Genomic DNA, 72,089 nt, shown 5'->3' with positions numbered 1-72,089 from the left:
GACTGGCAGAGACGGGCCTTAAGGTGAAGATGCAGAAGTGTGCTTTTCTACAACAGTCAGTAAAGTTTTTGGGTCATCAGGTGTCAGCAGAAGGTATAGGAACTGACCCCTCCAAGGTCTCTGCTGTTAAGAACTGGAAGGTCCCAACCACTGCCAAAGAGCTGCAGTCGTTCTTGGGTTTCTGTAGTTACTACAGGAGATTCATTCGAGGCTTCTCACAGATTGCCGGGCCACTGCATGACCTAGTCAACAAATGTTCAGGTGTGAAAAAAACAGGGAAAGTAGGTCACCAGTTTTGTAATATGTGGACACCAGAGTGTGACTCTTCCTTTGAGCAGTTAAAGGAAAAACTTACCTCTGCTCCCATTTTGGGTTTTGCCGATTTCACACAACCATTTGTAGTTGAGACAGATGCTAGTCAGCATGGATTAGGCGCTGTATTGTGTCAGCAGCAAGGTGACACCAGACGTGTCCTAGCATATGCTAGCCGCAGACTACGCCAGGCTGAGAAGAATGACCGAAATTATAGTAGCATGAAGTTGGAGTTGCTTGCCTTAAAATGGGCAGTTGCTGAAAAATTCAGGGGTTACTTGCTTGGTTCAAAGTTTGTTGTCCTGACTGATAACAATCCCCTCTGCCACCTCAAGACAGCCAAGTTAGGTGCTATAGAGCAGAGCTGGGTAGCGCAACTGTCTGTTTTTGATTTCGAGGTTAAGTACCGTCCTGGTTGCAGTAAAGCCGCCGCAGATGCTCTCTCTAGGCAGGAGTTTGCAGGGGAGCCTGAAACAGACCCTGACTCGGATTTTGACGACTGTATCACTGTGTGTAACCTGATTGAGCGAGGAACAGTTCTGGATCCTGGTCTTGTCTCTAGAGGTCTGGAGTGTTACAAAGTGAGACAGATCCGTGCTGGGGAGTCGAGGTCTGGTGAGACAGGTACTAAACAGGGCAACACCCCCACACTGCCAGGTTATACCAGACAGGAGCTGGTAGGTTTTCAGGCCGGTGACCCCACCCTAAAAGAGTTTAGGGCATTTTGGGATCGGGGGAGGAGGCCATGTCCCAGAGAGAGAGCAGCCCTGTCTAGTCAAGTGAAAAGATTGTTGAAACAATGGAGATGCATACAACAACGAGAAGGGTTGTTGTACAGGGTTATCACAGACCCACGTCATGGAGAAGTGTGGCAGTTACTCGTGCCTAGTTGTTTGAGGGACCAAGTTCTAGAAAATGTACATAACAACATGGGACATCAGGGCATAGAGCGCACTGTAAACTTGCTAAGAGGGAGGTGTTTTTGGGTAGGGCTATGCGAGGATGTGGAAAGCTGGGTTAAAAACTGCGAGCGGTGCATTTTGACCAAGATGCCTCAGCCAAAAATCCATGCTCCAGTTCAGGCATTCCTGGCCTCCCGACCTCTAGAAGTGGTGGCTGTTGATTTTACAGTGTTGGAGGCAGCTTCAGATGGCCGTGAAAATGTCCTTGTTGTGACCGATGTGTTTACAAAGTTCACACAAGCGTATGCTACCAAAGACCAGAAGGCTGACACTACAGCTAAAGTTTTGCTCAGGGAGTGGTTCATGAAATATGGGGTCCCAGAGAGACTGCACTCAGACCAAGGTCGAAATTTCGAGAGTGAAATTATAGCAGAGCTGTGCAAACTCTATGGGGTTAAAAAGACACGGACAACTCCCTACAGGCCACAGGGAAACGGTCAGTGTGAAAGATACAATCGCACACTCCATGACTTGTTAAGGACACTCCCACCAGAGAAAAAAAAGCGTTGGCCAGAGCATCTGTCTGAAGTAGTATATGCCTATAATGTCACTCCTCATTCCACCACAGGGTACTCGCCTTATTATTTGCTTTTCGGGGTACAGCCACATCTCCCAGTAGATGCTTTATTAGGGCGTGAGTGTGTGTCAGACAGGAAACAGGATTGGTTGTCTGTTCATCAGGAGAGACTCCGACAGGCACATGAGAGAGCCAGAGAGTACTCAGAGCAGAAGGCAGCTGAGAGGATCTCACTGCAAAATGAGAAGGTGTATTGTCCTCCTGTGGACATTGGTCAGTTGGTTTTCCTACGTCACAGACCCCCAGGTAGACATAAGATTCAGGACACATGGACCTCAACAGTCTACAAGGTAGTTGACATCCAGGGTACCACACACACTGTTGAACCTTTTGAGGGAGGTCCCATTAAAAGAGTTCATAGGTCAGAGTTGCGACCTTGTGCGAAACCAGTTCCCAAACCAAGAACTAGAACTAGGTTACAGACCACTACACAGCCTGTAGCTGAGGATGAGCCTGAGTCACCTGAGGCTGATTTTGTTATTGTTGAGGAAGTCATCCCTCGCCGGCTTGTGCAAGTACCTAACCTGCCTCTTGCAGCAGAAAGTGTTAGTTTACCTGTGACAGCACCCACAGATGAGAGTGACGGTGAAGGACCTGAGGAAGGTTATTCAGATATGAGAAATTGTGGCACAGAAACAGAATGTGTTAATGATGTGCATCCAAACGTTAGCGACAGTGACTTGCCCATTATTGAAAACAGGGACAGGCCCGCACTAACAGAGGATGCTGGTGGAGCAGGACGTAGAACCTATGCACCTAAACCTGCCATTAGGAAAAGCAAGCGGGAAATGGCTGGATCTCATTCAAACCCATTTCATCTGCCAAAGTCAGCCTGTAATGCAGTCTCAGTCAGCACAGACATGGTCTCTAAGGTTTTGACAAGCCTGGGTGCTGCTCTCTTTGAAAAGGCCTTGCAGGGAGTATTTGAGTCAGTTCATGTTTCGTAGTCACCGAGGACGTTGACTATATTTGCAGGGGAGTATGTAGCCGGGTGGTAAATCTGTTAAATATGTTAAATGATTTTCCACTTAAATTTAGTATAGTTTAACTGTCAATATATGTAATTGTTACACTGTCAAGCCATGTAAAATGTCATTTGATGTATTTAAATTGTGAGGCAGATTGTGAGTGTATTTTTATAGTTTTGGTTGTCATTGCATGTTTTGACCAGTAAGTGGCAGTGGCGGACTTTTATTGTAACTCCGTGCAAGTTATCCAAGTGCATCTTGGGTATTCTTTCTTTTTTTTCTTGTGTGGAGCGCCTGAAGATTGCGGTGTGACAGTGCTCTGACTCCGTAGTAAGTAAGGGTAAATATCTTGTTAAATATACCTGTAACATTATTCCAAACAATATTGTATGTCGGTAATTTGACAAGATGGTTTGATTTAGACGCTACTGGAGTTGATGTTCGGTGATTTTGGGCGCGAGCCGTCGACCGCTGTTCGCCATTGCAGGCATGACAAGGTAATGTTGGCGTGAATAAAGCCACACCATGCCATTGTATTTGGGATGTAAAGGTTTTATATGCATTTTAATTCTGTTTAAAGGTAACTGACAGAGTGAGAAGTTGCGCGATCTTCAGGAAGTTCCACATGTCTTTGTTAAACCCTGTTTAACGTACATAGTCCACTGCCGTATTTTGCACCGTATTTTGTATTTATTATTTCCCTTTTTAAAATCTTTTCTGTTAAACTTGCCACATCTGTGAACATTTATGAGCTGTTTGCTCGAAAGACACAGGAATGTATGCACTCAGTAAAACGATCTGCATTCGAAGGTTCAAACAATAAAATTAAAGCTACAAGAACCCCGGAAGTAATTGTGTCCTGTGTGGTATCTAATTCCACGGGCTACATAAACAAAGAGAAGGATATGGAATCTTCTTAACAGCCGCCCCGTCCTCATCTGGAATGGCAGGGAGCTTGATGAGGCGGGCAACTGGTCTCATGTAGGTCTTGCCTTCAATGTTGACTTCAGCAGCACGGATTTGTCCGTCTGCTCCTGGGAGAACCCTACTCACTTTCCCTATTGGCCAAGATGCCCTTGGCAGCTTTGGGTCGACGATCATGACAACCGTATCGGACTGGAGGTTCTCTGAGTCATCCCACCACTTGGAGCGGGTCTGGAGAGCAGGCAGGTAATACCTCATGAAGTGTCTCCAAAACTGGTCAGCCAACACTTGGCAGTGTCTCCACCTGCGGCGACTCAGAAGCTCTGACTCCTGGTAAACAGCTTGGGGCATGGTTGGGTCCAGCCGCCCCATGAGAAGCAAGTTTGGGGTCACGGGTTCCGGGTCTGCCACATCAGTCGACACGTACCCCAAGGGTTTGGAGTTCAAGATGCCCTCCACTTCAATGAGAACGGTGTTGAGCACTTCCTCAGTGACGGTCTGTGCTTTCACAGTGGCGGTGAGGGCGGTCTTGATAGATTTTATCTCACGTTCCCAGACACCCCCGAGATGAAGGGCACTTGGTGGGTTGAACTGGAACTTGATCTGAGTCTTCGCCAGCTGCGCTTGAAGGGTGTGATGCAGAGCTCCAAAGGCCTCCTGTAGCACTCGCTCTCCACCCTTGAAGTTGGTGCCCTGGTCAGACAGAAGCTCCATAGGTTTCCCTCTCCGAGCGATGAACCTCCTCAATGCCATAAGAAAGGAATCTGAGTCAAGGCTAGTCAGGAGTTCTATGTGGACTGCCCTAGTCGTCATGCACTTAAACAGCACTCCCCACCTCTTCTCGTTCCGTCTGCCCACTTTCACCTGAAGAGGCCCGAAGCAGTCAACCCCGGTGGAGGTGAACACCGGCTTGTACAGACGCAGATGAGCTTCAGGAAGGTCCGACATCTTCGGAACAGTAGGTTTGGCCCTCCATCGTTGGCAGTCCACGCAGGTCCGCTGCTGTTTCTTAATGGCTTCTCTCCCCTTGAGAATCCAATATCTCCGGCGGAGTTAAGCGTACAGCCGCTCCGATCCAGGATGTCATAGCTCATTGTCAGTGTCCTGGATGACCAACTTGGTCACTGGGTGCGCAGGGTCTAAGACGATAGGATGCACGGTGTAAGGCTCGTGACTACGTCGTAGTCTCCCACCCACCCGGATAAGCTTCGTGCTCTCGTCATATTCCGGATCCAAGGTCAGCAGGCGACTCGTGGACGACACAGGTTTCGCTTGGTGGCCACGTCCACACCTCCAACATTTCTTTCTGGACTTCACCCAATTTCCCTTCTGCTCATTAGTCAGTTGACTGAAATTGGAGCATTGGGGCAGGTAATGCTTTGTGTTCTTGAATTGTTGAGTCTTATCTTTTGCAAAAGTCTCACCCGGTTCTTTGATTCAGGTCGACATAGGCAAATAAGAAGTCAGACGGCTTCTTGCTGGTTCGTGATGTTTTATTTGGCACACAACAAATAATTCACAGGTAATGCTGCAGCGCTGGAGACGTACCCTCGGTGCAACCGGGAGTCGTCTGCCAAATAGTGGAAGAACATAATATTAAATACTAAAACAACAAGGCATGGTGTTTTTCGGGGGAAACAGGCTACTTCACCATTAACCAATAGAAACAGACTAGGCGGGACTTTAGGAATGAACATGAAATATAGGCCTATTCTAAACTAAAATACTACTCGTAATATCTAAGAGATATTAATAAACTAAACAAAGAGAAGGATATGGAATCTTCTTAACAGTGGTTGCTGTATGTACAAGCTGTCAGCTGATAGACGGATGTGAGAAATTTTGATTTATTTTTCTTTGTGCAGGCACAGTCACACACACACACGGACACCCACACAAATTAATTCGCACACACATTCACACGTGCACAAATGCACACATGCACGTGGACATACACACAAGCAGGTTTACATGCACACACACAAATAAGCGCTGACACACACATACATGCACATGCACGCACATACACACCTATGCAGGCATGCAAACACACGCATATGCACACGCATACAGGAACAGAATATTCCTACTTCCTCCAAGCCTCTCTACTCAAATCTCCACCAGCCTAACTCGCTGCTCGCTCTTGGCTATCTCTCACTAGCAGACACACAAATTAGGGCGTTGATCATAAAAATAACCCAGATGATGCTAAGTGGTCCAGCGGGGACTAAGCGGCTAGGAGGCAGCCGTGCGGCCTTTGCTGACACATCTTTTACAAATTCACGGCCCAGAAAACAGGCCATCTCTGCTGGGTAATGGTGAGGGGAGGGGGGGTTCACTGTTTCCACCACTCGGGAGGAAAAACATTCATACTGGTAAAAGCAAGAGAATTGGACGGCTAATGGAGCCAGCCAGCACATGCAAAGCCAGGAAAATAAGAAAACATGAAGTATCAAGATAAGAGAAGGAGCTTTGTAAAATGACCATCTCACTTAGCAGGTTTAGTTTTGTGCAGCTAAAATCAGGATTTGAAAATATCGATTCACCCGCAGATTGTAGGAACGAGCAGGACCGTCGCCTGTCGTACAGACGTCGCCTTCACAGCTGTTCACACTTACTGTGCGTCAACACCTGGAAAAACTTGCTCGCATTTACATGCATCTCTTTGTACAAGCTTTGCCTCAATGTTGAATTTCCTGTCCTTCCTGTCCTCTCCAACACCCATAAGATCAATAAGGAAGTATACATAGCTTTCACCGGTATTCACCTAGTTTATTTCCTAAATAAGGGAGGTGTCTTTTTGTTGCATAATAGTGTATTTCTGGAATGTAGTATACTATAAAAAACCTACATGGACCGGTGCATGGCTAAAAGTGGAGGAAGACCTAATTACAATAACCATATAGATGGATGTCTTTATGCATGCTCGGGTAAGGAAATCACAGAGAGGTGAATCAGTTCATGTGGACAGGATGTTTGTTGAGAGAGAGGTCACTCATCTAAGAGACCTCTTCAGTATCAACTGACTGCAGGTATCCCCAGCCTTATTAATGTAAACTACTAATAATGGGCCTGACTCTTTAGCCGAGCGGTTAGTGATGTCGCCTTGTGGTGCAGTGCACCTCGTATCGAATCCCGCACCGGGCGAAAAAATAACCGGTTATATTGGTGGCCGCGGTGGGATCCGGAAGTGTGCAGATCCTCAGAAGTCTCTTCGGAGCGCGGGAAGAACAAAGCGCGAGGGCGCGCTTCCGGGGAGGGTGACGACTGTAAACTACTAATAAGACACGTTAGTCCCTAGCTAACGGGTCTGAGCGGTTAGTGATGTCGCCTTGTGGTGCAGTACATCTCGTATCGAATCCCGCACCGGGCGAAAAAATAACCGGTTACATAAACAATACAGTTGCATAACCATCAAAACCAACGACTGGTTTCATATCCCATCTACAGACCAGTGGTCACTCTTTCAAGTATGAGGACGTGCACATCCTTGATAGGGAGGAACGCTGGTTTGAACGGGGAGTCAAAGAGGCCATCTATATGAAGAGCGAACGACCAGCCCTGAACTGGGGGGGGGGGGGGTTAGTACATCTGTCGCCATCTTACAATGCTGTGATTGCAACCATTCCCCAAACCTCTGTGAATCGTACACACGGCAAGTGTAACTCTAGTTAATGGTCCCGGTAATTTGCATATGAAACTGATCGTTGGCCACTGTGTATGGTTTATGAGGGTGGAGATACCTGCAGTCAGTTTAGACTGAAGAGGTCACTGAGATGAGTGATGAAACGTTTCTCTCTCTCAACATTGTGTCCAGACGAACTGATTCAACTTTGTGACATCTGTATGACGCTATCTAAAAACAACCACAACAACAACACACCGCTGGGTAGGGTTCGTTAACTTCGTTCTTTTATTGAATACCAGTGTTTGCCTCATACATGGATGCAGTTGTCTTTACTTTTTTTTTAAATGATCATTTCACGTTCACGATTTAGCCAGGTGGCAGCAATTAACATTGCGTTATCTCCCTCGTTGTGTACTTTTTTTGGGACCTCCGACCTCCCGTACATCCCCCCCCCCCACATGCTCAGCCAGGGTTGCTCAAGTCGTACAGTTTGAGCTCGAGTAAAATGTGACGGACACAAAGGGGGGTGCTGCGGCACACAATAATACTGAAACGTGCATGGATAAGAAGACACGCTGGCCGCCGGCTCGCGGGTCTGACCCTTAGTCTAGCGGTTGGCGATGTCTCTTGCGGCGCGGGCGATACAGGTTCGCTTCCCGGCCGCGGCAGTTCCTGTGGTTGCGTTTTCCCTCGAATTCGCTACAATACTCTGAAAACAAGTATTTCTTCACTTTTTTCTTTTTCTTCTTTTTCTTCTTCTAGAAAGCGAGTCAAGGCAAACAAAACACATTCATATTTCATGTTCAGAACAACCAGCCATGGCGTAACGCCAAACACGGCCCAGTTCACGGTTAAATACAAGAAAGGAAACCCTCCTGGACACCCCGATCGCAGTCGGACTGAAGTCAGACGGTGTTCGCTGCTCGCGGACGGTCCTTTGTTTCGGACCATCGAGGGGGTTCCCTGCACCAGAGTAGTCGAGACAGTTTCAGGTAAGTCGTTCATCTCACACATCTCACTAAATTAACCCCACACAATACTTCCCTGCGACCGTGTAAACTTTTCTTTTTTTTTTAAACCACCGTTTTGTTCTGCCTCGCACCATTTTGGCTCTTTCGCGGAGGCCAAAGTAAATAATAACAAAAGAACTATTTACAGATACCACTCGACCGAGGTTTGATATTACGTCAGCGCTTCATTCATTACGCAACGTGCAGGACTCGTCAGCACCGCGGACATAGAAAAGAACACTGGCTGCGTCAAAACGGCACGAGGACGTGACGCCATATGAACAACTTCCTGTTTGCCACACGAAGGGGAAAAAACAACCGTCAACTTTAGATCTCGTCCTTCGGATGAGACGTTAAAACCAAAGTCTTGACTCGCTGTGGTCAGATCCAGATCCCATGGCAGGTATCGTAAAGAGTGTGGGGGGGGGGCGGTGTCCTGGCAGAACTCCCAACCTGACTCCCTCCATCTGGCCACCTAATCATCTCTGTGTGATTCGTTCAGTGATTCCTCCCTGTCCACCTCAAGCTGGTGTGTGGCGAGCGCTCTGATACAAAATGGCTGCCGTTGGTAGTGGTGAGTTCCCGCCTTCACTATGACCCGCTTTGGGCGTCTAGATAAAGCGCTATATACATGTAATCCATTATCAGTGACTCCGTTCTTGAAACATACACACCGTCAGGTTATACCGACCGAGGTGAAAAGTCACGACTAGCTGGTTGTAAAATCCTTGTTGCCCGATACCAACGTGTACATTTTCCTGTCTAAATTCGTAACCGAGTGGAAAAGCAAGGAGAGGACACTCTCCCCGCGCGACTCGCCCAACCTTTCTGCCCTGTTTCACCTCTCTGTCTATAGTACTGCTCACAGCAACATCCAAATCACTTGGTGATTTGAAGCGTTTATTGGCAACTTGTATCGAAAATGTGATGATGGCGATGTCGAGAGACAGAAAGACACACGCGTGGCCATGAAACAACAAAGGGCAGAGAATTTAGGGTGACGCGAAGACCTGCTGGCATATGTATTATCCGCTCGGGCTTGATATAATTGATGTAATCACGTGGGAAGTCTCACTGAGCATATGCTATATGGGCCCATTGCCGACTGCTGTTTTGGCATTTCTCTCCCCTTGGCTTTAACAAGAATCTGTACAAATTTGGTGACGTCCATTGGTAGAGTCCTTGACTGAGACTATGGGTTACACTCTTGCTTTCTATACATAATAATGGGTCCTGTTGGGAACTGTACAGCGCAGAACTGGTCTGGTCTTTTGTAACAATACAACTGGGGAACACATAGGGTATGGCCTTATTACTGAAGGCTTCTTCTGTTAACAATATGTTGAGGATAGTTTTTAATCCGTTGGTTTATATAGTATGTGACATAGTGAAACGCTGCGGTCGGAGATCTGATGGAGATCTGTAACAAACTGGTGAGCCGGGCAATGGACCTAATTTTTACCAGTTTTTTTTCCAAAAGATAAGCCTATCACAACAAAATGTCTTGTTTACACCACTTTAGAAATGGTCCAACATGAATTTGATGAGGGCATCAATAAGAAAATAAATAAAAAGAAAAGTCTAAAAAAATCTACTTGGTTTGAAACCAAAATCACACACACACACACATCCATCATGGCCACTTCAATACACACTGTGTCACAGTTCGGTCATCTACAATACTGGGTAGGAAGAAAAGAAGGTGCAGTCACAGTTAAATAAACTTTGTTGGTTTCGACAGTAACTCAATCTCCGTGCAGGTTTGGAGCGGAAATTGAGAGAGGACTCAGATAGCTTCTGTTTGCCTTAATTAACTCGGTGCAATAATATCCAGCTCATGCTACGACCCGGGTTTAGGATTAGACCTGCAACTGCTGACTCACCTAAGAATTTTCCATAATCTGTAAATCACTTTCACAGCTTATCCAAGCGGCAACTTGATACCGTGGGTTGATGATACGCATCGAAGCCGAGGGGGAAGGTCAAAATCAGAGTTCAGATAAAGACACGGCATATGACAAACTCATTGAAAATATCTACTGAATGCAATACTTCCTTTTGCCTTGGTACACCTATAAGGCACTGAACCATTTCTTTTAAGGAGAGAAAAGGAGTGGAAAGAGCATAAAATAAACCACCCCTATTATGTTCTGCACCATGTGAGAACTGTTTCAACGGATTGTTTTGTGGTACACTCCATGCACGTTGCATGCAGAACCAGCCTTTGCTGCAGTTTTAGAAATATGGTACAGTCATATGTAACACCCTTTAATGCAAGTTCAACAAAACAGTTAGCAGTCAAGTGATCCGCGTTGATCTGCAAACAGCCACCAAAAAAATAAATAAATAAAAAATTTTATTTACACCTATCAGCTTCTAAGTACACACAAGAACTCCCCCTGCTACTCCGGGGTGTGTGTATATTCCCTTGGGTGCCACTGATGAACACAACAAAAACAGTAAAACACACAGTATTTAAAAAGAAGGGGGGAAAAAAAACCACAGGCCGTCGGCCCGGTTGTCCCTGTACGCAAAACGCTGACGACAGCGGCTTACAAGTGACGGCGCTGGACGTGAGCAGGTGTCCAGCACCTGAAGGACAAAAGGAGTCGGCGTCCTCGTCATTCATAAAAATGCCCCGTTGTCACATTTTCGAAATCCCTTCTCGTCTTTGTTCTTGTTCGCAGCTTGAGAGTCTGAGGGCCACAACAGGATTGTATGAAAGAGGCCACTGTCTACTAGGCTTGGCACTTGGTAAGGATAGTCTAATGAACAAAGGAGGACTCAAGGACCCCGAAAGAAGTGGGATATGCTAGGTGTGTTTTTCTAAGGAAATCATACTAAGAGCAAAGGTGATAGCAAGACTATGGATGCGATGGATAATCTAAAATGAGGTACTTATGGTACTTGAAGATGGTGTTCCCATCCTTCACCTTTTTTTGTTTTTGTTTTTTGTTGCTTTTTTGTTGCTGCCATTGTTTTGTTTTGTGATTACAATTGTCCAAGTTTTCTCTTTTCTCTTCATATGGTCATCACAGTCGTCAAAAATGACAATATCAACGAATAATAAAACCGACTTCCAAAACTCACAGTTGGCTGACAAAAACGACAAGGGCGTACGTGAACACAGAGGAGTTTTCATCTTCCCTTTTTCCATGAAGGGTTACGGTTCAGTCTGGCTGTGCACCTAGAGCATCATATGAGGAAAGGTACATTGTGGTTAAGAGTCCGTTTCTAACGGCTCCATCGCTAAACCAAGCCCCACTTTGGCACCGGGAGATACCGATCAACGGCTTGGTTGAGGAAAGATGGAGAAAATCTTTTGACACACATCCGAGCTGCCGTTCTTATTTTTCTTTCTTCCTTCCGACTGCTTTCTTTTGTTCGTCTAAGTTCAGTCTTACTCAAGTGGCTACGTACCAAGCCTCCATTTCTTCTCTCCACATCTTTTTCTCTTTGTGTTCAGCCTGTTTTTCAGTGTGTCTTGTGTCTTGCTTCTCCGCTCCTTCTGTCTCTGTTTAACAAAGACGTCATGGGGCATTTTGGTCCAGCTGCCCCATATGTCAGTCAGATACAGTAGTCAGTGCACAAAACCATCCCCCACCAACAACCAACAACCCCCAAACCCTTTCACCCTTATTAGCCCCAGCTGAGACTGCACGCATGCACACACACACACACACACACATGCACACACACACACGCACACATGCACACTCTCAATCTCTCAGCAGTTGGTTGGGGGGCATAGATTTAAACATACAGCAGGTTAAGTACATGTATAAATGTTTTGTGTGTGTGTATGCATGTTTGTGCGTGTGTGTGTGTGTGTGTGTTGGGGGAGGGTGCAGGGGTGTGTTTAAACACAGCTGTGGCGCCACTTTTTCTGCCCCTTGTCAGTAAACTGTGCACGTGCACACGCATGCGTTGCGACACCACCTCCCGGCAGCACTCAAACCCAAATCCTCTCTTTATCCTCCTCTCTGCAACCCACCACGCTTCTTAGTTAGCGTGACCCTCGCTTTGCCTCGCCTGTTCTAACTCCCCCCAGCCTGCGGGGGGCAGCCTGTCAACCTCATGCGTAGCGTGCCACTCTTGTGAAGGTGCCAGAGCTGGACGAACTCCTCAGGCATGGCGTGGAACCATTTATACGGCAGGATGTTGTCGTAGTAATGGTGGCTGACCGGCTGCTCATCCAGGCCGACGGAAAACGGCCAGAAGCCATAGGCCGTCACCTCCTCGCATAGCCCCAGCGCCAGACTGACCAGGAACAGCCCTGTGGAGAGACGCCTGGCGTGTACGCCGCGGGCCTTCCAGAATTTTCCAACTGTGCGCAGGAACTCAGGGTTGGCAAAGAGCATCGTGAGGTTGGAGGAGGTGTCTGCCAGGGCGTAGTATGCCCGCAGCGATGGGTCAGTGCCTGGTTTCATGGAGAAGGCCGGCATATAGATGTAGCCTGAGCCGTAAGCCTTCATACTGTTGACGAAGGCTTTCCTCGACCACAGAAGGTTCTGGAACCTGAGACAGAGGGGGAAGAGCGAGAGCGAGAGGGGGGAGAGGGAGAGATGGATTATGCTGATGTGTGGGTTGATCAGTGTGGCATAACTGGATTACTTGTTTTACATGTTTTGTGTTACAAATATAAATAATCAAGATACACACACACACACTGCGTGAGAGTCCAGGATGTTGGGGGGGGGGGGGGCTATGGATTTTTGTTACAAAAATACAAACAAACAAAAAAAGAGAGAGAGAGTGGGATGTATCGAGGAAACGGCTTGTGTTCTATTATAACAGGTGTCTGAAATTCTGATTTGACCAGAAATGTAAAGCGCTTCGAGTGGCTGTTGCAGCTAGAAAAGCGCCATATAAAATGGAACTTGATAGATTGATTGAGCCTGAATGAACGGCGGCTTTTATTTTTTGACACGGAAGGAAGTTGAGTTTTGCGGTTGTCGCGTAGCGGCCACGAAGAAGAAGAAAAAAGTCATTCACGGAGAAGAAGAAAAACGACAAAAGGAGCTCACGACGGGAGCGTGCGGCGTGAGCCGCGCATGCGTGCTAATTGAGAGCCAGCTAGTCGCAATTAAACCAAAATTGGAGTGGGGAGAGCTTCATCTTGCTGGCCGTCTACAGGGAGGCCGCTGGCGGGCTAATTAATCCTAGTTTTGCTGTTAGAATTCATTGCTAGTTAGCATTCTGGTATTAGGCTAATGTTAAAACGGTTGGCTAATCACCCAGATTGCCTTGTGTAGTTTATCTGACGTGTAATTCTCTGTTAGCTTGAGGTTAGCCATGTTCTGTGCAACTAAGTACACGTGTATGGTTATATATCGATTTAATTTGGTAAAAGATGTAGAAAGTGAGTGACATTCATTTGGTTCATACCCGTAAAAGAATAATTAAGTAAAAGGATAAAACGAGCCTCATTTTCTGTACTTGTGGAATGGAATTAGCAGTAATGGCAGCGTTATTTATTTTTTCCCCTGTTTGCATTGTTAAGGTTTTCAACCTAACAACGCAATTATCAAAAAAGCTTGACAGTTGAAATAAGTCAATAAAAGAAGACTTAAAGAATGTTGCAGTTGGACTTGTGCCATACATTCCCTGTGGTTGACTAAGGCCTTTTTCAAGTTTGGGCAGGAGCTGAAGCAAATTCCCCTAAATTAGTTGACGCACACACGCCCACCAGCAGGGAAAATAAATCTACGAGCAAAATATTGGGCAATATTTGGCATGTGTTTGCATGCCAAACCAGATGAGACACATTGCGACAGTCCAATCATAACATTGTCCATACTTCCATAAAAATGTCAATTTTGAGACAACTTTTGAAACGTGACTCAGGTGTCCAAAGGAGTTGAATCAAGTGCAACTGGACTTGGTATATACTATATATATATATTTATATATTCATGGATATACACTACCGTTCAAAAGTTTGGGATCACATTGAAATGTCCATATTTTTGAAGGAAAAGCACTGTACTTTTCAATGAAGATAACTTTAAACTAGTCTTAACTTTAAAGAAATACACTCTATACATTGCTAATGTGGTAAATGACTATTCTAGCTGCAAATGTCTGGTTTTTGGTGCAATATCTACATAGGTGTATAGAGGCCCATTTCAAGCAACTATCACTCCAGTGTTCTAATGGTACAATGTGTTTGCTCATTGGCTCAGAAGGCTAATTGATGATTAGAAAACCCTTGTGCAATCATGTTCACACATCTGAAAACAGTTTAGTTCGATACAGAAGCTACAAAACTGACCTTCCTTTGAGCAGATTGAGTTTCTGGAGCATCACATTTGTGGGGTCAATTAAACGCTCAAAATGGCCAGAAAAAGAGAACTTTCATCTGAAACTCGACAGTCTATTCTTGTTCTTAGAAATGAAGGCTATTCCATGCGAGAAATTGCTAAGAAATTGAAGATTTCCTACACCGGTGTGTACTACTCCCTTCAGAGGACAGCACAAACAGGCTCTAACCAGAGTAGAAAAAGAAGTGGGAGGCCGCGTTGCACAACTGAGCAAGAAGATAAGTACATTAGAGTCTCTAGTTTGAGAAACAGACGCCTCACAGGTCCCCAACTGGCATCTTCATTAAATAGTACCCGCAAAACACCAGTGTCAACATCTACAGTGAAGAGGCGGCTGCGGGATTCTGGGCTTCAGGGCAGAGTGGCAAAGAAAAAGCCATATCTGAGACTGACCAATAAAAGAAAAAGATTAAGATGGGCAAAAGAACACAGACATTGGACAGAGGAAGACTGGAAAAAAGTGTTGTGGACGGATGAATCCAAGTTTGAGGTGTTTGGATCACAAAGAAGAACGTTTGTGAGACGCAGAACAAATGAAAAGATGCTGGAAGAATGCCTGACGCCATCTGTTAAGCATGGTGGAGGTAATGTGATGGTCTGGGGTTGCTTTGGTGCTGGTAAGGTGGGAGATTTGTACAGGGTAAAAGGGATTCTGAATAAGGAAGGCTATCACTCCATTTTGCAACGCCATGCCATACCCAGTGGACAGCGCTTGATTGGAGCCAATTTCATCCTACAACAGGACAATGACCCTAAACACACCTCCAAATTGTGCAAGAACTATTTAGAGCAGAAGCAGGCAGCTGGTATTCTATCGGTAATGGAGTGGCCAGCGCAGTCACCAGATCTGAACCCCATTGACCTGTTGTGGGAGCAGCTTGACCGTATGGTACGCAAGAAGTGCCCATCCAACCAATCCAACTTGTGGGAGCTGCTTCTGGAAGCGTGGGGTGCAATTTCTCCAGATTACCTCAACAAATTAACAGCTAGAATGCCAAAGGTCTGCAATGCTGTAATTGCTGCAAATGGAGGATTCTTTGACGAAAGCAAAGTTTGATGTAAAAAAAATCTTATTTCAAATACAAATCATTATTTCTAACCTTGTCAATGTCTTGACTCTATTTTCTATTCATTTCACAACATATGGTGGTGAATAAGTGTGACTTTTCATGGAAAACACAAAATTGTTTGGGTGATCCCAAACTTTTGAACGGTAGTGTATACCAAGTCCAGTTGCACTTGATTCAACTCCTTTGGATAACCATGACCTGGACGAATGAGAACATCCACAGACACGTGACTCTGGTGTGTTTCCATGAACTGGTTTTAACCAGTTGGATAACTCTTCAATCTCTGCAGAGGATTCTGTCAAAAACATTCACGAGAAAAATGGAGATGTTGTAAACAAGGATTATTCGCCACTGGGCAAACTCCCAAATAATGATTTGTGTGTTTTACTTTACTGCAAAATGTCAGGGTTTTCCCCATAATGTGGCATTTCCTTTCAGCTTTTCTTGTTCACAGTTTTTGAACATTTGCACTGAAATAGCTCGAGAGAAAGACAGAAACAGAAAGACAGACAGACATAAAGAGATGGAGAAACTCAGAGAGAGAGAGATAGGCGCAACAGGGATGTCAAATCAGTCTCTAAATATCAGTCTCATAAATTTATTGAGCATTAAATTTGGTGTTTAATGTTTTATAATTAAACTACTAAACCTGATGGAATAGTCCAGTTGTAACACTGTGCTACAGACTTCGCTGGTAGTGCACTAATAATGTATTACCATTACACTACCAAGTCTGTGACACTTGTGAAACAATCAAGTTGATGAAGGCAATCGAGTACTTTGCTCGGCTGAGGATGGCTTCAGTTATCGTATCATATTTTGATTTTGATATACTTTATTAATCCCCGTGGGGAAATTGTGCCCTGCATTTAACCCATCCTAGCTGTGTAGCTAGGAGCAGTGGGCAGCCACCGTGCAGAGCCCGGGGACCAACTCCAGTTCATCTTGCCATGCCTCGGTCAGGGGCACAGGCAGGAGTACTAACCCTAACGGGCATGGATTTTTGATGGTGGGGGAACCCAGAGCACCCGGAGGAAACCCACCACAGACACGGGGAGAATATGCAAACTCCACACAGAGGACGACCTGGGATGACCCCCAAGGTTGGACTAACCCAGGACCCCTTCTTGCTGTGAGGCGACAGCGCTAACCACTGGGCCACCGTGCCGCCCATACTGCAGCCAAAACAGGCAGGACAACAGCTTATTCCAACGAAACAATTTATTAGAATAATCAGCACGACGTATCAAACTCATACTGATCAGGTACAATCTATAATGAGCAGCAATGTAATGATCAAGGCACAAAGGAGTGAGGTAGTGAAAATATTCCGGTGTAGGAGTGAAAGGTGAGAGGATGGGTGGAGAGTACCACTGCACCTATACTGTTACAGTAAAGGTGAGAACATGGGCGGAGATTATCTGTGAGGTTCAGCAGGGAATCATGGGTATTGCAGGCTATGGGTGGCTGGGCAGCTCCTACAATAGTATATAGAGCCAACGTATCCATTATCCAAGCCGCTTATCCCAGTCGGGGTCGCGAGGATGCTGGAGCCATCCCAGCAGTCATTGGGCAGCAGGCAGGGAGACACCCTGGACAGACCGTCAGGCCGTCACAGGGCCAACACACACATACACACACACACACACATTCACACCAAGGGACAATTTAGTATGGCCGATTCACCTGGCCTACAAGTCTTTGGACTGTGGGAGAAAACCCACACAGACAAGGGGAGAACATGGAAACTCCACACAGAGGATGACCTGGGATGACCCATAGTTCGAACCCAGGACCTTCTTGCTGTGAGGCGATCATGCTAGCCACTGTGCTGCTGAGCCAATGCATGAAATGCACAAATGCCACATCGAGATGGGGAAACGTGAGCTATGAGTTCAAGCTAAGCTATGAGAATATGTCAAACAAAAATATTTGCAGCTTGTGATCATTTGGTATACCATGGCCTATTTAAATCACGGCCTCTGATTTGAGCAACAAATGGGGCTTGCTTTATAGCCTGGCAGAAAGCAACCCATCGCAGTCTATTTCTACATATCTCAACACTGACTCCAGTACCAAAACCACAATGTGGCTGTGGTCAAAAGCTTGACTTTCATTGTTAAATGGTAAATGGGCTGCATTTATATAGCGGTTTTCTAGTCTACCGACCACTGTGTACGCCTCACATTCCCCCATTCACACACATTCATACACTGATGGTGGAGGCTGCCATGCAAGGCACCAACCTGCTCATCAGGAGCAGTTAGGGGTTCAGTGTCTTGCTCAAGGACACTTCAGCACACTCCCGGGAGGAGCCGGGGCTCAAACCAGCAACCTTTCAATTACTAGACGACTCGCTCTGCCTCCTGAGCCGTGCCACCCCATTTCACCGGACGTAAGGATTTGTTCACCTTAGACAGCTTGTGTCAGAATCTGCTGTAAAGGTCTGAATGTGAACTTTTTTCTTTTTTCTTTTTATAAATCGGTGGCAACTTCACAAAGACACCATTGTAAATATTCATTTTACTGCCAGGCAATGACTTTGATACCGATGATCTGTTCTTTGTCAGTGATTAGTTACAGACTATGAAGATCATATTGATCTTCTACAAGAAGGGAGGTTTACCTTTTCTCAATGATGCTGGGGTTAGCTGTCACCAAGTGTGTTCTGCTTCCCACATCCACCACATATTCCTTAGAAAGTGGTGGAAGATTACACCTAGATAAGAGAAAAACACACACACAAGGTAAGATACAACATATGTATGCACACACACTCTGGTACACATAGATACTCACGCATACTATACATGCAAACAAGAAAACATACAGGGGCACATGCACAGACACACACAAAAGCTCATACACATACACACTGTTAGATTACAATATACAAACAAGGAATTTGTTACCCTCATGGCTCAGATGCACTCCCCCCCCCTCCCCCATTTTCTCCCTAACTGTACCCGGCCAATTACCCCACTCTTCCGAGCTGTCCCGGTCACTGCTCCACCCCCTCTGCCAATCCAGGGAGGGCTGCAGACTACCACATGCCTCCTCCGATACATGTGGAGTCGCCAGCTGCTTATTTTCACCTGACAGTGAGGAGTTTCACCAGGGGGATGTAGCACGTGGGAGGATCACGCTATTCCCCCCTCCCCAGTACCCCCTCCCCCCTGTGAACAGGTGCCCCGACCGACCAGAGGAGGCGCTAGTGCAGCGACCAGGACACATACCCACATCCAGCTTCCCACCCGCCGACACAGCCAATTGTGTGTGTAGGGACGCCCGACCAAGCCGGAGGTAACACGGGGATTCAAACCGGCGGTAGACAATGGAATAGACCGCTACACTACCCGGACGCCCGGCTCAGACAAACTTAAAGCGGCAACTGACATGTCTTATTTGATGCCTCTATGGTGCACTGCTGGCAGAAGACGGGTCATTTGCGGCAGCAGAAACCCATAAAAGACCACCGTGACTTGGTCATTCCGCTTGTCTGACGATGCCCCAGAATCGAGACAAGTTCAGGGTAGGCGTCTCAGGCGTGTCAAGGCAGTCTGACACGCCAATTAATGCTTTCGGTGCACATTCAGCCATTGGAACCAACCGGTGCACTTCAAAATGCACGTGTTAGACTTAGGCAACCCTTAGGAAGGGTGGCCACCCCACCTGGTTTGTCCCGGATTGCTCTGGATTTTCATCTGTCCCGGAGAAAAATGAATTCAATTCAAGGACACAAATGGTCCCGGAGTCCACATTGCATTATTTGCTTTAGACTGCTCCCAGACTGCTTGTCAGTGTCATTCTTGATAGAATTTTACCCAATCAAACCAATTTCTAGACAAAGAGCGCGTTTCATTGGTTCTGACTTATATCCTCTGCCTAGCAACAGTGCGTGCAGAATGCCGCACCCTGATGACAGACTGTAGGCGGCTCGGCGAGTGACTCCTTGAAACAAATCACACGTTAAGTTGATTCAATTTCCAGCTAATAAAATCTGCACGACTGATGCTTTAGTGACTTACTTTAGTATCTGCTTAAGTCAGAGAGTACTGCTGGCATTGTGTGTGGCTGCCGCTTTTCCCTCTCATAGCCCCCCTTCCCATCCACCCCTGTATCTTTGTGTTATTGTAAAGCGACTTTGAGTGTTAGAAAAGTGCTATATAAGATTTATTTATTATTATTATTATTATTATTATTACTAAAATTCACTGCTCTCATGTTATGTATATATAGACACACACACACACACACACACACAAGGGTACTGCTGAAAACAAGAAGTGACAAGCCATTTATAAAGTGCACTCTCCTCTCCCTCAATACTGATGGCTGATGTGCCCTTGAGCAAGGCACTTAACCCGCAACCAACTAACAAACAACCAGTTAGTTCCGTGCAAACGGTGGCTTTGTCATGGTTTTATAATCTGACGACTCGGGACGGCAGCCACGGCACTTTCTCAACTCCTAAACGTGAAGTGCCGACTGACTAAAACATAGCACATATCGTTGGGTTTTACTGAATACACGCTTACAACCTGATCTGGGATCCCAGGACAAAGGTGACTTGAGATATAACCCAATTTTCTCCACTCCACATTACAGGGGCCCTGTTGGGATTTACTCTGGTATCCTCATCAATTAAAAGAGCCACAGTACAACGGCTGTTTGATCACTCAAACAGGACAACACCTTTCTGTTCTATTTATGAAATTCCCTGTATTTCACAAAAGCCCAGATGAGAACCCGGCCTCAGAAACATTCATTGTGTTTACTTCACATCCTTGTGAGAGACAAGACACTTCTAAAGATGTAGTGACATCTCTCTCCTCTTCACTGTGGCACTTTTTTTTTTTTACAGCTTCTCTCTTTCACCATTCAACCCAGCCACTGAGGATACACAAGCCAGTGCATTCTTAGTGCTGGTCCCAAGCTCAGATAAATGGGGAGGGTTGCGTCAGGAAGGGCATCCAGTGTAAAACCTTTGCCAAATCAAATATGCGGATCATAAATCAGATTTCCACACCGGATTGGTCAAGGCCTGGGTTACCAACGACCGCCACCGGTACTGTTGGCCAGCAGGGTGCAGGTGGAAACTATGCTACTGTTGGGCGAAGGAGAAGGAGAGGGGGAAAGCATATGCAGAGGAAGCGGGAGAGGAGGAAGGGTAGAAAGAAGTATGGAGGTGAGAGTTGGAACTTCGAATGTTGGCACTATGACTGGTAAAGGGAGAGAGCTGGCTGATATGATGAAGAGAAGGAAGGTAGATATACTGTGTGCAAGAGACCAGGTGGAAGGGGTGTAAGGCCAGGAGCATCGGAGGTGGGTTCAAACTCTTCTACCATGGTGCTGATGTGAGGAGAAATGGGGTAGGGGTAATTCTGAAGGAAAAGTACGTCAAGAGTCTGCTGGAGCTGAAGAGTGTCGGACAGAGTGATAAGTATGAAGCTAGAAATCGAAGGTGTATTGATGAGTGTTATCAGCACATATGCTCCGCAAGTTGGGTGGGAGATTTCGGGAAGAGACAGAAGAATTCTGGAGTGAGTTGGATGAAGTAGTGGAGAGGGTACCCAAGGAGGAGAGAGTGGTGATTGGAGCGGACTTCAATGGACATGTTGCTGAAGGGAACAGAGGTGATGAGGAGGTGATGGGAAGGTATGGGTCAAGGAGAGAAATGTGGAAGGACAGATGGTGGTGGATTTTGCGAGAAGGATGGAAATGGCTGTGGTGAATACATATTTCAAGAAGAGGGAGGAATACAGGGTGACATACAAGAGTGGAGGAAAGTGCACACAGATGGACTATATCTTGTAGAAGGCGCCATCTAAAAGGGTTTGGAGACTGCAAGGTGGTGACAGGGGAGAACGTAGCTAGGCAGCATCGGATGGTGGTCTGTAGGACAACTTTGGAGACCAAGAAGAGGAAGCCAGTGAAGGCAGAGCCAAAGATCAAATGGTGGAAGTTGAAGAAGGAAGACTGTTGTTTGGAGTTCAGGGAGGAGTTAAGACAGGCACTGGGTGGTTGTGAAGAGTTGCTGGATGGCCGGGCAACCACTGCAGAAATAGTGAGGGAGACAGCTAGGAAGGTACTTGGCGTGTCATCAGGACAGAGGAAGGAAGACGAGGAGACTTGGCAGTGGATTGAGGAAGTACAGCAAAGTATACAGAGAAAGAGGTTGGTAAAGAAGAAGTGGGATAGTAAGAGAGATGAAGAAAGTAGACAGGAATGAGCACAAGGAGATGCAGCGTAACGTGAAGAGAGAGGTGGCGAAGGAAAAGGCGTATGGTGAGTTGTATGGGAGGCTAGACACTAAGGACGGAGAAAAGGACTTCAAAGAAAGTTGAATCAGTTCATCTGGACGGTATCCAGATGAACTGATTCAACTTGCTTTGATTTTCTTATCTGGATTATTGAGCATGCATAAAGACAAGAGAAGGACTTGTACCGATTGGCTAGAAAGAGGGGCCGAGCTAGGAAGGATGTGCAGCAGGTTAGGGCGATCAAGGATAGAGATGGAAATGTGCTGACAAGTGAGGAGAGTGTGCTGAGAAGGTGGAAGGAGTACTTTGAGGGGCTGATGAATGAGAAGGTTGGATGATATGGGGATATTGAATCAGGAAGTGCGGTGGATTAGCAAGGAGGAAGTGAGGGCACCTATGAAGAGGATGAAGAGTGGAAAGGTGGTTGGTCCAGATAACATACCTGTGGAGGCATGGAGGTGTTTACGAGAGATGGCAGTGGGGTTTTAAACTAGATCGTTTAACACAATCTTGGAAAGTGAGAGGATGCCTGAGGAGTGGAGAAGAAGCATACTGGTACCGATTTTCAAGAATAAGGGTGATGGGCAGAACTGCAGCAGCTACAGAGGTATAAAGTGGATCAGCCACAGCATGAAGATATGGGAAAGAGTAATACTAGAAGCTAGGTTAAGAGGAGAGGTGATGATTAGCGAGCAGCAGTATGGTTTGTTTCATGCCACGAAAAAGCACTACAGATGCGATATCTGCTCTGAGAATGTTGATGGAGATGTATAGAGCCAGTCATTCCTTAAAGCCTCTTCCCCTCTTTCCTCATCGTTCATCCTGTTGTCACTGCCATTACTGTTCACTGCCATCTATTTCTTTCCTTCCATCTGTCTCTTGCTATCTGTAGGTTTGGGCTTCTAGGCCTAAGCATTTTCTCTTGTTCTTTACTGCGTCTCTCTCTCTCTCTCTCTCTCTCTCACTCTGCCTGTCTCTCTCTTGCTCTCTCTCTCGCTCTCTCTCTCCTCCTCCTCTTGGCTAGACGTGACACCAACTCTCATTATTTCTGATGGCTAATAGTCTTTGGCTGCTTTTATAGACGCAGGCAAGTGTGGTGCAGCCAAATCACCTTTGGACAAGCAGTGAACCAGACGTAGTCATGCATGTAAGGGCAGACATACAAGCGAGTGCACACACACACACACACACACACACACACACACACACACACACACACACACACACACACACACACACACACACACACAGTTCTTTGTCTCTCACCGAAAGATGAAGTCAGTTTGATCAATGTCCCGTCCACAGCGGCTGTGCCTGAGGACCCCACCATTGCCCACAACAGCACACCTCTTCAGGGGCAGCTGCAGAGGATTGTCCTGAGCAGAGATAAACACCAGCGCCTGTTAGTTGCACTGATCTTGTGAACAGGAAACATATCAGTGTTTCCCTCCCCCTCCTCTATGTGTGTGTGTGCGTGTGTAAAAACATGTTGTACACCCAGCAGCAGATGCGTGTGCGTAGACACACACACACACACACACACACACACACACACACACACACACACACACACACACACACACACACACACAAATATATTCATTAACTCTCTGTCTGTCTGTCAGATTGGTCTACCAATATCCTATTTTCAGCTAATTGCAGCACTAGCGCTAACAAGTAATTTCCTGCCATGGCTTTATCTGCTTACGGGCAAAGCAGGAAGGACAGAGACATACAAGCGTAGGAAAAGGTCAAAATCAAATGGGGGTCATGCTGTTCCCTTTCTGTTCTGAGGTACAGGAAAAAGGATATAAAAGTGGAGAAGGCAGATCTTCACCAGGCGTAGGTACATATCTCCCTTCTCTGGTGTTTGGACTTGGCAACAAAACAACCCTCTCTTTCTTTCTTTCTTTCTTTCTTTCTTTAGCCTTCTGGGCAGGGGAAACGCACACACAGACAGAAAAACCAGTGTTTTTTCCTGCCATTATAAGACTTTTGCACATTGCCAAAGTCAATTGAAAGGGAAATAAGGGGGGAGGGGGTTAATATGCAGCGCTCAAGCTAAAAAATAAAAAAAAACCTAATAAAAACGTTTAACCTGTCTGTCTGCGGCTGGTCGCGGTTTTCATATGAAACGAATCAAGGCGAGTGGCTGCTCTGCTGATTGACTGATTCATAAAACAGCGGGGAGAAAACATGACTCAGCCATGGGAGTGTTTTGTTGTAGCTGCTGAGAGGATTTCCAGTCGTGACTGTGATTAAAATGGTCTTGAAGTTGTATTTTCATAGTGGAGTTTTAACATGGGAGACTAAGGCCTGGCGGCCTGTCCAGGGTGTCTCCCCGCCTGCCTCCCGATGACCGCTGCGATAGGCTCCAGCATCCATCCCCGCGACCCAGAGAGCAGGATAAGCGGTTTGGATAATTAGGGCACACCTACCCTGTTGTCTTTAGGCTAAATCTCACCCTTGGCTAAAAAGACTGATTTTTTTTTTTTTAAAGAAACATCTTGAAACAAGTGAAAATATGTCCAGGGATCAATTAATTGTTGAGGTGGTTTAGGTCTCAGAGGTAGCGCACTTTTTTGACATTTTTTTTCTTACTATATAATAGTAATTAGTCGTCAGCTTTACATCCTCCTCATCGTATTCTTCATATATTTTATAATTCTGTTATCCTCTCTATGTTGTAGTCTGTAAAGAGAGAGAGACCCCTCCTCTGTTGCTCTCCCTGGGGTTTTCCCCCCCGTTAAAGGTTTTTTTTAGGGGGGTTTTCCTTATCTGATGCGAGGGTCTAAGGACAGGATGTTGTGTTACTGTAAAGCCCCCCTGAGGCAAATTTGTAACTTGTGATATTGAGCTATGTAAATAAAACTGACTCGACTATGGCAACGCAAAAATTCAACAACTTTCAACCGGGGAAGATAAATAGCCTTGATTTGACCCATTCTTCTTCATGATCATACAAACACAACACATGTATTTCCATCCATCTTTCAAATACTCTATGATAAAGCCTGGCTAGCCCGTACACACACACACCCATCATGGTTAAATTGCATCAGGCGATAGTGACACCAGATCCTGTCTGTGTTACTGTAAATGTCTTTTCTTGTGGCTCTGCACTGTGTTCACATATGGCCCCCTCTTCATCATCATAACATTCATTACTGAGGCCACTCAATTCCATTTCCTCATGTTGCAAAGGCCAACTCTTTTCTTTTTTTTTAAAGCCTTGGCATATCCACCGTTGGCGGCACAGATGAACTCAGAATACACATACCCACTCATACTCATGCACAAATGTGCATGCACACACACACACACACACACACACACACACACACACACACACGCTCATCTCTATGGCACTTGCTCCAGGCAGGGTCTCTGCTGGACCGTGACTGGAGGGCTGAAGCACAGATACTAATGCCGTCCCAGTAACCACTAAAGAGGGGGGAACCAGTGAGCTGAGACGGGTCCGAAATGTAAGTGGAGGAAAGTTACTGCTGTAGCACATGGCCTGTCTCTGGCCACTTTCAAAATCTACTGTTAGTGAAAATGAAAGTAATTTGAACTTGTATATCAAAATGTATATATACATGTTAAAATGACACTTTTTCCAGACTTTGGCTCAGGGGGATGCGTGATGACAGCGGCTGGGGCAAGATGACTGTCAACAAGGACATGCCCAACCTACCTCTTCACTCTTCACAAAAGAAAAAAATATCACTCTGTGAGGCGTCCGGGTAGCGTGGTGGTCTATTCCGTTGCCTACCAACTCGGGGATCGCCGGTTTGAATCCCCGTGTTACCTCCGGCTCGGTCGGGCGTCCCTGCAGACACAATTGGCCATGTCTCCGGGTGGGAAGCAGGATGTGGGTATGTGTCCTGGCTGCTGCACTAGCGCCTGCTCTGGTCAGTCGGGGCGTCTGTTCAGGGGTGAAGGGGAACTGGGTGGAATAGCGTGATCCTCTCATGCACTATGTCCCCCTGGCGAAACTCCTCAAGGACAGGTGATAAAAACCGGCTGGTGACTCCATGTGTATCAGAGGAGGCATGTGGTAGTCTGCAGCCCCCCCCCCACCCCCAGACTGGCAGAGGGGGTGGAGCAGCAAGTGGGATGGCTCGGAAGAGTGGGGTAATTGGCCGGATACAATTGGGGAGAAAAAGGGGGGAATATATATATATATAATCACTCTGTGAGATGATGAGTACATAGGACGTGAAGTCTCATGGATGAGGATTAAATCCACCATCTTTTCATAATTTCTGAAAATGGTTCGATGTGCTTTGGACACTTTCCCGTGCTCCCCACACCAATTTAGGGACCACATGTGATTTTTAAGTCTTGTTTGGTGTTATCAAACAGTGATATTTGTGTATACACTCAATGAATGAAGTGAGCTGATGAAATGCTCCCACCACAACCCTATCAATCAATTCGCAAAAACAATCTGACCTCAAAAAAATAGGCACGGCTGGAGAAACAAAGGATTGTGGGAAGCTGCTGTACTGTGCATTGATAAGCGTACAGAGACTGTGTGTGAGTCGTTAGGAAAACCAGCAACAAACCGCTAATTGGCACATTCTTTGGCAGGTGCCCATTTTTGTGTCATGGACACGATCAATACCACCTTGTATGGTGTGCCAGAGGACAGAGGAATCACAGCCCTGAGAGCGAGAGAGAGAGAGGGGAGAGTGACAGAGAGAGAGGGGAGAGCAGAGAGGGGAGAGCGACAGAGAGAGAGAGAGGGGGGGGGGGGAGACTGCAAATGTGTGCTTGTTACACAAAGAGAAAAAGAAAGAGAAAGACAGGAGTGAGTGAAAGAGAAAGTGAGAAGGAGGATGAAGAACGACCATTAACCCCCCACACACACACACACACAGGTGAATTTCCCATCCACAAAACGTGTGGTTTTAACCTGATCTCTCTTTCCTCGTTTGGCCTGTTCTTTATCTAGTCCTCCTCACTTCCTCAATCCATCACACACCATGAATAAACAGACCTTCTCCACTTCACGCCTTCAAATTACCATCAGCTGTTGGTCGCATTTACCGACCAGGGATTTGCACCGCCCGTTTGTATTGGGGGCAAGAGGGATTATCTCTTGTTTGTGTCATGCACATAACATCTCCGCCTGCTGAGGAAATGCAGCTCCAGGATGTGGCACGGCCTAATCCACACACGCCAACACTTGAAAGGAGCCTGGTAGCCTTCGACTCGGTGCACACACACACACACACACACACACACACACACACACACACACACACACACACACACACACACACACACGGCGTGCATGATTATAACCACAGGGGGTTTGTATGTGCGGTACTACCCAGCCTGTTTCTGCAGAGCGCTGTGTGCTCTCTACGGGACGGTAGACAAGAAACAATAACATTTGCCTATCCTGCTCCAGTTCCCCCTGCCAACCTCGACAAGGCTCCCCCGAGGGGTATGTGGCTCCCACCGCCTTTTTCCATTTCTCCTTCGGCCCGTTAACACCTCCTCTAGCTTGGGGAGGGAGAGACAGGCCCGGGTCCTAACGGCTTAGCGGTGAGCGCAGTGAAACCCCGCTGGTTGATGACAGCCACAGGAACCGAATTTAATTTGCCCACAACTTTAAATTACTCTTCATCACAACCGTGAAAGGCCCACCGGCGTGATACACGGGGACGGTTGCAGGGACGGGGACGCCGTCACGTTCCCTCTAAATTGACTGGGAGGAAGCCGAACGCGGTAATGACCGGTTGTCTGAATGGGGGGGGGTGAGGTGAAAATGAGCACGGCCCTTCCTTGCAATAACTCCAATCACAACACGCCGAATAAAATGCTGAACAAAACCGACTTGGTAGGTCGACGATGCACGAAGACACCCGGACTGACAGTCACGATGAGCGGTGGACAGGTCTGCATCTCAGATCTGCGTTTACACCGATTTCGATGACGCTATGTGATACCCGCTCAAATATATGGGAATCAAAATAGCACACGAAACCTGCTTCCATGTTACCGTGGATACTCATTATCTTCAATTCTGACTTGTCACTAAGTGTCCAAGTCAGAAAGACATGTTGAGTTCCATCCATCCATCCATCCATTATCCAAGCCACTTATCCGAATTCGGGTCGCGGGATGCTGGACCCTATCCCAGCAGTCATTGCACGCCAGGCGGGGAGACACTTAGGGACAATTGGGACAACTCAGTACGGCCGATTCACCTGACCTACATGTCTTTGGGAGGAAACCGGAGCCCCCGGAGGAAACCCACGCAGACACGGGGAGAACACGCAGACTCCACACAGAGGACGACCCGGGACGACCCCCAAGGTTGGGCAACCCCGGGGTTTGAACCCAGGACCTTCTTGCTGTGAGGCGACCGCGCTAACCACTGCGCCACCGTGCCGCAAGTTCAATAAGTATTTCTTGTGAAATTTAAATGAAAAATAGAAAATAGAAAAAAAAATCTGATTACAATTTATATACTCAACCCCCCCCCCCACACACACACACACACACACATATGCCTTCATCCTCTGTCAGCTCTAAGACTCCACCGTCCATGTTTAGAGAGGAGCGTCTGTTATCCTGGACTGTGGTATGCTGGAGGAAGCAGAGTATTTATCACTGGAAATAAACTGAAGTGAAAGGAAGAAGACGGGCTGATGTGAGTCTCTTTCATTCTTACACACGTCAAAAAGCTTGGTTCGCCTCACCGTGAGATAATTAATGGCTGGCTGGAACACAAACAAAGACGCGCATGCACCCACGTAAACACACACAGATGATCTATGGACGCACTTCACCGAGGCGGCGTTGCCCTCTTAACCGACTCCCCCTCTCGTCTCTTCCTTCCCACGCGTCCTACGTCTTATTAGCAGCCACCTTCACGCCGAGGAATGATCTCCCGATAATCCTCCCTCTCCTCGGAGGGGGGCTGTCTGTCTGTCTGTCTATGTCTGTCTGTCTGTCCGTCTGTCTCTCTGTCTGTCTCTCTGTCCGTCTGTCTCTCTGTGCGCCTGTCTTTCCGTCTGGCCATCTGCCTGTCTCTCTGTCTGTTTTTCTGTCTGCCTGTCTCTCTGTCCATCTGTCTGTCCGTCTCTTGTCTTTCTCTCTGTCGGTCCATCTGTCTGTCTCTCCATCTGTCTCTCCATCTGTCTCTCTGTCTTTCTCTGTGTCCCTCTGTCTGTCTGTCTCTCTGTCTGTCTGCCCATCTGTCTGTACATCCATCCATCCATCCATCCATCCATCCATCCATCCATCCGTCCATCCATCTGTCCGTCTGCTTGTTTCAGCAGCCCACCCCTCACCCGAGCTCCGTTATGGATCAAGTAGGATCCCTGTCAAATCCCTCAGGAGTGTCATATTCTGCTGGCCAGGGGATGAAATCATTTTTTTGTCCGCCATCTGGTCTCACTTTGATTCAGTGTGAGGATACACCATCTTAAAGAGCCCGTTTGTCTCGAAACGGTGTCGGGACAAGGAGGGAAGGGAGGTCAGTGGGCAGCGAAGAGCCTTCTGAGAGGGAGAACGGTGAGGAAGCGTCGCGTATGTGGACATGAATATCACAGTCCTGCTTCAGGTAAGCTTATGGATGTGGAGTCTCAATGGACGATGAGGACCTTCCACGCTCGCACCTCAGAACTTATCAACACCTAATGGCCGGGGAAAATACTTTAAAAAAAATAACTCCAGCACTTAAAATGTACCTTAGATGCCCTGATGCTAAACATGACGACGACACAGTGATCGTGTGTGGGGCTAGGAGGCAAGCGGCTGTTCATGGATGGCCTCGATGCATAGAGTGACCAAAGAGCATTGTTGCTTGTGGGAAATATCATTGTGCAATGGGCAAACCTAAAACCCTAAAGATAGATACCGCCTTAGACCGCTCAGCTGCAATAGGCATGCCTATAGAGTACTTTAAAATGCTTGGATTAAATAATTAATATGTATAAATTTACATCTAGAGACACTTTGTGTGTGCACTTGTGTAGACACACACACACACACACACACACACACACACACACACACCTCCTCGTAGGCCTACCTGGACAAACAGCGAATAGGTTTCGTTGTTGACTGTGTGTGAGTGGAAAAGCTCTCCGTCGTACCACAGGACCTTGCCAATCGGAGAGTTCTTCTTGGTCACTGCAAACATCCTCTTTGGATCGCAGCACTCTGTCAGCAACTTCCTGTGGAGACAGGAAGTAGGAAGTACATTTTTGACTGCTCTGAAATTCTGGTTCGTCGGCTGTGCAGTGGCAAATGGATCTGGACGAGGCAGGCAAATCAACCCGCTTCAAATGCCAAAGATTCAAACGAAAACGTGTTCGGTGAAATTGTTGTCATGATTAAACTCAGGGATTACTTAGGAGTACAGTAAATACGATATGGACGGACAGAAGTAGAGCAATGTGAATGGGACAACTGTTTACATCATGATTTTGAGCAGCCTACATGTAACTATGTTTTTGTTGTTGTTTACTTCTTGGTTTAATAAAGTTTCAAGATATAAAAAGAGAGTAAAATCGGTTGCCAAAGAAAACAATAGGCTACATCTGTCTGCACAAGCATACACCAGTCAGCCGCGTGTAGAAAGTACAGGAGTTGTGGTTTTCTCTAATGGGCACTGTCCTTCAGTCTGCAGGTGTCACATTCTGCACTACTACTACTACCACTACTACTTTCGGCTGCTCCCATTTGGGGTCGCCAGGATTGGTGTTGGTGGTTGGTGGTTGGTGTGACCCCAAATGGGTCACACCAACCACCTGCATGTCCTCCCTCACCACATCCATAAACCTCCTCTTTGGCCTTCCTCTTTTCCTCTTCCCTGGCAGCTCCATATTCAGCATCCTTCTCCCAATATACTCAGCATCTCTCCTCCACACATGTCCAAGCCATCTCAATCTTGCCTCTCTTGCTTTGTCTCCAAACCGTCCAACCTGAGCTGGCCTTCTAATATACTCGTTCCTAATCCTGTCCTTCTTCGTCACTCCCAGTGAAAATCTTAGCATCTTCAACTCTGCCACCTCCAGCTCCGTCAGTGCCACTGTCTCCAAACCATATAACATAGCTGGTCTCACAACCATCTTGTAAACCTTCCCTTTAACTCTTGCTGGTACCCTTCTGTCACAAATCACTCCTGACACTCTTCTCCACCCACTCCAACCTGCCTGCAGTCTCTTCTTCACCTCTCTCCTGCACTCCCCGTTACTTTGGACAGTTGACTCCCAAGTATTTAAACTCATACGTCTTCGTCACCTCTACTCCTTGCATCCTCACCATTCCACTGTCCTTCCTTTTGTTCATGCACAGGTACTCCATCTTGCTCCTACTGACATTCATTCCTCTTCTCTCCAGTGCATACCTCCACCTCTCCAGGCTTTCTTCAACCTGCACCCTACTCTCACTACAGATCCCAATGTCATCCGCAAACATCACGGTCCACGGAGACTCCTGCCTGATCTCGTCTGTCAACCTGTCCATCACCGTTGCAAACAAGAAAAGGCTCAGAGCTGATCCTTGATGCAATCTCACCTCCACCTTGAACCCATCTGTCTTTCCAAACGTACACCTCACCATTGTCACACTTCCCTCATACGTATCCTGCACCACTCCTACATACTTCTCTGCAACTCCCAACTTCCTCATACAATACCACACTTCCTCTCTCGGCACCCTGTCGTATACTTTCTGTAAATCCACAAAGACACATTCTGTCACATTCTGCATCATAAATCAAATCAAATCAAATCAATTTTATTTGTATAGCCCAACATCACAAATTACAAATTTGCCTCAGTGGGCTTCACAGCAACACAACATCCTGTCCTTAGACCCTCTCATCGGATAAGGAACAATTCCCTAAAAAAAAAACCTTTAACAGGGAGAAAAAATAGGAAGAAACCTCAGGGAGAGCAACAGAGGAGGGATCTCCTCTGCAACATACCGTACCATGTTATGTTTCCTTACTGAATCATCTGTTGTCTGATTCCCACCATAACAGGGTTTAGTAATGTAAACATCCCTGCCAGGTTGCAGCCATCGTGATTTATAGTAGTAGTGCCTGTGTACTGGTATGTGATTGTATGCACGGATATTAGTGGCACATTTAATATCACAGCGTTTCCCCTGAATCGCAGCGTTGAAGCGAGTGAAAAGATGCCGCAAAGAGATTTGATGCAATGATTTCCACATCTGTGAATGTTTGAATATGAATTGTTTTCAATAAGCAAGACTCGGGGAAGCAAACACGTGTTTTAAACTTTTGTACCACGTGGGCCTTAAAACACATGCATCTTCTGGTCTTTGTGGATTATTGCACTTCTCCTGAGATATGATGCACTGTGTATCAAATCAACTCTAAAATATTCATGTAATATTGAATTGGGAGATAGCTGTCGATTCCCAGCCTGAATGTAGACATGTAAATGTGCATCAAGGTATATACTTGGGGTTTTTTTATGCACAGGGTGGTGCAACAATTTCCTTAAGGGTTGTTCTATCTATCTATCTGTCTATCTGTCTATCTATCTATCTATCTATCTATCTATCTATCTATCTATCTATCTATCTATCTATCTATCTATCTATCTATCTATCTATCTATCTATCTATCTATCTATCTATCTATCTATCTATCTATCTATCTATCTATCTATCCATCTATCCATCTATCTTGCTAGCTAGGTAGCTAATAACAATAATGTAAAGGCAGCTAGGTAATTAATTTTCCTAAAGGTAAAATAGTCAGTAATCAACATTTCATTATACGGCCTGATGCTTTATCATAGTCTATTAATTATCCCAATTGATATAATGGGACTGCATATGAGTCCTGAACACCAACCTGTACAAATCAATACCGGTCTGGTTCTTCTGCCATACTTGACCCTGTCTCAGCACCTCGTCCGCTATCTCTTTATCACTGGGCAGTCTGTAGACTGGGAAGACGTAAAACCAGCAGAGGACCAGCACACACAGGGCGGCCCACACCGACAACTTGCCCCTGTAGCATCGTATCATCATTTTACTGCCTTCGTCTGATCTTGCACACTTCACCAGCCGAATCCCATTCAAACGCAGTGTGGCAGCGAGGAGTGTTGTCTACCAAACCCAGCCGTCAAAACCGGTGTCTCCGTGGTCTGGACTGAGGACGGCATCCTCTCTCATCCCGTCCTGCGGAGAAAGGGTGGAGTGTGAGTGGAAATGCAAGGTAGTCTCCGGCTGTGCAGCTCGTAAGCATCGATTTCCTTTGAAACGGCCTTGTGGGTTTTTTTGTTTTTTTTTGTTTTTGTTTTTTTTCCCTTTGGGGTGGGGGGTGGGGGTGGGGTCTGGAACAAAGTAGTGGTTTTCGAAGGCTGGGACGTCTTGTCTATCCTTGCACACGGGTGTGTTTCATTGGTGCAGAGATTGGGGATTTCGCAGCGGGTACTCCTGCGATCCTCCGCTCCCGCCTCGGCGCATCTGCAGCGCCGTTACGGCGTCCGTCGCGATCCAAACCCGCCGGTGTTCTTGTGAGAAATCTGGACTGGGTTTCCCCACTGTGGCAGCATCCCAGCTCGGTCCACAAACGTCGGCTCTCGCTCTCTCTCTCTCTCTCTCTCTCTCTCTCTCTCTCTCTCTCTCTCTCTCTCTCTCTCTCTCTCTCTCTCTCTCTCTCTCTCTCTCTCTCTCTCTCTCTCTCTCTCTCTCTCTCTCTCTCTCTCTCTCTCTCTCTCTCTCTCTCTCTCTCTCTCTGTATGTTCAGATTTGGTTGTTCCAGCTATCCCACCCTCCCCTCTCTCTCTCTCTCCTTGTCCTGCAGGGTTTTAGGGGGCTGTGCAAGTGCACCCCCCCCTCTCTCTCTCCCTCCCTCTCTCTCAACCCTCCCCCTGTAGCCAGACAAAGTGCTTCTTGTGCGACTGAATTGCTGTGGCTCGCTTCCTGCTGACACCTGGCGCAAATATGGCGCGTTGCTGCCCCCATTTGGATCCCCCATGCACTTAATTAATGGGCTCAAAACGGATTAAGACGCTGTCTTTGGCGCCAAACTCTGATTTCGAATTAACTTCATTTTTTTTGTAGACATGTTTATTTTTTCATCCATTTCCTATTTGAAATTTAAATTGCACGATTTTACATATTAAAAGTTACTCCTAGTCTGTACTGCTTTGGCCATGTAGTATGTGGTATAATGTGCACTGTATGGAGGAATGCATGCATGTATGAGGAAAGAATCTATCTATCTATCTATCTATCTATCTATCTATCTATCTATCTATCTATCTATCTATCTATCTATCTATCTATCTATCTATCTATCTATCTATCTATCTATCTATCTATCTATCTATCTATCTATCTATCTATCTATCTATCTATCTATCTATCTATTCAGGGCCCTTTTTTGAAAAACACAGGTGTACACAGACACTAATATTTTCCTTTTCTATTACAAGCAATTATATTTATATATGTATATGGTTTTCGTTTTGTTTTTTGTCCGGAAACCATCAATGGTGTTGATAAAAGTGCTCAACAAACGAGGAGCGGAATATATATCTATATCTATATCTATATCTATATATCTATATATATCTATATATCTATATATCTATATATAGATATACACTACCGTTCAAAAGTTTGGGATCACCCAAACAATTTTGTGTTTTCCATGAAAAGTCACACTTATTCACCACCATATGTTGTGAAATGAATAGAAAATAGAGTCAAGACATTGACAAGGTTAGAAATAATGATTTGTATTTGAAATAAGATTTTTTTTACATCAAACTTTGCTTTCGTCAAAGAATCCTCCATTTGCAGCAATTACAGCATTGCAGACCTTTGGCATTCTAGCTGTTAATTTGTTGAGGTAATCTGGAGAAATTGCACCCACGCTTCCAGAAGCAGCTCCCACAAGTTGGATTGGTTGGATGGGCACTTCTTTGAGCAGATTGAGTTTCTGGAGCATCACATTTGTGGGGTCAATTAAACGCTCAAAATGGCCAGAAAAAGAGAACTTTCATCTGAAACTCGACAGTCTATTCTTGTTCTTAGAAATGAAGGCTATTCCATGCGAGAAATTGCTAAGAAATTGAAGATTTCCTACACCGGTGTGTACTACTCCCTTCAGAGGACAGCACAAACAGGCTCTAACCAGAGTAGAAAAAGAAGTGGGAGGCCGCGTTGCACAACTGAGCAAGAAGATAAGTACATGAGAGTCTCTAGTTTGAGAAACAGACGCCTCACAGGTCCCCAACTGGCATCTTCATTAAATAGTACCTGTTAGAGCCTGTTTGTGCTGTCCTCTGAAGGGAGTAGTACACACCGGTGTAGGAAATCTTCAATTTCTTAGCAATTTCTCGCATGGAATAGCCTTCATTTCTAAGAACAAGAATAGACTGTCGAGTTTCAGATGAAAGTTCTCTTTTTCTGGCCATTTTGAGCGTTTAATTGACCCCACAAATGTGATGCTCCAGAAACTCAATCTGCTCAAAGAAGTGCCCATCCAACCAATCCAACTTGTGGGAGCTGCTTCTGGAAGCGTGGGGTGCAATTTCTCCAGATTACCTCAACAAATTAACAGCTAGAATGCCAAAGGTCTGCAATGCTGTAATTGCTGCAAATGGAGGATTCTTTGACGAAAGCAAAGTTTGATGTAAAAAAAATCTTATTTCAAATACAAATCATTATTTCTAACCTTGTCAATGTCTTGACTCTATTTTCTATTCATTTCACAACATATGGTGGTGAATAAGTGTGACTTTTCATGGAAAACACGAAATTGTTTGAGTGATCCCAAACTTTTGAACGGTAGTGTATATATATATATAACTTTGTTAAAAGACACACTTAACGGTTGGGAAAGTGCTCAACAAATAAGGAGCAAAATAATCCAGCGAGTCAAGTAAATTCTCTATGAGACAGTACAAGCCTGTTTGCTTATGGCGGTGACCGACAGAGAGGACGGTTGCCGCCGTGTTGATTTGTGTGGGGATCGTTGCGCTCTCATGCAGTGATGTAATATGTACCGCCTCCTGGCCAGTGGTGGCGCTGTAATGTCTCATGTGAGTGACTGTTATTTAAATGCAGAAGCGCGAATAAAAAAAATTCTCGTTCCGGTTAAGGTGAATATGGCGACGGGCTGTGTAACCCACTCCTCCGTTTATAATATGAGTAAACTGGTTATCCTGCCCTAAAATGACCAGGCCGACACACGGTTCCCAAGCGGGGATTCTAGTGCATCGTAGGGCGGCTGTGTATTAAACTGCACCGCAGTATTGAAATAAAGTCCTGAAATAAAGCCTTGTTGCCGGGTACGAGCCAGGCTAAGCTAAATAGGCTAGCGAGGCACCAGAGGCTTCCAGCTACGGCTCGGGGCCGCGAAGCTGGATAGGCAACACTATTCTACTGAGTCTAGAAGGCAGTCCAAAAAGCAACCGACCTCATATACTTTCTATTTTAAAGTTACGTTATTTAAACGGCAACTTTAAAAAAAACAAAAACGCAGCTCGTCCACTTAAACGTTAAATAAGACCCGGAAGTTGAATAGCCCTAACCGCAAACCACGCGATCAAACACGAGTTGAGCGTCGGCGTCGCCGGGTCGTTTTGCCGGGGCTCAGGCCCCGAACGCTTTGAGTGTAGCCCCGAATAGAGTTATAACTTTACATCTAAAAAACAAAAAGTGTAACGTGTGTGAATTTCCGATAGTCTTCGTAACATAGCAGCCTGTCAAAATAAATGCAGGTCTCTAAATTAACTCCGTGTGTGTGTGTGTGTGTGTGTGTGTGTGTGTGTGTGTGTGTGTGTGTGTGTGTGTGTGTGTGTGTGTGTGAAAATGTAATATTCCAATAAACCAGTGTTAACATAAATACATTTAGCTTTTTTTCTCTCTCTATTCTGGTCCTGTAGCATGTCAATAAATGTTTAATGATAGCAGTTGTCAAGTATTCTGCCTCTGCTCAATACTAATACTAATTACTGACAACCGCTAATATTTTAACGTCACAAGTCATAATTAATCTGGAGAGTAAACAATGGTTTTTGAGGTACACGTTACAATTTTTCAATGATTAAGCTATGTTGCCTACGCACAAAAAAATCCTTAAAATAGAGCTCGTTTATTAAAAAAATGTTCAGGTGGAGGATCCCCCCTGACCCCCCCCTACAAAAGTCTGGGCTAAGCCCCTGATGTCCTCAAATCCTGGAAACGCCCCTGGTTGATCGCAAATAAATACTGTGGAGAATTTGAGCAAATATGTAATATAGTAATATAAATAAAAATAAATATTAAATATTTGTGCTACTGCTATTCTGGGCTGCTCCCGTTAGGGGTCGCCACAGCGGATCATCCGTTTCTATTTCTTCCTTTCTTTTGCATCTTCCTCTCACACTAGCCACCAGCATGTCTTCCCTCACCACATCCATAAACCTCCTCTTTGGCCTTCACATATTAAATATATACGTATATAATAACATTTATTCCCTTATATGTCTATGGATCAAAAATGACCCATAACAGTGTTTAACAGCAGAGAAAAGAATGTAAATTATATTTTTTCAACCTGAAATTTGATGACTTTTCCTAGTGATCCCAACATTAGAAAAAAAGTGAAACATTGTTTTTGTTCATATTTCCATGAAAGCTGTACACCACTAGGGTACTAAGATTGTCTTAGGGTCATGTTTGACTCTTAAGACAAAAACTACTCTCTGCACATTTCTGCTAATTTCTTAGGCTTTACAAGTGCTATCTCTTGCTAAAAAGTAAATTTTTACACCTATGCAGTACCTTAAGCAATAATATAATGATAATAATAACAATAAACCTCTAATTTAGTAAAGAAAACAAGTATGACAGGTGTGTTGTAATAAAAATGAGTGGGGTCCACTGATTAAATGCAGTCTTTCTGCCCTGTGAAGAGGGAAAACCCAGATAGTCACAAAGTTTGTGATGAATGACAGGTTGTTTCTTCGTGCAAAATAGGTTTGGGGTTTAAAATTAAATTAAGTTGCTTCAGTTTAAAGGTTTCACGTTGGCAGCTGATGAGTGCGTGACGCACGAAACAAGCTTGTACTGAAATGTATTAAAGTTTTTTTCCTAAATCTATCTTTATATATATAATCCAGTGACTCAAGTAATTCTTTAATTGACAGTACAAGCCTAATTCAATTAAAGAATTACTTGAAACACTTGATTATTTTGCACGAAGTTTATTTATTTATTTATTTTCATGCAGCATTGTTCTGGCCAAAATATGCATAAACGCACCTTCAGGTCATGTGGACACAACGTTTATTGAGGGAAACGTTTCGTCGCTCATCTAAGTGACCTCTTCAGTCTCAGCTGACTGCAGGTACCCCCACCCTTATAAACAACACAGTGGCATAACGACCGGAACCAACGATCGCTTTCAAATGCAAATAGCCGTGAAAATTAACTAGAGTTTCAATGGCCATGTGTGCTATTCACAGAAGATTGGGTTATAGTTGCAGTCACAGCATTGTAAGGTTATTTTATGGTTTTGTAATGCTCCCCCCCCCTCATCTTTGCCTTTAAAGCACTTTGAATGACCTCTGCCATCATCATAATGTGCTATACAATTAAACTTGCCTCGTCTTATTGAGCGTGCATAAAGACACCGTCAGATGTTATGCATATGGAGTGCTCTGCTGACCTCTCGTGGACAAAGTTAGAAATGACACGATAGCAACGCGCAAGTGTAATTACATCTACTGCATTCCCAGAAGGAGTCTCAGGGTGGAGACAGACTACTGGTGAAGTCGTGCAGCCTCGGGAAACGGGCTGACTATAATGACGTCAGTTCTCTTACATCTTCACTTATATATGCTTTTAGAGCAGGTGTATGTGTGTGTGTGTACATGTTTAGCATGGTCCTCACAAGGGAAAGGGTCTATTTTAGGGTTAGGACTTGGGTTTAGGGTTACGGTTAGAATTAGGGTTAGGTTAAGGTTAGGGTAAGGGTTAGGCGTGTAGTTAAGGTTAGGGTTAAGGGCTAGGAAATGAATGTAGTCAATGAGGGGTCCACACAACGATAGTGAAACCAGACTGTGTGTGTGTGTGTGTGTGTGTGTGTGTGTGGGTGTGTGTGTGTGTGTGTGTGTTTGAGAGAGAGAAAGAGAGAGAGAGAGAGAGAGAGAGAGAGAGAGAGTGAAGAGTAAGAGAAAAGTTTGTTGGTTCCAGAGAAGTTGAATAAGTGGGAGAGACAATACACAAATTTTGCATTTGTGTGTGTGTGCGTGTGCGTGTGCGTGTGTGTGTGTGTGTGTGTGTGTGTGTGTGTGTCACAGAGCTTTCAGGGAAGGCAGTTCTCTACGGGTCAGCAGTCCTCCATGTTAGCGCATTTGTGCCGTGGCTGTGTGTTTAATCAGTTGGTTAAAAAAACATATAGTGACATCGTTTAATTAAAACTGTGAGCCACACACGGGGCACCTGCCCCTTCGCTGGCCCCCGTCTGGAAATCCTGTGGACAGAATCAAGGTTAGACCAGTGGGCAGAGAGATGCCATGTTAGACCACAGGGCTGAAGTCATGCGTCAGCTGCTCTGTATGTGTACCTCCACAATAAAACACGGAGGTGAAAATCTGCGGAAGCTCCAAAGGCCGTGGGGTTGGGGGGGTTGGGGGGGGGGGTGGAGAGCGACCGAAATGACTGGGATGCTGAGCAAGTAAAAGACGACGAAAACAACGTGGCCGCACGTTGTTAAGATCTGCTCAGACTTAGTTTCCTGATTGCATTCAAGGCCGCGTATGTCCCGGGCTTGCCCTGTGAAATATGACTACAGTCCTTTGTGCCGTTTCGTTCACAACATGGCTTGAAGTGGTAGCACGCATTCCACACAGTTAACATATAGTCAAATTAATGTTCAGCCGGTCGACTCGTGACCTTGACTTCAGTGCTGCGAGGGCCAGACGGATTAAAAGGGCCAACTGATATTACAGATGGCCCTAAGAAACAGGTGAGAATGTGTTCCTGCTGACCACGGCTCGGCAACAACAGCCCGCCTCAGAAAATGCAGCGTGCATATGGATCGTATAGACATATTCATGTTTATATGCAACTACATCTCGCCCATCTCTGCACACTTTGCGATGGCGGGACATAATCTCCACCTGCACGTCATCATTTATTTACATCCAGCTCCTTTCGCACCGCTCCATATTTATATTCAAGCGATTCTCACACTGCTCCCAACCATTTTTGCACTTGTCGCTGTGGATTTGCTTATTGGGCAACAGCTGTCCAGTTCATTTGTGCAAATAATTCACTCATATTTCACCTCTGGTTTATGTGGATGCCCCGTTGACTGGTGCTGTCGGCTCGTATGTGTAAACGTATGTATGTATAAGTAAAATGCAGTGAGTTCTGACAACCGAAGACACACACACTTGGTCAATAAAGCCCGATTTCCTCTCTGTCTGTCCCCGTCGTTCTGACCCCCACTGAGTTTAACTGATTAACAACCATGAAGATCAATACGGGACATTACATTGAGCCATCAGCTACATATCTACAGTACAAATGCAGTGACAGCAGAATGTGCATAACGAGCAGTTCTCAGATGACTACTGTCTGTAGGGCTGCCATTTTTTTTTTAAAAATGTGTTTTTTTTTTGAGGTTGCCTTTGTCTAAGTGCAGACAGAGTAGGGTTGGGTTGCATCAGAAATAGCGCTCCCACCTGCTGAGGATCAGTGAGGAAATGAAGACAGGACATTTGTTGTCCCATCCTCTCCCTCCACCCTCCGTCCCCTTTTTTTTACTGCCTCCCAGTAATGCCTCTCTAAGGCACTCTCTCTCTCTCTCTCTATCTCCTATGCCCTTATTCTAGGATTAGCGACAGAGCCCAACACAAGATTATAATGTTTGATACTAATGGGCCAGTGGATTTGGGTCTGAACTGAACTGAACCGTCGGTATACCCTGCAAACATTTTGATTGAATTTGATTTGGCCTGAAACAGAGGGGGGGGGGGGATGGCACTCATGTAGCTGAAATCCAGAAAACAATAATCTAGTCTCATGCAGCAGTGCTGGGTGATGTGGAAAATATCATTGCTGCAAAAATCATAGATCATTTTGCATATATATATATATATAGAGAGAGAGAGAGAGAGAGAGAGAGAGAGAGAGAGACATAGATATATATAGATAGATAACTATATATATAGTTACCTGTCTATATATAGTTATATATATATAGTTTTATATGGTTATATATATATGTAGTATATATTGTTATTATATATTGTTCTTGAATATCAAATTATTGCATGTACTACAAGCAGAAATCACAATATATGTATGCAGCTTGGCTAATGGATGGATATATGCTGCTTGCACATGCAATAATTTGATATTCAAGAATCCAGCTAAAGTTCATCACGTTGAACTGTTTGTTGTATAAAACATAACGACCAACCAAAACGAATTTTCAAATATTTCAGACCTCCTTTTGTGAGAAATTTTAGACAACAGATTCTCGTTATCATTAATTGTGACAACACAATTGTGTACCACAATATGACAATATCCAAATTTCATCCCGGTACAATACCACTGAAATACCATAAACAATAATATTGAATTATTGCCCAGCCCTATAATGGAGTAGTGCCGAAAGATTTTAGGAGGCTTGGTCTATGAGAAGAAGTACATGATGCAACATCTCATAGCTGACACACACTGGGGGGGAAAAAAGCAAACAAAAAAATATCATTCTTTTGGACACGTGTGATATGTTTGCCTTTTATTGGGGTGAAAAATACATTAAAAGAGCAGAGCGGCTCTATTCTCTCTTTCTTCTTTCGTCAAGAAGAAGCACAGCACATCTTCTATTTTGGAGGCTTCATCCACACAGAATCAGGGAGCATAAGAAGCGCCTTGACAAAGTCTTAACAAGACTACCTCCTACAGTGACAGACAGCTATGCCAGCCATTTGACTTCATTTTGTCTCTGTCAGTCCTCTGTAACACAACGCTCGGTTCACCGAAAACACCTTAGCACTCGGATCAGTTTTATATTCCAGCGTTAGCTTGCGAATTAAGAGTTTTACTCGGTATTTCTCCAGAAGTATCAGAGGTCTGACCCGGATTAACACACACAACTCTCTCATTCATAACTCACAAGTAATTTCAGCCCTGAAATGTGTCTTCTTCTTTTTTGCATAAGGAACCACCGCCATGACAAATGTGCCTTTTTAAAAGGCTGTAGTGATTAGATTTAGAGAATGGTAAACATACCCACTATAGACTAGCCTTTATTTGCAAAAAACAAAAAACAAAAACAAAACACAACAGAGCAATACTAATGGGTGTCTTGAGAAAATCTACATGTCCTTTTTCAACTTTAAAGAGATTTTCCTTATTAATTGCTTTCTATTCTTTTCTGGATGAAGTAAACATGTTTCCATTTGTGGCCTCTGTGTTCAGGCAGCGTTCTTGTACAAGATATCTGAAAGTGGGCGAGAAAGAGGCGGTATAGTTAGTCAGTTGCCTGATATCAGACAGAATTGTCAACTCACTCCATTTTCGTCTCCAGTCTCTGACTTTGCCTCCACTCTAACCGACTGCTGTGGGGGATCTTCCCTAACCAATCACTAGAGACCAACGTATCCGCCTGTATGCATCTAACGTCTTTTTAAATCGATGCTGAGGCGTAGCCATGACAACATACTGGTTTTGTCGGGGTTATAAGAGTGGAGCAGAATGCCACGACAGAGCACTACAAATGTGATGTTTGCTTTGAGAATGTTAATGGAGAAGCGTAGAGGAGGCCAGGGGGTGTTACGTTGTGTCTTTGTGGATTTAGAGAAAGCATACGACAGGGTGCCGAGAGAGGAGGTGTGGTATTGTATGAGGAAGTTGGGAGTTGCAAAGAAGTATGTAAAAGTGGTGCGGGATATGTGTGAGGGAAGTGTGACAGTGGTGAGGTGTGCGGTTGGAATGACAGATGGGTTCAAGGTGGAGGTGGGATTGCATCAAGTTTCGGCTCTGAGCCCTTTCTTGTTTGCAATGGTGATGGACGGGTTGACGGACGAGATCAGGCAGGAGTCTCCTTGGACTATGATGTTTGCAGATGACATTGTGATCTGTAGCGAGAGTAGGGTGCAGGTTGAGGAGAGCCTGGAGAGGTGGAGGTATGCACTGGAGAGAAGAGGAATGAAAGTCAGTAGGAGCAAGATGGAGTACCTATGCGTGAATGAGAGGGAGGACAGTGGAATGGTGAGGAGGCAAGGAGTGGAGGTGATGAAGGCGTATGAGTTTAAGTACTTGGAGTCAACTATCCAAAGTAACGGGGCGTGCAGAAGAGAGGTGAAGAAGAGAGTGCAGGCAGGCAGGCAGGCAGGCAGGCAGGCAGGCAGGCAGGCAGGCAGGCAGGCAGGCAGGCAGGCAGGCAGGCAGGCAGGCAGGCAGGCAGGCAGGCAGGCAGGCAGGCAGGCAGGGGTGGGGGCACAGCGTAATCCTCCCACGCGTTACGTCCCCCTGGCGAAACTCCTCACTGTCACGTGAAAAGAAGCGGCTGGCGACCCCACATGTATCGGGGGAGGCACGTGGTAGCCTGCAGCCCTCCGAGGATCGGCAGAGGGGGTGGAGCAGTGACCGGGACAGCTCGGAAGAGTGGGGTAATTGGCCAAGAAAAATCGGGGAGAAAAAAAAGGTGGGTGTGTGTGTGTGTGGGGGGGGGGGGGTGATGCCAGACCAGAAAAATCGGTCAACTCGGTGGAGTGAGCGGATTCAAAGGTCTGGACCAAGGCAAACGGGAAATTTTAAGATTTTAAATGTAATTGTGATTTTCTTAACACGGTGACAATTGATGCATCCCAGAGAAACAGGTAACCAACTAACTTCCAAGTAATCAATGCCTTATTGACTAGTCAGCAAATAAAAGCCTCAAGTTGGGTGACTTGCTGACGTCAGTTTCCTCCACTGTGTCATCTGAAAATATCTGGAGCATCAAATTTGTATGCGTTCCTGTTGGTGTGCTGGCATCAAGGAGTGTGGCTAATAATCTGGACAATACCATTAAAGTAATGCTCATGATTTATTATTACACATCCCCAGTGTTGTTATGATGTCAGGGCAGGTGCTATTTCATGCTTGGCCTCTTGCCAGGGCATTCTTGGGGCCGGACGCCATATCTGCTGTCCGCCCACCGCCTGGCTCACATGATATAAGTTCCTCCGTTGTGGTCCAACACCGTGGCTTGACTCACCAGACCCCCACGGACCCACCAGACCCCCACGGACTCACCAGACCTCCGCGGCGCAGGTAACGCGGGGAAAACACGACGAGAGGATGTTTATTTTAAAGGATTTAGAGATTAATCTTAAAATGGTTTCTGTAATTTTCCTTTTGTTGTTTTGCTTTTTTTTTTTTACAAGTAATTTTGGGGAATTTTAGTTGTGTTTGAAATTTATTCAATTTGTACTTGTCAAATGGCGGACAACCGGAAGGTGTATTCCGTTGTTATTTGGACCGGATGTGGATATTTCTTCCTCCCAAGGATTTAACGTAGTTGAGAAGATGAGACTTGTCAAGAGATAATAGGTTTTCATAGTTTCTGACTTGTTTGGGAGTTGTTGTGTAAGCATTCCAAGGTTATTATTTGGCGTCACTAATAAGGGGATTTTGTTGTGCTTGATGATAAGTTTGCAACTATTAGCTGTAGCTTTCAGGAATACATCCCCCTTTGCCTCGATACGGATCTTGTAATCGGTGTAACCGGCTAACAGCTGGGTTAGGCCCGCCATTAAACAGACCTGGTAATGCTGAATATAGTCGGACTGATTCGGTCCCATTGTGTCCTTGCCTTAATCCCCAGTGTCAAAGGATGTCGAGGGCTATACACCACACAATGCCTCCGCGGGTCAGATTACAATGTGGTTCAGTGGGCTGAAATATTTACCTTTGTCACAATGTACATCTCTTTCTCTCGTGTTTTTTTTTTTTTATTATTTATTGTATCACTACTTCTTAGTACTTCTTTATAAGCGACAATCCTGCTCTCAATACCTGTTAGTGGCAGCTATTTTTTTTACACTTTATTTGAGGAAAGGTATGTATTTGTCTTTCACTGTTAATGGCACATTGTACACTAGTGTGTGTGTGTGTGTGTATCTATCTATCTATATCTATATATATATATCTATATATATATCAGAATCATAAATACTTTATTCATCCCCAAGGGGGATACACACACACATATGTGTGTGTGTGTGTCGTTGCCTGTTTCATGCATATCTCTGCTGTGCATGTCCTCATTTGTTATTGCAGGAGAGACACATCCCAGAGCCATGAATCCCAAGGTGGACAATAAGGTGAGCTGGTTACACACCACAGTGCTAATCCACCAAACACTAAAAAAGGGACACATGGCGCTGGTGCTGCAAATGCCTGGCATGCTGGATGGTGTCTGGGTGTTATCAGTAGCTATCAGAAGCACTGCATCACCGAGCGCTTTCCCCTTGACTTCATCCTAATAATAATATTGCTTTATCTTTACACATGAGCCCAACAGAGTGAGTGGTGTTGAGCTGGACGGTCAAACGTCACCTCAAGTTGTTTCCTGTGCACGTGTTAGAGATATCAGCTGATACTGACATTTAAAAAAAAAATTAAATTTCAAGTTTTGATCGGGTGTATATGCCTCTTTAGAAAACTCAGTAATAATAACAGATATCTATCTGACTAATGGGGCATGCCGTGGTTTTATAAGGAGTAATTTTCTGCAGTCCAGTTTCAAATGACTCCTAATTTGAAATTGGACTTATTATATTGAATATAAAATATTCCTTATTATATTCTCAAATAACTTCTTCCACAGCCGAAGTCGAAGATCTCGGCTTCCCGCAAGCTCTCCCTCAAAGTAAGCAGCTGTGATACACTGATTTTATATATATTGCAATACAGATTGTAGAATCGATGCATCTTTGTCCTTATATTATTATCAGTATTCAGTGTATTCTGAAAGTCATCACAGTGGATCTGGCCTGTTTCTGTGCCTACAGACTTAGTGGACAAACTTCAGAGACTGTCATAGATACTCCCCATTCAGACTGAGCTCTGTTTTATCCCATCAGATCCTGCTCCTCACCAGAGCGTGTGAGGATTTGGAAAAGGAAAACCAAGACCGTGAAGAGGAAAAGGAGCGTTACTTGGCAGAAAAGCTTCCCCCCTTGCAGCTATCTAGCATGTCAATGGACGAGCTACAGGTAAGTGGCGTACAGGTGTCAGTCACCCCATCAGCGAAACGGAAATTTAATGAGCGACGCTTTCCGCTGATAAGCGTCATATGAATGCCGTATATTAAATGTACATTTCTCTTCAGAATATATGCAAGCAGCTCCATGCAAAAATTGGCGTTGTGGATGAAGAGAGATACGACTGTGAAGCCAAGGTGGATAAACACAACAAAGATGTAAGTTCATCGGAGCGTTATGACGTTCTCGTGTAACAGTCTTACATCTCAGATCGTGTGATTTATTTTGCATTCTTTCACAGTTCAGTTCATAGTTTGAACAGCGCTTCTTTAGCTGGAAACCAGAGATCCAAAGATGAAAACAGACATCTTACAATACATTTGTGCCAACACATCAGAACGAGAAAAATATACCCACAAACCAAAAAATAAAGGCCAATGCTGAACACTTTCACATATTTGGGTTCCTATTCCTTGTCATTTGAGGGATGACAGAATCTGTCTCGACCAGTCTGTGTAGTCATTTCTTGTCTCATTTTTGAGAGGCTTCTTACCAAATGTGATTACTATACAAAAGTGCCCCTGTCTTATGCAAATATAATTTATTACAGATTCCTAGTTTTCTTTTTTTTTTCGCATAAAAAGATAATTACCCTCTAACCCTTACTTATCTGCAAATTGCATGAATACGCTGTGCCTGGAGCAGTTTAATTGGTAGAGGTGTTTTTCAGTTGACTCTGTTATTATATTTACAAATTCCCAGTATGCGTAGATCCACTAAGCAGTCAGTAAACGAGAGCGGAGTAAAATTTGAACTCCTTGAACAGCCAAATAATTAAAATAAACAAGTGAAATCAACTTACGGTGCTCCCCCCCCCCTCTGTTCACCTTGTCAGATATTTTCTCACACAATTTCGTATTTGTCAGATCCGTGAGCTGAAGCTGAAGGTACAGGACCTTGGGGGCAAGTTCAAAAAGCCTGCCTTGCGGAAGGTGAGGGTGTCAGCAGATGAGATGATGAGAGCTCTCCTGGGCTCCAAACACAAGGGCTCAATGGACCTGAGGGCCAATCTCAAGTCTGTGAAGAAAGAGGACGTCAAACAAGACAAGGTACAAAAATCAAATATTCAAACTCTCTAGTGTTGCTGTCAATCTTTCCTGGGAGCCTGAAAGGGAGAAAAAAATGCATTGTGTGCTGAAACAAGAGTTGTTCATTTTTACCACATATAAAACACTGGAAATATGAAACAGCGTGCAACCGCTTTCATCCAGTGCTGCCTGACTTACTTGGGGTGCACTTTTTCTTTGTAATTCAGATTCAGAGGTGCATTCCCTCTTATCTAGGTTACATAGAAAGTCAATTATAAACCAAACAAATCTCAGCAGCCATGCAATATATCAGGGGTGGCTAACCATGTGCCATGGAGAGCCATGGGTATGCCGGTTTTCATTCCAGCCGGACTCCACGCCGGGTGATTTCACTGATTAGCAACCCTTCAACCAGAGAGGAAGAACGCATCAGTGAAATCACCTGGTGTGGACTCGGGCTGCAATGAAAACCTGCATACACATGGCTCTCCATGGATTAGCCACCACCGCAATATATATAGTCAATCTAAATGCAGGAAAGGTATCGATAACCACCTAGATGGTGAGACCGGTCACGTTAAATTTTCATCTCCTGCAGTCAGTTATTACGCCATACCACATTAATCCTTCTCCCTGTCTGGTTTGTCTGACATGTAAAACCCAGGTACATAACTCTGAAGTGGGAGACTGGCGTAAGAACGTGGAGGCCATGTCAGGCATGGAAGGCCGCAAGAAGATGTTTGACGCAGCCGGTGGCGGACAGTAAGACGCTGTCGTTGGGACCAGCACAGCGAAGAAAAACAGAAGGATGAGGAGGTCGCTTGGACAGAAATGAGGATAGAAAACAAAATCTCTTCAGGCCAAACGGCTTGAAACAATTTAACGCGGTACTAATGCATAGAGTTTAAGTTTACGCGTGTAGCTCAGCAGCATGTTTAACTCGAGAGACATCAGGAGCGCCTTCGTTCTCTGTGCACTGCATGAAACTCACTTCAAGAAAAACCCAGGGTGTTATTTATTACGAATGAAAATGTGACGTTTTGTTATGATGCCTTTCAACAAAAGCCGAACAGAAATAAACGAACAGATCGCAGTTCAGCCATTGCTTTCAACCGTATCAGTATTTGGTTATATTAGGCACCACTTCACTGGCAGCGAGCTGGTTATGTGCAGCATGTATGAGGATGGAAAGAGACCGAGCCAACGAAGGATGGGAGAAGACGCAAGAAGACGGGGGGGCGGGGCGGGGGATTAAGAGGCGACAACGACCGGTCCTAAACTTGAACCTGATAAAAGGTTTACACAGAGGTTGTGCATGGCCATGTCCATGAAAGGCGTGGAAGACAGCCCGACGGATCGATAGATTTGCCAACATTCATGGTCGGTGTGCGAAAAGTCACCACACACTAAAACTGAACATCACGTCGTGTCATCCAGCGAAACCTCCACAACTCGATTGGGCTCAGCCGGAACGCGGTATCAAACGCCTTCATTTTTTACATTCTGTGTAAATGTGCGTCAGTGTGAGTGGCTCTCAATAGTAGTAGACTGTTTAGGTCCCCAACACAGTGATGTGTGCCGTTCACCATAGGCCTTTGTGTTTGTCGAGGTGATAAATCACATCTGAGGTGCATAAAGAGTGAAGCCTGACTAAGGAGGCAAACCTGAGGCCGGGGTTTACGCTTCATGTTGAGCCCAGGATTCAGGACCAGGTTGACAACAGGACTAAAACAAAGGGGGATGTGACTTTTCAACAGATGGTGACTCTTAGATCTCAGTATTCTCAGATATATGCGCTCTCTCACACACACACACACACACACACGGCTGTTGTGCTGTGCAGCTCAAATGTTGGCTTTACAAGGTTAGAACACAGCTAAAAATAAACAGTGTGTGTGTGTATGTGTCAGTGTCTTTGTGCACATGCGTGTGTGTGTGTGTGCACGCCTATGTCTTTTTGTATATATCGAAGGGCCAACTAGCCGTTGTCGCCCAGATATTGTCATTTGAAGAATGAAAGTCATGCAGAAAGCCAGCGACAGCCGCAGAAACACTGGAAATGAGGTACAGCTGGCATATTGTGCGGCGCTGTTGGCTGGCCGGCCCGTGTGACCATGATGGCTTGAGGGAGTGTTGACAGTTTTATGCCACCCCAAGGTTTTATCAGGTGTCCTCAGAACACGCCTCCCTGGGGCCTTGGTGCAAAGTTTTTTAGCTATTATTTTGATAACATGTAAGAGTCTAGTGTGTGTGTGTGTGTCCACTCAATGCCGACATGAATATTTACCTCGACTAGCTGACACGTAATAGCTTGTTTGCCCTTGCACTGACTCTTAGGTGCTTGATAACAGGAATATTCAACACAGGCTGCCATGTGCATTAAACCTATATAAATAGGCCCCCATGAAAGAGACCTTTCGGATAGTGAGAATGGTACGGCGGTGCTGTTGTGAAGAACACATTTCATGTCAACGCCACACGGGGGTGTTAACTTCAAAGGTCACAAGGCTGAAGTCTTCCCGGAAATTTCAGCGCACTTCAACTAAGTGGGGTTTTCAGAGGGTCAGCTCGTCACAGTGCTGCCAGTCTGCTCTAAGCTGCCCAAGTTTACCAAAGTGGAGGCCAGGGTGACAAAAAAAAAAAAAGATCTCCTACAAATTTAGATTCATACAGTCTACACAAGTTCATACAAAGCTTTCAAACGTCAAGTTCATCCTCGGATCATTTCTGACTTGGCAATACATCCCAGTCGTGTAATTAGACCTGTGGCCAACATCTGTGAACACCTAGTCACGTTTCACCACAGAAAATGACGCACTTTTGAGGTAGATGTGGTACTGATGTTAATGATCACATGTACGACTTGATCAAACAGACACCCAGGATGTTTGAGGAGGGACCTATGACAAGAACAAACCAACAATAGATGAATGAATGGATGGATGGATTCAAGACAGAATGCAGACTAACTTGACCATAATCATAAATTACTGGAAGAGCACACAGCGTGGGTTTAATATATATATCACATGTCTAGCTGTTACATATATGGCTAATTACTGGTTTAAGGGATAATTGATTAACTGTGGGCGGAATGGCTATATTATTCATGCATACCAATTAAATGACATGCACTATTAGTGTGATGAATACCCTTTTCACTGTGGATTCTGACGGTAACTTCAGAACTGCAGTAAAGTTTTATGTCTTAATGCAGATAAAACATATCTGAGTGTGAAGATCTTTTTCAGTTTGATGTGCAAAAACCCAAATCCATCTTAGCAAACCGACTGATTCATGCTGAAATGGCTGGACTACGGCAACTCCCTCCTTGCTGGCGCCCCGGCGTCGGCCATCAGACCTCTGGAGCTTGTTCAGAAAGCTGCAGCTCGTCTGGTGTTCAACCGCCCTACGTTCCCCCACACACCTCCCCTTCTCATGTCCCCACACTGGCTCCCAGTAGCTGCCCGCATCCAGTTTAAGACTCTGGTGCTAGCCTACAGGGCAGGAACAGCTCCTTCCTATCTCCAGGCCATGGTCAAGCCCTACACCCCCGCCCGACCACTTCGCTCTGCTGCCTCGGGACACCTGGTCACTCTGTCGCTCAGAGGCCCCTGCTGCCGATGGACCCGGTCAGGGCTCTGTTCTGTCCTGGCCCCACAGTGGTGGAGTGAACTCCCCACTGAGGTCAGGACAGCGGAGTCGCTGCCCATTCTTTGGCACAGGCTGAAAACTCACCTCTTCAAGAACTACTACCTGTAGTGATATAACGCCATGTATATCCACTGGAACTACACTAGGTGTTACGTACTACCCGGACTGTTATTATGGTTACACCACTACCATGTATGGTTATTACATCTGCCTACTGAGCCACGATTAAACCTGAGTTCTATAACCCGGTGTGGTCATTGATCCTCGACCAATACTACCCCAAGTATTACTTCACTACCCTGCTACTTGTTCTTAGCACTTATTGTATTCATTCATTAAATATATATATATATTTCTTGCACTTTTACTTTAGCACTGGTTTTGCTCTTAGACGCTTGTTTAGATGCACTGATGACCTCTGATGACTAGTAGCTCTCCTGATTTCCTACGTTAAATGCACTTATTGTAAGTCGCTTTGGATAAAAGCGTCGGCTAAATGACTGTCATGTAACGTGATGTAATGAAGAGTGACGCTGCTCGACGGATGGCGTCCGGTCCTTGTGCAGTTCACACTAAATGCCACTAGGTGGCAGTCAGCAATCACACTCCCAGCTACCACAGTAATTAGTCATTAGGTAAGTATGTAGTGGGGAAAGTAAACACTATGGAGTGCCCTTGAATAATTTTTGATTATTATTATTATTATAATTTTCACCCTCCGTGATTTACTTAATACTTTTGGAAATAATGGGAATACGTAATAACGTTTTTCTTTTCTTTTTCGACGTTAGCGAGGGGCAGATTGTTGGACGTGTCTGAGAGTCACCGAAGGTCAAACGCCGATGTGATATTTCCAGAGAGGCGGAAATTCTGGAAATTGCCAAAGCGTGACTGAAGTGCACGTGAAATCATTTGGGCCCCACTTCGGCATGTACAGGGCGACATCTCGGAATACATTTTAAAACCGAAGTTTCTTCAGGTTGTCGTGGTTGTCAAGATGCGGCTCTTCGAGAGCCCTGTGAGCGTCTCGCGTAAGCCCCGAATTTAGGCTGCTGGTGAAGCGCAGCCGCAGCTCCAGAAACAGCCCTCGCATGACAGCCTCTTCCCGGCACCTTGCAATTAGACCTGACGATACACTGGTTGCTCACCTGAGATGAAAACGGATGCGAGTCAGAGCCCGGGTGCAGAATGTGTCGTGCACTTACACAGCCCCCTAAGATCCTGCAGGACGAGGAGAGAGAGGGGGAGGGTGAGATAGCTGGGATAACCAGAACTGAAAACACACACACACACACACACACACACACACACACACACACACACACACACACACACACACACACACACACACACACACACACACACACACACACACACACACACACACACACACACACACAGACTATGAAGCCGATGCAAACAGGCACAGCGCTGGGGGGGGGTGAAGGTGGGCTCTCAGCCCTCCTTTTCCCTAAAATCTCTCTCTCTTGCTCATTCTTTTCACACACGCGCGTCCATGCACTCCCCCCGGAGCAAAAGTGTTAATTGGATCCTGAATGAGGGGTGAACATCTTTTCACCCTCGATGAAAGATTCACGGACCTAGCTGGAAGTGACTGGGGACAAATGATCCCGGGGAAGAAACAAATGTGTTATTCACCGCTAATTCGTTTGACCCCATACCAAAGGTCAGAGGGTTGACTTCTGCTCGCTTCAGCTCAAATTGCAACGCATTATGCTGGCTAGGGTAGGCAGGCCCGTTTTGTATCGTTTTAACTGTGAGGAGTGAGACGGGACATGTTAACAGAGATTAGGTGGAGTAGGGGATTACAGAAAGCCTAGGTGTCTCGCTGCATCCGTCTGTGTGTGTGTTTCTCCCATGTAATGGTTGTTTCTGGGTCGTTTCGTCCACTAGCAGCACGGCAGATATACATACATATATGATGCAGAAACCCCAGTTGAATCTGCTATAAGGATGCTGCAGGGGGATCTATGACTAGAGAAAGAGAGAGAAAGAGTGAACATTACGGGCTGAAGTGAGGAAGCACATGAATATGATCTTATTAATAAACCAAAATGTATTATCTGCCAGACTTACTTGTTGTCCAGAGTCAAAGTGTGCAAAGGTGTGAGCACAGAGATGCGAGTGTACACGCATTCATTATTAAAGATGGCAAAAATGAGATGAGATAGGCGGTCCAATAATTCTCCATCAGGCTTTGCTATTGCAGTGGTTTGTTTGTGATCTTCTGCAGCATGCTGCTTTGCTCAACACAATGCCATTCGCTCACACCCATGGACACAGGCCTGCCACAAAGCCTATAAGCAAGCTAGGGCTCTAAACCTTTTGGCAGGGTACATGTGTTGAACTGTCGTGCAGATTGTCAGCTCACCAAAAATGTGGGAAAGGAGTATGAAAGTCTCCTCGAATGCTTTCTCTTTAGCCCTCATTGTGGGGGAAGGGTTAAATTAAAGTGTAGCGATCAATCACACGTCCGCTCTAATGCCCAATTTATGCAACAGGCGTGCATGGTAATCCCAGAAATGCACCATCCACGCTTTCCACCCATCACCACTAATGGTTTGAGTTAATCTGCAATGGGTGACCGCGGCCCCGATCACTCCTCATTATTGATCCGTTCGGAGCCAATGAGGACGGAGGAGAAGCTGACGGGTATTGGTTTTGGCCGCCACGGCTAGCAAAGGGTCAGCGAGATGCATCTATTACAGATTCTCCTGGCTTCTGTCAGGTGGAGGCCTCGTCAAGGACTACAGGCTAGCATTGAATGGAATCAGTATTTTTCCAAAGAGAAATAATTCAAATTATACCACACCAATACTAATATACTATGCTACCTACATAGCGATGCATACACTTTAATAATGCTATACTTCTTTAAATAAAAAAATCATCATGCAGTAAGTTATCATGCAGTAAGCCAATCTGATGCATATAAACAAAATATGCATTAGTAAGATATTATAAACTATTCTGCAAATATACTACTAACCGTGCACTAATACCAGCATACCAATGCTATTATACTGTACTAATATCCTATACTACTGCTATTATACTATGTAATTACACCATAAAATACACACATTAACTAAAACTATATAGAGACAGCTAAGAAAATGTAAATTTTAAATTGTGCATGGTAAAGATCACATTGGAATAACGAGCCCAAGATATTTTTAACCATCTTGAGATTTGGAAGACCTTGGCTGTAGTGTCCATGAAACAGTAGATGATATGGTTTATTGTCATTCTTTTCTATTCTGCTAGAATAACTTTGAATGTCAGGTTTAGTTTCATCTGAAAACTTTGTGGGATTCTGAAGTTGTTTTTTTTTAAAATAAAGTTTGAATTGGGCGGCACGGTGGCGCAGTGGTTAGCACGGTGGCCTCACAGCAAGAAGGTACTGGGGGGGGGGGGTGTCGTCCTTTGTGTGGAGTTTGCATATTGCCTGCGTGGGTTTCCTCCGGGGGCTCCGGTTTCCTCCCACAGTCCCAAGACATGTAGGTCAGGTGAATCGGCTGTACTACATTGTCCCAAGGTATGAATGTGTGTGTGTGTGTGTGTGTGTGTGTGTGTGGGCCCTGTGTGATGGCCTCGCAGCCTGTCTAGGGTGTCTCCCCGCCTGCCACCCAATGACTACTGGGATAGGCTCCAGCATCCCCGCGACCCTGTGAGCAGGATAAGCGGTTCAGATAATGGATGGAAGGATAAAGTTTGAATCTTTCAACCCTTGATTCTCATCTACTCTGTGATGATGTCATCTGAGCAATCTGCAGATTCTGACTTGTGACATATTTTTGATTATACCTCATTACGTACTTACACGGTGTGTTCATTCATTCATTATCCAAACCGCTTATCCTTACTCAGAATCGCGGGAATGCTGGAGCCTATCCCAGTAGTCACCGGGTGGCAGGCGGGGAGACACCCTGGACAGGCCGGCAGGCCATCGCAGGGCTAAATAGTGTGTGAGAGAGTGTAGCTGAGAATAGTGGCCTACACACCCTCTCTCAAGGCCGAGTAGGCCACAACTCATAATGCATGGCCTTACATCAGGCAGTGTAGGCCATGATGGGATTATGACCTACACTGCCGGGTGAGAGGCCTCATAGGCCACTATTCTCAGCTGCACTCGCACACACTATCAAACCTTCTCACGAGCACTATCAAACTCACACACACATGCACATAGTGCTTTTTTGTGCGAACATGTGTGTGCGGCCTGTGTGTGTGTGTGTCTTGGTGTATGAATGTGTGTGCGTGAGAGTGTGAGTGTGAATGCGTTGTGTGCACATAAGCGCTTGTCCCACACAGACAAGCAAACAAGCAAGGTTTCTGGAACAAGTCGACCTTCGGCGCGGACGCTTCGCCGTCGAATTAAAGAGTCGTGCGTCACGGCGCGGAGGAGCTTGCTCAGCTGCACCTCCTGCACCCCCGGGGCTCCCCGGAGCAGTTGTGTGAATAGCCTGTCTCAATACATTATTGATAAGGCTGCTGGAATTTCATCGCCAAGCCAAGGAGATGGGGAAGGTGCAAGCCGCTGAGGTCACTGTTGGCACAAGCAGCCGTTGTGTGGATGCATTTTGCAACCTGCAGCAGATCCAACATCCAAGTCATTTAAACCAGTGGTTCTCAACCTTTTTGGGGTCCTGGACCCCCTGCGTATTTTTGATCTACCCTGAGGACCCCTCCACCTGATCTTGGGGGAGGGGGGTTGCAATTTGATAGAAACAGTAGAAACTGCATTTTAAATTGCATTATAGCATTTATTCACTCTTTGGGGCAAAAATAAGAGCTTTCAGTTGTAACTTAGATATAGTTAACAAAACAGAATTCTTATGCAGTAACTTTCAGATATATGTAACAAAACAGAATATGTATTCAGTAACTTTCAGATATATGAAACAAAACAGAATATGTATTCAGTAACTTTCAGATATATGTAACAACAGAATTTTTATGCAGTAACTTTTAACAGTGCAAACGGGAGCGAGATCTCTTATTAAAATACAATAAATTACACTTGTGAAACAGATGTAATTAGAGAAAAAAGTCCTGTTACCCTTTATAGTTTAGGTAGATAAAGGTCTCAGTCACATTTGAGTAAAATAATCCTATTTCTATAAATGTCGTAGGATCTTTTTTTAAAAGATATTTTATTTTCACGGACCCCTTGCAATTACACCACGGACCACTAGGGGTCCGCGGACCCCCGGTTGAGAACCACTGATTTAAACGACTCCAGCGGCTGCCTGTTTTGCAAATGACGGAATCGGATTTCAAAGTCAGGTCGACTCGCCACTGCGCGGAGACGTAGCGCCTCTTCCGGTTTAACGGTGGCGTCCGCGGCAGTTAAGCTAGCAAAACAATGCTAACATTTTGAACAACGCGGTTCTCGTGGTCTTTTTATCGCGGAATACTGAGGAAGGTTTGCTTGTTGTTGTTGTTTTTTTTACACCACGGAAGGCTTCAAACGTTGTTTTTCGATCGCTCAAGGATGTGTAACTGCTAAACGACCCGTGTTACGACTGTAAACTACTAATAAGACGCGTTAGCCACTAGCCAACGGGTCTGACCCTTTAGCCGAGCGGTTAGTGATGTCGCCTTATGGCGCAGTACAGCTCGTATCGAATCCCGCACCAGGCAAGAAAATAACCGGTTACACGACTAAGCTACATCATTTAGGGTGCCGTTTTTAGCAGGCGTCCTCAAGGCGCGACGCCCGCTGACTTGCTCGCCTGAAACGGTGCTGCTGCCGCCGCCGCAGTTTGTCGCTAATAAGCTTTAGCGTCCCACGTAATCTATGTTCACCTATTAGTCGCTTTATCATGTCGTCTATTCCTGTCTCAGCTCAGAAATACATTACTCATCGTGCTCCGAAGTCCTTGGGAGAAGGGGGGGGGGTGTCCTCTAGCAGCCAGTGTATGTATGTGTGTGAATTTGGTTGGGGAAAGAAGGCCGCGAGAACTCGATTCAGGCACGGCTTTCATTTTTACTTTTTTTTTTTATGGCTAAAGGGCACCGATGACACAATCTGCACATCCATAACCAATGAGTTATCTTTGGGCTTAAATCCTTTTTTAAAAAATTTTTTTTTTACATGTTCTCGCAAGTCAGGTGCGTTCAGCAACTCTTGAAGGGTAACGAGCTGATTCCACAAATGAACTGTCAACACGTCCCAGCTTTCGATTCCTGTTTTGTGAAGAGGGCAAGAATAAACGAGACCCTGGACAGTTCCGTCAACGTAACACAGCGAACGTGAGTAGTAGCGAATATATATATATATATATATATATATATATATATATATATATATATATATATATATATAAAACATATTGTAACGTGCATGGATAAGACACACTGGCCGCTGACTCGCGAGTCTGACCCTTTAGTCGAGCGGTTAGCGATGTCTCCTGCGGTGCAGGCGATACGGGTTCGCTTCCCGGCCGCGGCAGTTCCTGTGGTTGCGTTATCCCCCGATTTCGCTACAATATATGATACATTAATATATATTTATTACAGTATTTGTGACTGTTGTATCATATGAAGAATGGATTGTCCACATCTCGACCTTCGTTCCACCATATTGACAAAGCGAGGCACCTTTACACGTTACATTCACGTCGCCGGTAACTTCTTCTACGGTTAAAGAACATACACTCTGAACAGCATAACAAGATCTCCGCCTACTGGACTCTTCAGTAATAACCCATATCATTACTCTACAACAGGATTAACCAAGGTAAGTATGATTATGTATTATTTAGTATTCTTCTTAGCCATTAGCAGGTAGGTATTGTAGCGAATTCGGGGGACAACGATACCACAGGAACTGCCGCGGCCGGGAAGCAAACCCGTATCGCCCGCACCGCAGGAGACATCATTAACCGCTCGACTAGAGTCAGACCCGCGAGCCAGCGGCCAGCGTGTCTTCTTATCCATGCACGTTACAGTATTTATCATTAGGAAATAACAGTATAAATGCTAGGATACCACAGTAACAGACTTAATTGATTGGTGATGGAGTTATGCAGTTAAGCAGTTATGAGCCCCTTATGCAGTTATAAAATAATGCAGGTTGTTAATGGAGATGTATTACTGTGTGTGTCAGCCCTGTGATGGCTTCGTGGTCTGTCCAGGGTGTCTGCCCACCTGCCGCCCAGTGACTGCTGGGATAGGCTCCAGCATCCCTGCGACCCTGAGAGCAGGATGCAGGATAAGCGGTTTGGATAATGGATGGATATAGTATATCAGCACGAATACAGGGGGGAAAAGTTTTTTCCCCCCCTGTATCCGCGTTGATATTCCGCTCCTCACTAGTTGAGCCCTCACAGCACCAGTGACAGTTTCGGGGGAAAAACGCTATATTATAAGTATAATCCAATGCAAACAGAGGGGAGATATGCAAACTCTGCACTGATTGAATTAAACCAAGGATGCTTTTCTTCTCTTTTTTTTTTTGGTGTGAGGCGACACCGCCACAGTCGGGCCCTTCGTGTCAACAGCCCATTTTAATCAAAAGATGCATCTTATTCATGCAAAATGCAGATTGCGTCTGGTCTGGCTATTCCAAACAAAGACAGGATACTGTGAATCAAGGTTGTGAATCTGTTGTGCATAAACATAATGTCCCCGACAACTTTGTTCCGATAAACAACTTTGTTTGTTTCTTTTCTGTTTGTTTTATTTTTGGGGTGCTTCTTTCCTTGCAGAGGGTTGTTTAGAGTTCAAAACAGTCAGACTTTGTTTCGCTTTTTTCTACGCATCAAACGACAGCTGTACATAATGAGAGAGAAACGCTGCCAGTCTGGGTTTGACTTGACAACAAACCAGGAGCACAACAACTCTCTGGGGGAGACGGTCTATGACGAGCTGCTGCAAAAGTTGCAACCTTCCTTCCTTTTTAAGAGTCACGTGTATATCAGATGGGACTTTAGATATCAGCCGGTCTTTCTCCAAAGCAACTTTGGTCACCAGCATGGTGTAGGTCACACGGATGGAGGAAATAGTCAACATGGATCGATGTCTTTTTTTTCCCTCTCCCTCTTCCCCAATTGTACTTCGCCAATTACCCCACTCTTCCGAGCTGTCCCGGTCGCTGCTCCACCCCCTCTGCCGATCCAGGGAGGGCTGCAGACTACCATGTGCCTCCTCCGATACACGTGGAGTCGCCAGCCGCTTCCTTCACCCGACAGTGAGGAGTTTCACCAGAGGGACGTAGCGTGTGGGAGGATCACGGTATTTTCCCCCAGTTCCCCCTCCCACCCGAACAGGCGCCCCGACCGACCAGAGGAGGCGCTAGTACAGCGACCAGGACACATACCCACATCCAGCTTCCCACCCGCAGACACAGCCATTTGTGTCTGAAGGGATGCACGACCAAGCTGGAGGTAACATGGGGATTCGAACCGGCGATCCCTGTGTTGGTAGGCAACGGAATAGACTGCCATGCTACCCGGATGCCCCTGATGTGTCTTTTAAGGTGGCACTCGGAGTCTTCCTCGTTCCCTGTTTATGTGGTAAAATAAATAAATAAGTACGTTGATTATTCCGCTCTTACTATCTGCTTTGTCCTTGTCGACACAGATCATGGCTGTTAGGCCCTTGCGGGCCGAGAGAGTTTTCTGCACGGTAATTGGAGTTAAAGGTGGAGCAGCCCTCCTCTCCCAGGCGAACCCTAATAAGTGAGGTTGGACCTTGCATAACTCACCCACAAGTGCCAAAGTCACTGCCGGCACCGTTTTCATTTTCGCGATTGCACTGCAAAACTCATTTCTGGTTCTGTTCAGCAGTGTGTCACTGGGTGGGTGCAGAAGCCATTTTTCACTCGATGAAGCTGGTGGTGGAGCAGACATATGGAAGAAGGGACCCATTTGCACTCACACCGGCTCTCCGCTGTGGTCCCAATATTTCACCGCCTCAAAGTCAGCGGGTAGATGCTTTAATTCCTCCATATCACCAAATCTTTTTGTCCTAGTTGGCCAAACTAACCATAAATGACTTCACACTGAGAAACCATTTAACATGCTTTATTCGTGCTCTGGGCACTGCTGTAAATCAGGATATGGTCTTTACTACTCAGCAGGTTGGTGTTGTAATAATATTAGATCACTTATGACCCACCAGTATCTCCCCCTCCCTTCACAACATTCAGTTTTCAGGTGTAAGCATTGATAACTTTTTTTAATCTTAAACAGAATACATGCCACTTCTTTTTTTTAATGTATTTTTGAAAAAAAAAATCTGTAGCCCCCCTAAAGTCCTGGGCTCCCCATAACACAATGGCATGGCCTGTAGAACACAGCAACAAGTCAAGCCACTTAGGAGGCCTGGCAGTCCGTTTACACCGCCGCAAGGTTGGAGGCTCCAACTCAGGCACCCACAATGCCACAGGAGGGAGGCAAGTGACAGTTCCTAATGACCTGGAGACGGAGCCTCTAACCAGGGCGTCATTGAGAACTTCTGAACGTCATCACTCCAGACCGGCTGAAAGGTCTCTCCTGTCTTCAAGAAGCTTCTCCTGTTTCTCCGGTAAGCATGGCCAGTTTTGGCTCTCACAGCATATGACCGTGGTGGCACCTGTTCCAGGACCATTGCTGTTGGGCTCCATGCAGCAGGCTCCTCTATGCGCACTACATCATGCACATAGTTGTCATAGCTGAGTTTTTGTTTGTGTTTTAGGCTCCTTATGGGAGCCTGGACCTCTGCCTCACAGTCGTTAGTGTCCAGATTTGGAAGTCTAGTATGCAACTTCCATCCCATAAGGATCTTAGCTGAAGAATAGCCCCTTCTGAGAGGTGAGGATCGGTAAGCTATGAAGGCCACATATGGATCTGTTTCATTCTGTGCACACTTCTTCAGGAGTCTTTATGATTTGGACCCCCTTTTCTGCATTCCCATTTCCTCGTGGGTACAGCAGACTGGAAGTTGTGTGGCTAAACCCATAATGTTTTGCAAACTTAACTTCATGACAAGAAAACTGTACCATTGTCTGTGACCACCTATTGAGGAATGCCATGTCTAGCAAAAATTGACTTCAGATGAACTTTGTGCTGAAGTCGTTGACAGCAGAGCCATTTCTGGGTAATTCAATGGCTAACAAATATTTCTCTCCATTGCAGTAGAAGAAATCAGCTCCAATCTTCTGCCATGGTTTTAAGGGATCTCAGACAGAATCATTGCCTCTTTGGTTTGCTTGTAATGAAACTGAAGGCATGTGACACAGTGGCAAACCATTGCGTCTATGTCTTCATTGATGTTTGGCCAATAGATAGCCTCGATCTCATGCCCTGCGTTTATACTTCTCTGCCCCTAGATGCCCATCATGCACCCTGGTCAGCGCCTCTTTACGCATTGAGGTAGGAATCACAATCCTATTGCCTTTGAGCAATAAGTGGCGCAATGAGTGGGTGATACTGGTTGCATGAGCTTTTTTGACAGCCATGCTTCATGTTTTCCATTACTTTGGAGAGAATCAGGTCTTTGAAAGTGTCCTCTGCTATTTTCCTATGCTGTTGATCACAGGCAGGGAGCGTGTCCTTCACTATGTGAACATGCAGAGCATCATCCACCTCGGTGCTGCTATAGCACACTTGAGACACGACTGGAGTGGCACAAGGGAATGCATCAGCAATCAACAAACAAGTCCCTGGCACATAGGTAAGGACAGCATCATATCTTTGTTGCTTCATCATCGATCGCTGGATGCAAGGGGACATGTCATTCAAGCGTTTTCAGGCAATGACTATCAAGGACCTATGGTCTGTCTCAAGAATTACTTTAGCAAGTCCATATATGTATCCATGAAAGGCTTCACAGCCAAAATCTAGTACAAGGTTTTTCAATTTGTGCATAATGACACTCCACATTTGTCATAGAGCGTGATGCATAAGTGACTGGCTTCCAGAAACCTTCATGCTGTTGCAACAACACGGCGAAGAAATTAAATAAATTGACACTTTTAGTTGGCCTGTCAGCTTGAAAAAATATCAGCACAGGCTCTTGAACTAAAACACCTTTAATGTCCTCCCATTCTGCGTTATGGGCAGCTGTCCACTCAAAGTCAGTATTGACCTGAAGGAGCTTTCGCAAGTGTGCTGTTCTGTCTGCTAAGTTAGGAATATCTGCTAAGTTAGGAATAAACTTCCCAAGATAGTTTATCATTCCAAGCGCCCACTGAAGTCCTTTTATGTCAGTTGGTGTTGGCATGGCCTTGATTGCCTGAACTTTTGACTCGTCAGGCTGAACACTTCTTGGAGATAACTTATCCCCAAGAAATGTCAGCTCTCTAACACCAAACTGACACTTTTACCTATTGAGTTTAAGACCGTGTTGCTGTACTCATTTCACCAACTGTTCCAAGTCTCTTGATTGTGCTCCTGTATTGTAGAGCCCCAAACCACCAAATCATCCACATAGACTTGGACCACCTCCAAGCCCTTGATGATGTGCTCCATTGCCTTATGGAACAATTCTGGAGCCAAACTAATCCCAAAGGGTAGTCTCTGGAAGGAGTATCCCCCAAAATGAGTATTGAATTTGCAACGTTTTACACTTGGCTCATCCAGTTTCACTTGCCAGAACCCAATTGAGACATCCAGTTTAGAGAAGTAATGAGTACCGGCCATTTCACTGGCTATTTCCTCACATTTTGGAATTTGGAAATGTTCCCATTTGATGCAGGCATCAAGGTCTTTTGGGTCCATGCATACGTATATGCAGTTTACCACTCTTTTCTCACGCACACCATTGAATTGACCCAGCCAGACTCATCACTTTTCTTTATCACCCCCAAAGCAACCATTCTTACCAACTCCTTTTTGAGGTCGTCACATAGGGGAACAGGAGCCCGTTTTGGAGTATGAACCACAGGCTGTGCATTATCAGTGAGTGTAATTGAGTGAACAAATGGAAAGGTGCCAAATTCAGTGAAGACATTGTCATATTGGCTAACAGAAACATTGCTTTGGTCTGTTAGAACATACACACGCTTAACCAGACTTATATCCTGACATGTTTTGTCTCTGAGCAATGAACCATGATCCTCTGGAACAACAATAATAAATAGGAGTGAGGGGCATTTGTCTTTCACCTTGACAATGAGTTTGCAGGTGCCATGTGTTTGAATGGCCTATGCATTCTATGCTTTCAAAGAAATTACAGTCTTTGCTGTAGTGGGTCCAAAATGTTAATTATATTGGCTTTGGCACCCATGTCCAGTTTTGAGAAGAGAGGAGCACCATTTACTTGCAAAGATGCCACCCAGTCATCACCTGCTATTGCATTAACTGTAGGTGGATTCAACTCAGTTGTCACAGTGCCAACAAAAAGCTCAGAACAATCAGCTTCTTCCACAATGTTAATGTTGCGCCTCACAGTCTTTTCTTTTGCAACACACATCCTTGCGAAATGACTTTTCCCTTTGCATTTCAGACATACCTTGCCATAAGCCAGACACTGTCAGGCCTGAGCTGAGCCTGCAGTAGATGTGATGTGTGCCACATCTACTGCAACCAGAGAGCTTTTCACTGCACTCTGCTGAAGATCTGTTCTCAGGATGCTCTCTTGGCTAGTCATTTACCACGTCAACAGAGGCACCGTCCATATCCAAGGACGGCTGAAGTGTTTGTGCCGAATGTTTTCATTTGAAATTGGGCTAATCCACTTGCCTGACATATCTGAATTGCACCATCCAAAGTGAGCTCAACCTCACTCAACAAGTGCTCTCTGGTTTTTTTGGTTGTTTATTCCAAAAACAATTTGATCCTTTATCATCGGTGTAGTCAGATCAGCAAAATTCCACATTTGCGCTTTCAATTTTAAATCCGTTAGGAACACATCAAACTTTTCCCCTTGCTGCTGCACATGACAACCGAACACATAGCATTCACAAGTCTCATTCTTTTCTGGCGAACAATGGGCATCAAACCGCTGCAACACCAAATCAAAACAGTTCCTGTCGTCCTCTGATGCAAATATGAATGTGTTGTACACATCGATGGCTTGTGGCTGCACAATCATAAGCAAAAGAGCGATCATAGGTTCATCTGCCTTGTCGTGGGTGCCAGTGACAGGCAAGTATAGCATGAATTGCTGTCTAAACTTTCTGATTCGCATGAACAGTGCCCTCCAACTGCAAACCTTCAGGTGGTTTTATTGTGGGAGAATTTCTTCTCAACACACTGTTCTTCAAAGACAATCTATCAAAGTCAAATAGTCAATCAATTAATGTCCAATACTTAGTATTCTGGTGTGAATAGGTCTATTGTTCGTAGTACTCAATGGGTACAACAATATACCGAGCTGGTCCATGGAGCAACTGCCTGACCTCCCGATGCACGCACCTTTTATGCGACGTCCCACCTATTGTGGGGCTTAACCTTTGACCACACCTTTTTGATTTTACAGAATAGAATCACCCCAAATTTATACTCCATTATCTCCTTAGTTCTAAATATATTCACCCCGAATTTATATCCCGTTATGTCTTGACGCATGCTCAATAATCCAGGTAAGAAAATCCAGACTGAAGAGGTCACTTAGTTGAGTGATGAAACATGTCCGTCAATAAACGTTGTATCCAGATGAACTGATTCAACCTTCTTTGATTTACCTCATTGTATTTTCATATGTGCCCTTTAGTGTTGTTAACATGTACTATACTGTACTTCTTGATGCCGGTATTTTCCATAGGTGTTTTGCCACCATTTAGTGACATAGGATTACACCATACTTACCCTGCCTTGAGACACCATTCTTTCCAGTTGCAACACATCTAAGATTAAACATTTAAAAAAAAGCTGCATTTATTTGTAATATTCATACATTCTACACAGGTAAACCCATACTAAACTTTGTTGATTGTTAACCATATATAAAGACAAATCTTATGATTGTAAATACTTCAGTTTTGTTCCATATTATACAATCCCAATCCATTGTCGTCGCCAAGACAGTTTACCCCTGGTGCCATGTATTAGTTGTCTAAACCAGCCGTAAATGACTTTACACTGAGAGGCCGTTTACCTTGCCTCATTCCTGCTCTGCGAGGCACTGCCGTAAATCCGGATATGGTTTTTACTACCCGGGTGGGGGGGGGGGTGTCACTGTCGTAATTTACAGTTTTTACCAAAGTGTCGACCTCTCCTTGCTTCTGTGAGGGCAAAACAATGAATAAACCTACTCCCAGACTCTCTTTATTATTTATTTATTTATTTATTTATTTATTTGATAAAGAAAGGAGTTGCAGAGCTAATTGTGAACGAGTCATCGCTGCCTCGCTTGTTCCAGCCTGGTTCGGGTGGCTGTTCTCCGCCTCGTTACACGTTTGACGCTAACCGACAGAAATTTGCTGTGGCTGAAAGTGTGCACCCACTGGATTTCAAAGTGACACATGATGAATAAGTAATGGTGTGTTGTATTGAAGACGGCAGACTGAGTGACAGAAGAAGGTGGTAGACATGCATGCAAGCGCGCACACGCGCACAGCCGTTTTGCATACCGAGTCATTTCGCCAGTCCAAAGCGCTTTTCTAACAAACGCAAGCTTGATTAATTATGCCCATTACACAGAAGAACAAAGTAATTGACTTGACAACCGGCTGATAAAGTGCAGAAACGATAGCACACTTAGGACCCGGGACGTCATAGACGGGAGCGGTCCCGGGGGGGGGGGCTCCAAACCTAAAGGGGTTTCCTTGAGCGAGACAGGTTGCTACTCTGTGTAATAAGGTAGACAAATCGGAATGGAGAGGTGAGGTGGGGTGGGGTGGGGTGGGGGGTTATTGATGGGGTGTTGGGGTTGAGGGTGGGGGCTGGGGGGGGGTGTCTCAAAATGCCATCCATTGGTGTGGTGCATTGGGGACTCAAATCTGAATTAAGATTACTCAAAGTGTTTTAGCGTGAGCTATCACTTCAGTCCGTATCATAAGGGACCATCTCAGCCTCCCCGAAACCCATTTCCTCTCCTTCCTCCTCCTCCTCCTGCTCCTCGTGCGCTATCTATCTGGCTGACTTGTTTATTTCCCCTAACCGAGTCGCAGGCTGGAGCGAGCTCCTTTTGCCTCCTCCAGTCTGCTGAAATGCATCCCACCGTCGCTAAATGGGCGCAGGGAGGTTTGCCGTGTGGACTTTTGCGCATCTGCAAAGGAAATGGAAAAACCTGTTCCTCAGGGCTCATCACCAGACCACCAATTTCACGATTAATGATGAGTTTGAAAGCGCCCCGGAAAAACAAACAAACATGAGCAGTGAGCAGCATCCAAAATGAGATACCCCACAACGCACAGAAAACTTTACATGTGACGAAAAGCCCAACAACCCTCACAATAGGACGAGTTCGGCCGGTTTAATTCTCATTCTCAAGTCACGGCGAGACCCTGCAAACAGTTTCCGTTGTAATTTATGAGAGAACAGATCAGCTCAGAGTAAGACCCCGTTTTACCATGTTCTGACTGTGATGAAATGGGGCTATTAAACGTAGTTTTAACGGTAGGTTTGCTCGTCAGGACACGGTAAACTGCTTTATCTCCTGCTAAGGTGGGCGGGGAAGTGGAGCAGAGGAAGATCATTTAGGATTAATGGAGGGATATTCATTACTTAGGGCTGTAAATTAAATCTGCCGTACGGGCGGATGGCACAATAATACTATAATAAGCACGCGCTCCTTCCTATTGTTTAAAAGCCAAGCCCGAGAAGTCATACGGGCTGCACGGAGATCAATAAATCCACACTGTCCAGTTAACCCGCATATGAAGCGTGCTTCGGTCTCTTTATAGTTTATATTGCACATAGTAAAAAAAACCCATATATATTCAATAAAAACACACACTGGGGTGCTTACACAAGTGAGAACTGTGCAACCGGTGTCATTTAAGAAGTTCACCCATGCAACTTGCATCATTTGCATGATCAATATATTCAGTCAATCATGGGTGTAGTATGGGGGGGGGGTCGTTCGACCTACACCCCTACAACTGAAAGGTTCCTGAAAGTCTAACTAAAGTGTATTCAATGCACCCCAGCAGCAGTTACCAAACAAAAAAAATAAACTCATAGTCACTGTGTTTTTAATCCTGAAATGTACATTATTTGGCCACTGTCCTTTCACCGAATTACGCCGTGGTTGGTCAAAGGTCAACGTCTTGGGGGGGGGACAAAAAGAAAAAGAAAGAAAACGATCCAACCCCTGTAGCAGGCTGACTGCCTCCTGCAGGATGCGTGGTTGTTTCTGCTGGGCGGATGGGATGTGCTCGCCCCACCGAGCTGAATGGATCCAGGCTGCCGCTAACCCGCTTTTGCGGAGCGGTGCGACTCGGCGAACACGCTCCAGTGTTTCCCTCGCGTGTCGACATCATCCGTTCACTACGGACCGCCCCCTCACTCCGCCGATGCTCATCCTTTTGCATCAGCAACATTTCTCGCGTTCTCACAGAGAGAGAGAGAGGGAGAGAGTGAGGAGAGAGAGAGAGAGAGAGAGAGAGAGAGAGAGAGAGAGAGAGAGAGAGAGAGAGAGAGAGAGAGAGAGAGAGAGAGAGAGAGAGAGAGAGAGAGAAACACGACTCTTTCCGGAACCTCCGAGCGCAGACTCTCCAGACCGCCGACGGAGCATCTCTGGCAGGCTGCAGAGGCCCGATTTGCATCACCGACATCAACCGAGAGTCGTGTCCCAGATATTAACGCGGCGCAAGAAGCGGCCGAAACAACACCCCCGACGGCTCAGACTGAACCAGCGATGGAGAGCCTGTTGGATAATCCGATGAAAGCCGTTCTCTATCTGAAGGAACTCACCACCATCGTGCAGAACCAGCAGAGCTTAATCCAGACGCAGCGCCAGCGCATCGACGAGCTCGAGCGGAAGGTGGAGGACCTGATCGGGGAGAACCGGCAGCTGCGGGACCCCCATCAGTACGTCCACCACCCCCCTCACCCCCATCACCACCCGACCCACCGCGGCGCCGGTCCCCAGCCGCCCGTGCACCTCCACCAGCACCCGGGGAGCAACAAAGCCGCGGCACACGCGAGCCAGCCGCGGCCGCCACCGCAGCAGCAGCAGCAGCATCAGCAGCAGCATCAGCAGCAGCAGCATCAGCAGCAGCAGCAACAGCAGATCTCCGGTCTGTCGACCCACCACCCTCAGCATCAGCATCAGCACCCAACTCCGCCGCCTGCACAGTCCTCCCATCATCCGCAGCAGCTGCAGCTGGTTCCCACCTCTCCGCAGTCTCCCAAAACCGGCCAGCCCAGCCCCGACGCCGCCGAGGAGGGCAAGAGAAGCCCCTGCTGCAAGTCCCTGGTTCCGCAGACCCCCGCCACCCTCTGCCGCTCCGTTGGACTTGCCAGGAAAGCCGAGTGAGTAACCCCCCCCCCCCCCCCCCCACACACACACACATACCCCATGCACGTAGTACAAAGGCTCCGGCGTGATTTCTATTAAATCCTCCTGTTCTGTTCGAGTCAAAATGACCCGTTTTGAATAATAACTATTAACCATGCCTATTGTTAATATTACGAATAACTGAGATAAAGATAAGGCATAATGGGTGTTTTTGAATAAATGTTACAACTGTATTGCTGAATACTCTATATAACAGATGGCCTGGGTCAAAGTGGCATCAATTACTAATTAGTGAACAGAACATGGAGGAATAAGGGCTGAAAAAGGTATTGTTTCAGGATGGACAACGCAATGTCTTACACAAGTGCAATACTCACGTTGCAGGCTAACTGAGCCCATCAGTCATGTCAGACTAAAACTCTTGCTGCTTGACAGAGAATGAAATTAAAGCGGAGTCTGGTTTTTTTTTCTTTTTGTAAGAAACATGTTCTAGCGCACGTGACGAATTCTGACTTAATTACTTCTGAGACAACCGCTCTATTTCCCCCCCCCCTCTAAAATCACCCCGATAAATTCTTTGCAAATTAAGCTTTGAAAGTTAAAACTTGCATATAGAAAGTCAAATTATGTTACAGTTATTTATTCTTTAATATTGCAATACACATCAGACAAAAAATCTAAGTGGTGGTGTTTTTTTTTAATTGCTCAGCCCTAATTTCTATGGAAGCAACGTCATCACCCAACGTCTAAATGCCTATGAGCTTTCAGCTGCCTGCCTGTTTGTGTGTGTGTGTGTGTGTGTGTGTGTGTGTGTGTGTGTGTGTGTGTGTGTGTGTGCGTGCGTGCGTGCGTGTGCTGGTCAGCTGAATAGACAGGAGTTGAACGCTCTCTGGTTCACTTGACTTCCCCTCCCAGGACGAGCGTTTCATTATCTGAAAGACTGATCTGAAACAATGGCCATTACTGAAGTGTTTTAGCAAGCAGAACCGAGACGCAATCTCTCAGTGACATAACGCTTTACCCGGAGAACCGTTTCCTTTCTCTCCTCCTCTGTACGATCTGTCTGGTTGACTTGTTTACTTCATTTACGGTAAAGTAGATCGAGCAGCTGCTATGCCATGTGAGGCTCCGGCGTGATCTCTGTATAAATAGCGGCTGTATTGTGCGGAAACAACATCATTTCGCCCAGCGCCTTGGCTTTCAGCGGAGGGTGTATCTGATATCGTCGTGTTGGCGTTGTTCCTACGACGTCATAATTAACGTTGCTCCAGGACCGTCATTGCAGCGGACCAATCACGTTGCGCTGTCGTGCCTTTGCGACCTGGGGGGCGGGGCTTAGTGTGTCGTTTGTGGGTTAGCTATCGGTCAAGGTTAGCTATCGGATAAGATAGGTGATAGGCTACGGTTAGCTATCAGTTAAGGTTAGGGAACGTTAAGCGTTAGGTTAAGGTTAGGGTTAGGCTGAGGTTATACTAGGTTAGCTTTGGTATTTTTCCGGTCCTTGTCTCCGTGTCGCGAGGCAGACATTACAACAACGTGATTGGTCCGTTACAAGCTAACTTCGTTGTTGATTCCCCACCAATCAAATGTAGTTTTGTATATGTATTGTGGATTCTTATTGGTTGGCGGGCCTCTCGTTATATAAATTCTAGCGGCAATTGCATTGGACTTGAGTGTGTTAAATTGGTTATACAACTAGCTAGTAGGTTAAGCTAACATTTGCTGTTTTTCTGTAAAGCTGTGCTTCGAGATTGCTACGTGACTGACTAATGGGCTTCCATGTTTATTGACCAGGTACATATTTTTGTTTATGTATACATTATTATTTATTAGTATGAGAGGATTTTGCCCATGAGCTGTGCTGGGTCTACGTGACTGACCAGTGGGTTTCCATGTTTGTTGACTAGGCAATAGAAGTCCACACAGCAATTGAAGCGAGTGTCGGTCCTTATCTCATACAACACAACGCAGACTGAAGAAGAGTTACAATGGTTACACAATGATGGTCCTGCATGGAGCAACATTAATTATGATGTCGTGGGAACAACACCAACACGGCGATATCAGATGCTTCAACGGTGTGACTGTTTGTAGGCTGTTTCCTTCAGCGGGTCAAGTGAACTGACAAGTGGGCCGGTCTTCCATTCGCTTGACATCCCCTCCCAGAATGAAGGTTTCATTATCTGAAAGGTTAGCCTCTCCCATATTATCAGATTATCCAATAGTCAGGTGTTCCAGTTGTTAAATCAATTGAAGACGGGAATCTGGACTGCGGCTTGTGCTTCAAATATTGGTATTTGGTAATTATACTCCCAAGATAATACATACAGTGCATCCGGAAAGTATTCACACCCCTTCACTTTCCCCACATTTTGTTATGTTACAGCCTTATTCCAAAATGGCTTAAATTCCATTTTTTTTCTCATCAATCTACAAGCAATACCCCAAAATGATAAAGCAAAAAAGGTTTTGTAGAAATTTTTACAAATTTATTAAAAATAAAAAACAGAAATATTGCATGTACATAAGTAGTCACACCCTTTACTCAGTACTTGGTTGAGGCACCCTTGGCAGCGATTTCAGCCTCAAGTCTTTTTGGGTATGAAGCTACAAGCTTGGCACACCTATATTTGGGGTATTTCTCCCATTCTTCTCTGCAGATCCTCTCGAGCTCTGTAAGGTTAGATGGTGAGCGTCGCTGCACAGCTATTTTCAGGTCTTTCCAGAGATGTTCAATGGGGTTCAAGTCTGGGCTCTGGCTAGGCCACTCAAGGACATTCACAGACTTGTCCCGAAGCCACTCCTTCGTTGTCTTGGCTGTGTGCTCAGGGTCATTGTCGTGTTGAAAGGTAAACCTTCGCCCCAATCTGAGGTCCTGAGTGCTGTGGAGCAGGTTTTCATCAAGGACCTCTCTGTACTTTGCTCCATTCATCTTTCCCTCGATCCTGACTAGTCTCCCAGTTCTTGCCGCTGAAAAACATCCCCACAGCATGATGCTGCCACCACCATGCTTCACTGTAGGGATGGTATTAGCAAGGTGATGAGAGGTGCCTGGTTTCCTCCAGGTGTGACGTTTGGCATTGAGGTCAAAGAGTTCAATCGTGGTTTCATCAGACCAGAGAATTTTGTTTCTCATGGTCTGAGAGTCCTTTAGGTGCTTTCTGGCAAACTCCAAGCGGGCTGTCATGTGCCTTTTACTGAGCAGAGGCTTCCGTCTGGCCACTCTACCATAAAGGCCTGATTGGTGGAGTGCTGCAGAGATGGTTGTCCTTCTGGAAGGTTCTCCCATCTCCACAGAGGAACGCTGGAGCTTTGTCAGAGTGACCATCGGGTTCCTGGTCACCTCCCTGACCAAGGCCCTTCTCCCCCGATTGCTCAGTTTGGCTGGGCGGCCAGCTCTAGGAAGAGTCCTGGTGGATCCAAACTTCTTCCATTTACGAATGATGGAGACCACTGTGCTCTTCGAGACTGTCAAAGCCATAGAATTTTTTTGTACCCTTCTCCAGATCTGTGCCTCGATACAATCCTGTCTCGGAGGTCCACAGACAATTCCTTTGACTTCATGGCTTGGTTTCTTCTCTGACATGCACTGTCAACAGTGGGACCTTATATAGACAGGTGTGTGCCTTTCCAAATCATGTCCAATCCATTGAATTTACTAGAGGTGGACTCCAATCAAGATGTAGAAACATCTCAAGGATGATCAGTGGAAACAGGATGAACCTGAGCTC

General features: G+C 45.5%; 3 protein-coding genes and 1 long non-coding RNA gene across 4 annotated transcripts in view; 3 read left to right on the top strand and 1 right to left on the bottom strand.

The window, feature by feature from the left end:
* Positions 1–12,418: 12,418 nt before the first annotated feature.
* On the bottom strand, positions 12,419–33,278 carry st8sia1 (ST8 alpha-N-acetyl-neuraminide alpha-2,8-sialyltransferase 1). The gene is made up of 5 exons (XM_056275994.1): positions 32,896–33,278; positions 30,094–30,238; positions 23,304–23,413; positions 18,401–18,493; positions 12,419–12,899 (listed from the first exon to the last, which is right to left on the bottom strand). The coding sequence occupies exons 1-5, from the start codon at positions 33,072–33,074 to the stop codon at positions 12,419–12,421; spliced, it is 1,008 nt and encodes a 335-aa protein (XP_056131969.1). The 5' UTR covers positions 33,075–33,278.
* On the top strand, positions 33,213–45,347 carry LOC130109211 (uncharacterized). The gene is made up of 3 exons (XR_008809980.1): positions 33,213–33,261; positions 44,169–44,324; positions 45,333–45,347. It is a non-coding gene; the product is annotated as an uncharacterized LOC130109211 (long non-coding RNA).
* Positions 45,348–45,352: 5 nt separating this feature from the next.
* tnni1d (troponin I, skeletal, slow d) lies at positions 45,353–48,347 on the top strand. The gene is given in 6 exon segments (XM_056275910.1): positions 45,353–45,376; positions 45,859–45,924; positions 46,139–46,270; positions 46,387–46,476; positions 47,185–47,367; positions 48,011–48,347. Coding segments are annotated over 6 exon segments (597 nt in total). The 3' UTR covers positions 48,113–48,347.
* A 19,408-nt stretch (positions 48,348–67,755) lies between these two features.
* Positions 67,756–72,089, top strand: part of iqsec3a (IQ motif and Sec7 domain ArfGEF 3a) — a 171,371-nt gene continuing 167,037 nt past the window's right edge. Inside the window, exon 1 of the mRNA XM_056277151.1 lies at positions 67,756–68,372. Coding sequence (XP_056133126.1) covers positions 67,756–68,372 — 617 coding nt within the window. The remainder of the gene's footprint in view (positions 68,373–72,089) is intronic.

The sequence above is a fragment of the Lampris incognitus genome, chromosome 3, assembly GCF_029633865.1.
Source record: "Lampris incognitus isolate fLamInc1 chromosome 3, fLamInc1.hap2, whole genome shotgun sequence".
Lineage (NCBI taxonomy): Eukaryota > Metazoa > Chordata > Actinopteri > Lampriformes > Lampridae > Lampris > Lampris incognitus.
This window is presented reverse-complemented; position numbering and strand designations above follow the sequence as displayed.

Bases quoted from the DNA above. Each gene is read 5' to 3' on its own strand.
- st8sia1 (XM_056275994.1), bottom strand. From the start codon at position 33,074: ATGATGATACGATGCTACAGGGGCAAGTTGTCGGTGTGGGCCGCCCTG. The intron at 30,239-32,895 runs GTTGGTGTTCAG...CTGTCTCCACAG, and splicing joins ACCGGTATTGATTTGTACAG to GAAGTTGCTGACAGAGTGCT. The intron at 23,414-30,093 runs GTAGGCCTACGA...ATCTCTGCTCAG, and splicing joins CCTATTCGCTGTTTGTCCAG to GACAATCCTCTGCAGCTGCC.